Genomic DNA, 72,089 nt, shown 5'->3' on the forward strand with positions numbered 1-72,089 from the left:
TTGCACTACTGTGTAGCATCAGGCTCACCAGGAAAAAGTACATCCTGGGGACATTTATTAAGTCTGTTTATGAACAATAGTTATCAGGGTAGCAGTGGCAAATCACATGGCATCCAGGTGGACAACCTTACATGAAGGTAGCAATCTTATGGTTCAGTATTATTATCATCATTACTATTCTTTTTTTTTCCTGTGCTGTCTTAGTCCAGTTGGATTATCAGCTTACATAGGAGCCTGAAGTAGTGCTGAGCTTAAGAGTCTGTAGAAACTCCATGCATTTTATCACTTTTTAGCTACTATTGATATTAATCATATTTTGACAGTTTTGAAATACCTGTTTGTAACTGTTTTTCAAGAATGTTTTATTTTATATTTTGGTGTAAGGTTTTCTTACAGTCGGTATATAACTTTTGTTGAATAAAATAAATATTTTTTTTAATTATTATTTTTAAGTTTGATCATAATTCCCAAAGGCATTTCGCATTTTACAATTTTAAGCGTAAGCTTGCAGTGATTGACATGCGGACATAAAGTACTGAATGCATCAAGCAAAAATCATATGGTGCTTTTATCAGGGAGCAGGGAATGGCTTCAGCTTTTTATGTGATACAGCCCTCGCTGACATAGCCCTCTTTAAGTGGTCCTGGGCAAGGCCCTATTTCTCAACCTTACCTACCTCACAGGATTGCCATAAATATATAAAATGATACAAGGATAAACCCTTAACTGCTGTGATAGCTGTAGAGATAGGCTGACAAAGAAATCTAAATAATGTTCCATCAGTCCCGATAAGTGTTTGTTATTCTAATCAAAACTACAGCCCTCAACATGTCCAAGAGACTGTGAAACCTAATAGTTAAAAAAAGTAGCATTGCCAATTAGGTTCAGAACAATGTTTCCCTACTATGAGTTATACCTTGCTCCAAGTCCTGCTCTGGATATGTTAAGAGACGACAGCGTGCAACAGAATGCGTCTTTCCATCTGTTTTCAACAAGAACAAGTGCAATGTTGATTTGAAACAGGCTGAAAATTATTTTAAGGTGTATGCTTGTGTGTTTCTCAAAACTGCCAACAGCAGGAGATACACTAAGTGCCTGGATTTTCTGCTTTTTGAAAAAGAGTGTGTTTGTGTTTTCCACATAAAAAGTGTGCTTTAGCAAAAGAAAAAAAAGCTTTCAGTCAATTTTTCAAAACCTAGTTTTTCAGAGCTTATGCTGAAAATCATCCACACTTCCTAGAATCATTTTCTTTCTTTCTTTAAGTGAGACATCTGGCATCTTCCTGATTCAGTGATGAGCTGCCAATGTTTACAATGAGGGACTCCTGGGGGGGGGGGGACCTCTTAATTGAGTTTGTGATAACTTTCAAATTCAAGCAAGGTTGTTTAAAATGCAATAATTGTTCAATACAAATCTCATATGAAATCACATCAGCTTTGGAGCACAGAACATGCTCTGCAGGTTCCAAAGTGTTGTTTGTGTCTAGAATTGCCAGCGGACAGTGCAGGGTCCTTAGGCCATACAGCAATTCTTTCTGGCCCCCAGCAGCCCTAAGTAATTGTAATTAAAGTGTTCATGAGCGAGAGAGTGATGTCCCCCTGAAAAGTGCACAGCCATCAATCCACAGGTGCCCATTGGAGAAGCCATTCAGGATCAGATCAGAGTATTGTAATAAAGAAAGGTGGAAGAGATAGGTGTTCCCTATTTAATGTTTTCTTACATGATAGAATGTTACAGCACCTCATTACTGAATAGTTTTATTGATTGATTTTGTGGGGGAGAGTTTGTTCTTTATTAATTGCTTTGATATATTCATTAATACATTGTTTTGATATGTTTTGTTGTACACTTTGAGCTACTTTGGGCACATTTCTGTGCAGGAAGCACCATATACATAAATTTAAATCCCAATCTGTGTGTTTTGTATGCAATGCTTCACATGTGCCTCAACCTATGTGCTCCATAGCTATGACATCTGTACTGCTCGATGGTGTAAGGAGATAGACTGCGAAGCAAATACACTTCCAGTCTCTGCACCTTTGTCTAAAGGATGAAATGTCCCTCAAGAATAATAAAGAAAGTTAATCTGAAGTACCCACTGCATGGGAACTGGTTGTCTGCATTACTCTTGTGGCAAAACTTGAAAATTCTTTGTGCTATAGTATAGCAGGGGGTCAGGTGGGGACAACCAAAATGGATAGACCATAATGTTGCATCCATCTGGGAATTCCAATTTACTGTCTGTCTCTCCTGGGGAGCTTCTTAATTATCAAAATTTACCTTAAGAGTTCTATTGCTGAGAGTACTTGGCATAACAGAGAATGCTGAAGGAGATTTTCAGGACCCTATATGCACATTATATTTTGTTCCAAGGGGTGATGGCTGCATTTGGTTCAGTGAGCTCCAAGTTCTAATCTAAGCAATCACAAGACATAATCTGCAAAATGAAAATCCACCTTGGAAAAACTTTTGTGTTCCCTCCCTAATTTAGGATAGAGATAGATGGAAGATGGAACACAGGACACAAAGGTACAGTCATGAAGATCATGACTGAACATATCACTATTTTAGTCTACCTTGTGGGATTAGTATGAAGACAGGTGTAACATCACTATGACCACAGGAAATCAGTATAGGAAATAGTCACAATTAAACTGTTGTTAATGCCTAATGTGATTTGTGCATCCTGAGAGTGCTGCTGTTTTTTAAAACAAAAGTAGGTGTAATGTGAAGTTCACCCAAAAACAACTGAATGCTTAAAGAACATAGATCTCAATTAAAGCATATCTGAAATTATTTCCCAAGGGTACTACTTGTTACCACTTGTGTTTTCATTTAGCATATTTTCAGCTATACTTTATTTGGGGGTCCATCATTTTTTGACATGAAATATTTCTGTGAACTTGAAACTAAAGCCTTAGAAGTAAAAGTTACTATTGCTTAAGACAACAGATGCCTGTTATGGCACCAAGATGTTCTCTGCCACACCAAGGCATTATTGGTATGAATTCATAATGCGAGAACCTTTCATGTCAAAAAGAGATGGAAAATCAAATGTGAGTCTAAATAGCATGTAATCTCCCTTGACTCTTTGCAATTTCATGGCAAAACAGCCTCAACAGATTACACGGTGCAAAATAACAAAATATCCTTGGAAAGGAGATCAGACAGGAATTCATAGTGAATGGGCCACATTCTTCATTGACATTATTTCATTGGCCCCCAACTTCTTTCTGGTTGTAAATCATGCAGTGCCTAATGGATCTGCTCCCATGCATCTGAACCCAATTATAAGCATAATTTTGAGACAAAACAAATGTGGGTAAAATGGTTCTTACATCTAGTTTGAAAGTAAACACAGTTTGCTTTGATAAATCTGCCTTTTGGTGAGTCAGGCTAATATAACCTAGGACTGTCTGCAGTGAGTGGTTGTGAAGAAACAAGGTTTCTTCCAGACCTGCTGCTCTTACATTCTTTTAACTGGAGGTAAAGGTAAAGGTAAAGGGACCCCTGACCATTAGGTCCAGTCGCAGACGACTCTGGGGTTGCGGCGGTCATCTCGCTTTATTGGCCAAGGGAGCCGGCATACAGCTTCCGGGTCATGTGGCGAACCAGAGCAGCACACGGAAACACCGTTTACCTTCCCGCCAGAGTGGTACCTATTTATCTAGTTGCACTTTGAGGTGCTTTTGAACTGCTAGGTTGGCAGGAGCAGGGACCGAGCAACAGGAGCTCACCCCGTTACGGGGATTCGAACCACCAACCTTCTGATCGGCAAGTCCTAGGCTCTGTGGTTTAAGCAGGGATTAAATGTGGGGCTTTCTGAATGCAAACCATGAGCTCTCCATGTCAGCCCCAGCCCTGGTAATGAATGCTTAGGCCTCAACATTACATTTACAGCGTTCTTTTTCTGTTGTTGTGGCACTAAGTTGCTATGAAGCTTGCATTTACATTTTGCCATCTTCACTTGACATTGAAGCATTTGTCTCCATCCATTTCCACTGCCATTAGCGCAAGAGTGATCCCTGGAGCAGCAAATGCTGCTCAGGTGAATGGGGGAAACTAGCACTAGCCATCAAAGGGATAAGCAAATATTATGCAGAGTTTACACAAATTATGCAGATTAGGCACTGTGCTTCCAATGAGTGCCGTTGGAAAATAAGTCTGAAGGCATGTGCCTTTGACATTTGGAAACACAGGGGTTTCCCATTAGAATTCAGCACAGCAAACTCTCTGTTTGAAACCTGATTTGGTGCAGGATGCTTAGATTGTCCATCAAAAATGCAGTAACCAAGAAGGAGGTTACTGGCCACAATATCTATTTTTTGCCTCAACCGCCCGACGCATCATGCTGTCAGGTGGGCAGAGTGCTGTTGTGCTCATGCCCAGTTGCAGACTTCTCACAGGCATCTGGTTGACCACTGAGAACAGGATGCTGGACTAGGTGGGCCATTGGCCTGAATCAGCAAGCCCTTCTTATGTTCTCAAGGATCTGCATCTTGCAGTTTATCCCACTGATTGCTCAGGAGCTCCTGCAATGTGTCATTCCTTTGCCCCTAATGGATGCAGTCAGCCCAACATCAGAATCACGTTGCTGCCCAGCAGACTTGACAGAAGCTCAGGCTCAACAATACTGTTAGAATCAATAGGTGAATGTTCTGCACCCTGAACAAGAATGGGGTTCAGGAAAACATTCAGAGAATTAGTGAGTTTGAAGAAGAAGAAGAAGAAGAAGAAGAAGAAGAAGAAGAAGAGGAGGAGTTTGGATTTGATATCCCGCCTTTCACTCCCTTTAAGGAGTCTCAAAGCGGCTAACATTCTCCTTTCCCTTCCTCCCCCACAACAAACACTCTGTGAGGTGAGTGGGGCTGAGAGACTTCAGAGAAGTGTGACTAGTCCAAGGTCACCCAGCAGCTGCATGTGGAGGAGCGGAGACACGAACCCGGTTTCCCAGATTACGTGACTACCGCTCTTAACCACTACACCACACTGGCTCAAAGCTCACCCAGCCCAACCTCCTCCCAACACAAAATCCAATGCAACCTCATATCTGATAGGTGGCTGTCCTCTAACTTCTAACAAACAGAGTCCATCACCCTCTGAGGCAGTCTATTCCTTTGTCGATGAGCCTGCACCCTGGAGAAGTTCAGCTGGTTAGGCTGCAACTTTAGGAGACGTTTTATTGATACGTTTCTCATGAAAAATGCATCTGTTACATGAGAGTTTGGTTACTGAAAATTGCTGTAGCAGGTCATCACTTGTAGAGGCATATTATCACCTCTGCAAGGTATCAGCACTCAGTGAATGACAGGCAGGTGGAACTTCTGAGTCATGAGAACCCTGTTAAAAGGAATTTGCCTTGAGCAAGATGAGCTGCTTAAGGCTGCAACCCTAAGCATCCCACATGCCCTAGGGGCAGCGCCAAGCAGCAGGATGCAGGCAAAATCCTACCCACACAGGAAACACAGAGCCTGATCAACAGGTGGATGGGGATGTTGTCAATGCACAAGGAAAGAGAGGAGGAGTAAGGATGAAAAATGAGAAGTTTAGTCTTGGACACACTAAGCTTAAGGCAATGACAATGCATCTAAGTGGAGAATTTGATGTGTGATTGGATGGCAGGAGAAAGTTCTGGGGTGGAGAGGTAGAACTGGGCATCATTAGAGTAAAGGTGATGCTGAAATATATAACAGGCACACTATGTGGCATCAGGTGCAGGGCAGCTTAAGCTGCAGCTGCATAGGAACAATCGGGAGCCTTAAAGTGCACTCTTGATCGTTCCTCTGCAACTGGTCTTGCATTTGGCACCTTTTGAATTTGGCACCAACTGGCTAGATTTGGCTCTAGCCACAAACTCCTGATTGGAGTTCACGTGTGGAGCCAATCTGTGCAAACCACCTGGCCAAAAGAACTTTATTTTCTGCTGCATGCTGGTCTGCAGAGGGAAAATGCTTAGCCTGACATCATGGTGATGTCAGGTGACTGACAGGTTGGTGCCTGTCAAAGCTGACCCCTGGGGGGAGCAACAGGGCCAGATGCCGGTCACTATCCCTGACATGTATAGGGAATTGTACAGGGCCCTGAAAGACCCTGAGAGGGACAGACTCTGCAAACACACTGAAAGATCAGTTAGATAGCTGTGAAGATAATCAGCTGATGGATGAAGTTTTGTGACTCTTCTGGCACAACTACGTGTGGCATATTAGTGGCATGATAGTGCTGAGTAATGCATCCTATCAGCACAAAGATTTCCACTTGTGCAGCAAAACTTCTCCAACCCTTTCCTGCCCCTGCGTGCCTTCTAGGGGTTCCCTCAATCCTCTGGAGCAGATTTGGGGCATGTGCAGGGGGAGGAAAGGGGGAAGTCCTGTTGTGTAAACAGAAATCCTTGCACTGAAGGAACACATTGGTTGGCTACAGTCCACGTTCTTCACAAACAGATCCACCACACACGTGCCTTTTGCATTGTGACTCAGTAACACTGAATACATTAGTGATACATTAGATCAAAACTCAAACTGGTATAAGGAAAGCTAGACCAGAAGGCACATCCTTTCTAGGGTTACCTGATCCTAAGAGTTCATCTTTAAGGAGAGGTGTGGTATTATTGTGTGAAAAAAGAGTAGATAATGTCAGACCAGAAGAGGGGGAATCTTTCTTAAGCAGGAGAGAGAGAGAGAGAGAGAGAGAGAGAGAGAGAGAGAGAGAGAGAATTGAGCACATCCATTGTCTTCCGCATTGTTGTTCATTTTTATCCTAATTGTACAACTTCAAATGAAAAGAGCAGAAGAAAGAAGCGTTATTGATGATGCAAGGTAAGTGCCTTGTGGAAATAATTCTTATAGATTTATATGTTGTCTCTCTATATATCCAACAGCGACCTGGGGGTTACGGAGCAATATATGGCAGCACTGAAAACAATCTACAAAGCTGCATTTCTTGATCTATTTGTGTTCCGCCCAGATTAGAGTACAGCACGGCAGGCGAAGCCACGACTGCTAAGCTTCCATGACTGCTATACGGTATTGCAGGAATGTAATTGCAGGAGGAGAAACTTCTATGATAAGAACCCTCTGCTATTTGCCCCAATACAGAATGAATCCAATTATCCCTTAATCACAATAAAGAGCGTGTCCAAAAACACAAAACCAAAAAAGGAAAGCTCTTCACAGAAGAACCAGACTGCTTTCATGTTGATTTGATTTTTTTTTAAGTAGGAGGGAGGAAAGGAACCAAGAAAGAGAAGTCCCACAAGCCGTGCCTTGAGGACATTAACACTGTGTTTGCTGTAACACTTCTTGACCTCTTAAAAGCCACCCAGCCAACATAGGGGAGTCAAAATGTGTGTAGCCAGATGTAAGGGTGTGGGGAGGAAGGTTCGTACTACTACCCCCAATCCAACTGTACAAGGTAGACTAGAACTGATGACAGGAAGTTAAGCTGTTGTCTTGGCACGGGACACTTCCATGCACATTGGGAGGAGATCTTAAACCTTTTTCTTCATGTTTGCAAGTGGAATCAAAGGTTTACCTTAATTTCAGACTATCGGTCCATATAGCTCAGTAATGTCTACACTGACTGGCAGTAACTCATGAGGGTTTTATCCAAGGAGCTGTAGTTTAGCCCCTCAAAGAGCTACAATTCCCTTCACCCTTAATAGACTATGGTTCCCAGGATTCTTTGGTGGGGTGTTTTAAATGTGTTTTTCAAAGTAACGTGCATATGCAGTCCAAAGCAAAGACCAACAGGTGCCTGTCTAATCACCAAGCAGATAGAGTTCCACGATACTGGTGCAACCACAATGAAGGCCTTGTTGTTGGTGACCACATGCCAAACATGTGACACTGCCAGTAAGGATTTATCTGCTGACTGTGGAGATCTGGACAGGCATCTAGGGTGGCAAGTCAGCCTCTAATTTTTTAAAACAAATAAACAGCAAACAAACAAACTATACGTAGTAAGGGAAACATGGGGTTCCCAGACTTATTTCCCCCTCATAGCCATTTCTTTTTTTCCAGCCAGAACTCACTGGAACTCAATTCTAGCACTTCTCGGGTGGGCGCCATTGGCATTCTAAAACTATGAGGGAGGCATTCACGGTGAGTTCTGGTACCTCTTTTTATAGAAAAACAGCACTGCTCATAACACTAATTTGAGAGGAGGAGAAGGGCTGACTGAATCCTCATTCATTCAAATGGGCCTTTTCTGCATTAGCTCTAACCCATGGAATGGTCTCCTCAAAGAGGCCCACCTGGCACAAACTTTGTCATCAGTTCAGCACCAGGGAAATATATTTTTGTTTTCCCAGGTCTTTGGACGTCATCAATGATTAGATAATTTTACTCTGTGTTTTCAATATGACTGTGTGTTCTTCTGATACAGTGGTACCTCGGGTTACATACGCTTCAAGTTCCATATGCTTCAGGTTACAACTCCGCTAACCCAGAAATAATACCTCGGGTTAAGTACTTTGCTTCAGGATGAGAACAGAAATTGTGCTCCGGCGGCGCAGCAGCAGCAGGAGGCCCCATTAGCTAAAGTGGTGCTTCAGGTTAAGAACAGTTTCAGGTTAAGAACGGACCCCCGGAACGAATTAAGTACTTAACCCGAGGTACCACTGTATTCTTAACGGTATTCTATTCCTGTTGTAAATTGATCCTGGACTGTGGTTGTGGGAAGAGCTACATACATTCAATACACCTAAACCTTACCATGGAAGGCTTTGAATGTTAGATATTAATTGACAGTTCAGGTCAGCATTTCGTTCTGGGCATCACTTGATTTCTATGGGATGAAGGGGGAATTACTGAACAAACTACCTACTTATTCTTCCCTACATAAAGCTACAGGGACCCTGTGTCTTTCCCCCTGTGGGTGGAAAAGCAACTTATGGGCCGTGCTGACAAATGGCAGGATCAGGAAGGTTAAGCAGCCCCTCTTCTTGTCTCTCTCTCTGCCTCTGAGGTGCCCTTGCTTTTAAAACAAAACTGTTAGGGGAAAAGAGTCACCAAATGCAGTCGTGTGTAGATTGAACTGTGAATGCATAAATGTACTATATAAATTCTAAGCATTATAATAATAGTTATTATTATTATACTAATTACTCACGAGGAAAAAGTGCTTGGAATTTGAAAATATATAGAAAATAATTGAAGATCATTCTGGCGAAAGAGTGTACGTCCAAACTCTCTCACACACATTATTGAATCTGACACTGACATACTTTCCTTGATAATACAGAATAGGGTATATCTTCCTTCCTTCTTGAGGCTAGATTGGAAAGAGTGACCTCTGCTTGCTGATAGCAATCCAGTTGGTAATGGAAAGCTCACTCCACAGAAATCGAGTGACTCCCCAGGTCAATACGCTGACCTGAACTGTCCGGATAGGATGCAAGGGATACCTGGCACTCAGACTATCCAGTTACTGAAGATTTTCAGTATCCATTTCTATCTACTCAAGCACAAACTGTGCTGTTTTTATATAAAAACACAGCCTTATGGGGGGGGGACCTTTAAAATGAACCGATTTACTGCGGCATACACCTTTGTGAACTAAAACCCGCTTCATCAGGGGCAAAGGTTGTTATCATTAATTGGCATGTATGTGTCCCCACATATACCCACACTTGGGTATAGAGGGGGGAACTGTAAGCAGTGGGACCTAATGGACTCTAAATGTAGCAATATGCTTTTGTTCTCAGAATGTTAGCTAAATGTAGCAAAATGATATGGATCTGGATGCCAGAGGCACAGATACCAGAAATGGTTGCAAAGAGGTGATTAATTTCAAAAATCATGCTCCTAAAAGAACTTTCACATAGTATGATCCAAAATTGAAGCTTCGTTCCACTCCCTAGCTAATCAACACCCAATACAATACACCACTTTTCAGCTGAACAGGCAGAGAGCATGGTCAGTGCTTTTTTTCTGGGGGCACGCAGGGGTACACATACCCCTAAATATTTTGTGAAAAAACGGAAAAAAAGTTTTTTTACAGTTTATTTTCTAGCATGGTGAATCATCAGTTCCGTTGCTACCCCCAATGGCGGCCTCATTTCCTGTCACAGTCTTTCTTGAGTCTCAGGTGGAAGCGGGCGTTTAATGTGTGAAGTAGGAGCTGGAATCTAGCATGGTGATTGGTCAGTTTCCTTGTTACCACCTCCAATGGCAGCTTCGTTTCCTTTCCTGGTGATTTTCTTGAGTCAAAATGAGAGTACCCCCTAAATTTTTTTTTAGGGGGGAAAAGCACTGAGCATGGCCAACGGTCAGGGAGGAAGGGCAGTCTAGCATCCATTGTGTGGGGAAACCCCTTCTTTTTCCTCATAAGGAGAAACAACTAGAAGAGTCTATCCATTTTGAGATAGATTTATAGACCCTCCTTTTTCCTAGACCCACAAAGTCATTGTAAAAAAGCACAGGAGAAAGAACTGTCTCTGCTAAGAAAACCTAACAATTTCATTATAAACCAAGGGGGCAAAAGGAGAGGTGACTTGTCCAAGATCACCAATTAACAGGTATGGCAGGAATAGAAACCACGTCTCTTGTTTTCTTGTCCAGTGCATCTTCCCATGGTGCTTTGCCTCTCCGTGGACTTGGGCCCTTGGGAATATTGCGCTTCCCTCAGATTCTTGACACGGGCACTTTGGTATTGTAATAGGAGAAAGCCTAAAATAGTGCAAAATGTCAGCCCGTTCTTTTAATATAATTGGGATCTTTCTTGAAGAGAATAGCACAAATATTGCTCTGTATTGCTTGGAGTTTTCCCCCCTTTTCTTTTCTTTTCCAGGGCTGTTGTTTTTCTGAATTAGGAAATAAATCAGGGGAGATCATAGTAAGCCTGTAATACCCTGCTCAGCACTATGGAACACATCTTACAGCGATGAAACACAAACCTCTAGGCAGGAAGATAAGATACCAAAAATGAAAATTTGCTGAATATCATCAGAAACCACATACCCTTGAGAAATCTCCAAATCCAAGAACCATAAACAACTTGTTAAGACATACAATTACTGAATAGTCCTAGCAGCAAGTGCTTCCCTTGATGAAACGAAGAAAGCAAGGCAGCAATAAAAAATCAAGCCCACGAAGCAAGTAGACCCAGAAGGTTATTTTAGTTATTTTAGAGAGGGGGAAGAGACTGGTGGAAATAAGGACATGCTTCTAGCACTTCAGCTCTCATGCCAAGGATCACGGCTCAAGCTTCCCTCCCCAGTATTACAAATTGCTACGGTTCTACTCGGCCCCTCTGCTGTATTCATTTATTCTGCAATAGGCTGTGCTCTATTGATGTAAAAGCCGAATACAATTGTATTTGTTGTCAAACGATGTGCCAGAAAGAAACGTAAATTGGCTTACAATGGCCTGCTTCAGACATAGTCCTCCCGATTGTCAAACCATTATTTAGTGGTTGGAAGTGCCCAATAGGAACACAGGCTGATCCACTCCTCCCCTGCCCACAAGCAAAGTTGCTGCAAACTATAGTTAGGTCTTAACCCAGAGGTAGAAACCAGACATGAGATCTAATTTTCAGATTGGATTTTCAGATTGGAAAGCAAAGTTTGGTCTGCAGTAACTTTAGTTGCTCTGGTTCTGTTGTAAACCATAGTTATGGCTAGCTAAGAAATGCTGGGGGTGGGGAGAGGGTTGATGTGGGCCGGGGAGCCGGAACTGGCTGGGTTTCCACTGAGAACTCACATATTGTGCACCTGGTTTTCTTGTGCGTTTTTAACTATTGACATCCTCTTTGCTTTCAAGATGTTGAAAGTCAAGCTATTGCCAGGTACATTCATTGGTCACATGGCACATGGAAAAGAGCCTCCAGCAGTACACAGTGGTGGGACTGGGGGTCACAGGAAGGGATCCTCAGTGTGAAGAGCCTCTCTGTTCTCAGCTGTGAAATCTCAGAGGTATGGAAAGCATTTTAGCACACTTTCAACTAAAGCGAAGTGCTTTTATTCCTAATCCTAATTCACTTGTCTAATGGGGACGACCACTTAAAAAAATAAATCTGGAATTATATCTCACCTTTGGTGTCATTGGGTTGAACCCAATAGTAGCTTTGAACTACGGGAAAGCTCTTCCGCTAGCACAATGCAAGGCATCCAATTTTTTACTGATCCCTCCTACCTCCTGCAGCCCTCTATGACTCCCCCCCCCCAAGTTGCTATGGGGGGTTGGAGAGCATTCTAGAACAGCATGGGATATGATGGTAAGTAAGGGTGGTGGTGGTGAAAATCAGGTATCCTGTTTTGCATGAGCAGAAACTACTTATATTAGTATATTGAATTTAACCCTAACTTAGCTATGTTTGAATGGATACATGTAACTGCTGTGTTTCTGGTACATGGGAGAGTCTAAAATTCAAGCTCAGTTACTGCTTTGGGTCAGAAGTGAAGGTTTTTGTACCAGATTTATTTTAGTCCATTGCTGATTATGCCATTAACAACAGAAAATAAGATTCACTCTGTGTGGCATCTTAGCCAGCACTATTTTGCTCAAACCCCTGTCATTAAGTGCCTCACTTTTTAAGCCTTTAATTTACTCAGGTAATTATTTAAAGAAAATGGAGTATCAAGCTAAGAATCTTTTAAAGACAGTTTACACAGAATTCTATATAGTCAGCCATGTAACCAGTCAGGAGGGAAATAACATGTTATACAAGAACAGAATACAATAAAAGTGATGGGCAGATTGAATCCTTTGGTATCTGACTACCCGTTACACAGAAACAAAGCCTGTGTAATACTACAGTGATACCTATGTCCTAAAGTGTTGTGCTTGTTGACAATGGGGATGAAATCAAACTGCTGCATTAGCAGCACTGAAATGACCTCACTGGGGCACAAACCTGGGCCACTGCTGCCCAGCTATAGATACACACACACAGTTGTCAATGGTGTCCAAACATTTTTTGTGGTGGGGATTGATATTGTTCCACATCGCCAGACCTCACAGGAAAACCAACTGGCTCACTTGTAGAACTCATTCCCAAGTTTGATCATTGTGAAATTCTCCACCATCTCTACTTCTTAATAATTATGATTTCATTGTAAACATAGAAAGGAAGCTCAGAATAGGTTAAAATGCTTTTCTGGCTTACCACATTCCACTTACAGTTCTGGTGGAAACCTGAGATTTCCCCATCTGCATTCTAATGAGGCACAATTCTCAATAGGCTTTAGTATGACTGATCTTGTTATTGCTCAGCTTTGAGAGGCCTGTCACCTTATCATCTTAAACAATTACTAAACTGTCCACCAAACAGAGGTAGACAAACCTATGACGGGTTGCCTACAGGCCATTGATACCTGGCTTTTATTTAAAGTAAGCATGAGAACTCACTTCTTAAGAGCCATGGAAATGAAGGCTATTGGTCAGATCAGATCAGATTAACTCATCACAAGTATTCTTCTGTAAAACTAATGAAATCATAAAGCTGCAATAGATGCAGAATTGACCAATTCACCTTCAAAGTGAATAATGTAGGACAGGAAAGTATGGGTGTCATCTCAGAAAGGGAGTGAGGACTGAGATGAAAAACTAAAAATGGAAGAGGGCAGAAATGCACAGCTGGTGTTCTCGCTTAATCAGGTGGCAAAATCTAATAAAGCTTTGATGTGTGTTATTGAACTACTGGAAACCAAAACACCAGCGTAGAATATTAGGCTGCTGAATCCTACTGTCTCACTATAAGAAGAAAAACCAAACAGCAATCTTGTAAACAGAACCTGAGTTCCAGAGACACAAAATTTAATACAGAAGATCACTTTGCAGTGTGTGTGCATGTGATATATATTACAGTGCAGGCCCAAAATGTGAAGGTCAAACCTAGGGTTGGCCCTGCTGGCTTATCCGTACAGTCACAACCTTGCTGCTTTAATAGGGAATGCATGTTAATAAACAGTAGGTGCATGTATGGGCAGTTAGTTTGTACCGTTGTGGCACCTCAGTATGATCCATTTTGGACCGATATGGCACCAGAATGGAATTAAATGATGACTGCATGTGGAATGCACAGGTCGACTCTATCTGACTCATTTCACAACCATTCTGTAGCATGCCCTTACCTTTTTTCCCCAGCATTTTGCAAAATTTTCAGCACTTGCCTAATATTATTTCCCACCGATCACTCCCACCATACTGATCTTTTTCTGTGTGTGTCTGGTTTTAAAAATTACACTTTATAAAGAAATCCCATAAGGACGTACGGTACATCCTCTGTTCACCGGTGACCTTTCCAATTTATAACTTCATGGCAGAAGTATTCGTATCTGATCCTCAAAACCTTGAAACTAGAAAGTGTTGGTAACAGCCGATGCCGGCACTTGGGAATGGAGCTTGGGCCTGCTGCTTAGCATGCCATACAATCTCAATTAGGTGTGACAGCTCAGACTTTCTTTAATGAGATGATGCTCCATTTGATGTGATTGTCACATAATTGACAAGGCATATCTCACTTGATTTTTATCTCTGAGATAGCTCCTTATGGGAGCCAGTAATATAGCAAAATATCACCCCCTCTCTTCTTTCTCTTCACGCAAATGTCTTGATATGCATTATATTTCCTTCTTTCAACCCACCTTCCTTGCATGCATTAAATCACACACTCACCTTCAAGACAGTATCTAAAGCTGGTCAAAGCAAGGTATACCAAACCCAAAGTTTTGTGCAAATGTCTTCTTCAGATTTTGAGAGATGAATTTCTTTGCAAAAGATTCATTTCTGAGAAACATGCAGAAGGAGTAGATCTGTTCAGCCTTCCGTCCCAACATGGTCCACCACCAAATCCAGCTGCCACTCCTTTCATACACACCTCTGGCCTGGCAAGAATGGAGCAAGCTGGCTATTATTAGTAGGATTATTTTGGTTTAGAAAGCCTCCTGATCCCCAAAAATATATAAGTGGTACCTCGGGTTACATACGCTTCAGGTTACAGACTCTGCTAACCCAGAAATAGTACCTCGGGTTAAGAACTTTGCTTCAGGATGAGAACAGAAATCGTGCTCCGGCAGCGCGGCAGCAGCAGGAGGCCCCATTAGCTAAAGTGGTGCTTCAGGTTAAGAACGGACCTCTGGAACGAATTAAGTACTTAACCCGAGGTACCACTGTATAGCCTTTATGATGTACAGCAGGGTTGGGGAACCCCCCACCCCACCCCTGCCACTGAGGTTGTGCAGCTGCAGCAGCTGCTTCCAGCGGGTGCTCGTGAGATCTCATGGCACTCTCGCGAGATTTCGCTGGAAACCACAGCTGCTGCAGCCATACATACCCAGCAAGCCAGGCTTTGGTGAGGATGGAGTGGCACCTTCTTCTTTTGCTTCATGAAATGGGATGGGCCACCAACGTTTTCCACTCAGTACTTACCCATCTGTGTTGAGATAATAGAAAGCACTCTATGCTTCATCTTACAATACCATAATATCACTTGGCACTGGTATATCTAAGCACCAGAACAAACCAAGGACAGGCCAGAAGTTTAAATGCTTCCCACTTAAACACTGTTTTAAAAAAGTGTTAAATTCCATTTCTACAAAAAAGGGGACATTCACAATAATTTAAGCTACAGTTCACCTATACATTAGGCAAGGGTACATAGTGTATGAAAATGTCACACAGAGGACAGTTCGATGTCACAGGACTCACATGCAAATGGAATAAAGCTTTCATATACTATGTGCTCCATATAAATGCAGACACAGCATAGTACTCCAGCATGCCTCAGTCCATCAGAAAACCTCATCAAAAAAATTCAAAAAAAAAGTCACATTTGATGCGCACTGTAAACACATAACTGGCAGAAATTTAATGCTGTTATTGTGGTTAAATGTATATCCGATCTCTTTCCATCAAGGAGCTCAAGGTAGAATATGCAGTTTATTATCATTAATAAAATTATCATTTGCAATGCATCCGGGGGGGGGGGATATTTGTATATAAATAAGACAGAGATCAGAAACATATAATAAATCCTGAATTCAGAAGAAGCACATTTGCCTTATGACCTGTATAAACAGTCAATGAAAATATGCTCGTACCTTCCATGATTAGCAAGCAGATGTCTTTTAATATATTTTGTGTATCCTCTCTATCCCTGTCAAAGGAGAAATTGTTTTGAAGTCAACATTAGAGCCCAACCCCCGCTTTCTAAAGCAGCTCCTTCAATTGATCCTTCACATATCAGTATCACTCAGTAGGTGGCTAAACTCTAAAAGGTTTGGGCAGAAGTTAATATCAAACTATTCAGACTTCAAGGTCCTCTCCATCACCTCCCAACCGACATCTATCCAAGTCAGAATGTGCAGTGTGTCACAATTCAAGTTAAGGGATTGGTAGCAAATGCCACTTATCCTTTGAAGGAACCGGCATGTGTGAGCTTTATAATGAAAGGAAACAGCAGAAAGAAAACCCTCTGCAAAGAACTGTGTTTGGGGTTTGTTTGTGTTTGGAGAGGAGGGGAGGGAGATTTGCTTGGAATATGGGGTGTTAAGCTAAATAAAATCAGAGAGTTGAAGGGAGCCTTGCATGGCACTTGGGATGGGCATTTTGCTTTTTTTTATAATATTTATTGCTTTTACAACAATTTAAACACTTACAAAAGAAAAAAACAAAAAAATACATTATAATACAAAAACACTACATAAAAATTAACAAAACAAAGCAAAAACACTTTAAAAACACATCAAAAGAAAAAAGAAAAAGAAAAGAAAAAAGAAAAAACTTCCAATATCTTATCTTTCTTTCCCATATTTCCACGGCCTCCTCACACCTCCCTTTTTGTATTCCACTTCTATTAATTATTTCAGCAATTCCTTACCATCTTCCCCTGTTTTCTATCCTATAATTATCTTAACATCTTTTAACCTTATTTTCCTTTAATACTCTATTAATCTATTTATACTTAATTCCTTATTACATTTCTACTGAAGCTGTATAATTTCATTCCAACATTCTTCTAACATTCATTAATTTTACAATATTTCTATAAATAGTCTTTAAACTTTTCCCAGTCTTCTTCCACCGACTCTTCTCCCTGGTCTCAGATCTTGCCAGTCTTTTCCGCCAATTCCGTCTAGTCCATCAACTTCATCTGCCATTATCCAACACTTCAGTGCTTTTAAGAGACAACCATTCTCTCAGCCAGCAAAAAGCAGATGATTCACAACAAAGTTTAAGTGTCTGGCAGGGCAGGTCCACCTCCTTCTTTAGCATCCATCAATATCTTAAGTTTTACTCGAGGCTTCCTGCCCTGCCAAACCAATCCAGAAACATCCCTCTGCCACCTCCTGAAACAATCCCTCCCATCCAAAACTTGCACTTTTTGACACAAAAGCAACATCCCCGGCAACACAGCAACCCTCATCCCCACCACAACAGCTCGGCCCAACCATAACAACTTCAGATTTGTCCATATTTCCCAATCCCCCTTCTCTTCAATCCAACGTCCTTCACAGTTGCCCTTAAGTAAATTCACATTTTTGGCGGTCCTACTGACCCCCAAAAATCTCTCTTTCTCAGCCGATGTTGATCCTGTCTCCTCCTGAAGCTCTGTCAAACTTTCCTTTCCCAGTTCTGGTGGGGTTCTGATCCTCAAATTCATCTGTTTTTCTTTAAGCTCCATCATAGCAAATATCAGCCTATGTTCGTCAAGTTGCTTTTGAATGTATGGGGCTCTCTCACACTCCAATTGTGTTGTTTTACATTCAGCAGCAAAGGTTTTCTCCCTGACTTCATCCGCAGTTTGCCGTATTAAAGTAGATTCCTGTGTCAATTTCTGGATGGTTTCTGTGTTGGTGTTCACCTTTTGTCCCAGATTATTTAAACTTTCTACAATTAAATCAATTTTATTATTTGCAGCGTCCGCTTTCACATTCATCACTTCTGTTTTCTTGTGAAGCTGTTCCAGCGAGTCATTTATTTTCAATAATGCGACCACTCAGGCCTCTCCTGTTGACATTTCATCTGTTCTTTCCTTTCCATTTGCCATAACACTTAATAGATTCAAGGTCAATCCCAGAGTCACACAGTTTTTATCTTGCAGCTGGAAACTCCCCTAGCCCAGCTCTTATGAAGTAACCAATTTCAGAAACTTCCACTAGAGGGAAACAGTTTCTATTTATAATAGTCAAGAATGTCACCTTTAAGCGCAACTCGTACAATCCAAAGTTAGTTTCAGTTTTCAGTTACTTTATTACTCCTTTTTAGAAGCAGCCAGAAACAGTAGAAACAATATATCTCTCTTATTTTGCTAGCTGTCAAGGAACATTCTAAGTGCTGTCAATGGACATTCCAAAACGTCAGTCCTACTAGCAGCCCGTTTCCAGGGTCAGAGCGGCAGTATTTTAACTCTCTTTACTCTCTCCTGCAGGCATACTCAGTCCACAACTTCCCCCCCCCTCTTCTCCTGCCTCCAAGGGGGATTTTATACTCTTTGCCGATGGAAATTTAATCTTTTACAAAAGGCTTTCCAAGACTTCAGCTTACAGACTCCTTGCCTCAGTCTATTTACAAATAGGGAAGGTGGACTTCCTGTTTTGAAGCTCCCTGTTTCGATGCCAAATTAAACGTTTAAAATCCGATTCTCCCGTATCAGCTCTACTCATGGGTAATTACTTTAGAGTCAAATTGTCCACAGGAAAAAGTCAGTGCTCTCCGGCAACAGCAATGCGGCTTCGCTCCCTGGAAGAAGCAGACGATTCGAAGCACCGCGCCACTCACCCCATGTCGCTCCGGGTCCCCGAAATTGGGTTCCCCCACGAGTAGGGGAGGCGCAAAAGGTGCCCGCCGAATCCCACGTTCACAGGCTTCTCCCGCCTGTGATTTTTACGGGTCTCCGCCTTCGCCGCGGCGGTACAGACCCAAATTCCCACGGGGCAAGTTCCTCCCGATCAGAGGAACTCCGCCATTGCCGTAGGCACCAACCCGGAAGTCCGGGATGGGCATTTTGTTGGTTGCCAGCTAGGAGAGAAAAGACAATGGAGGGGAGAGGGGATTAGTTGTGTGGGAATTGGTTGAGGAGATTACTAGTTTAATCACATTCATCTTAAACTTCAGTTTACCGTGAACCTCTTTTTGTCTTTTCTTGTTAAATCTAGGTAATTGTCAGTGAAACCCAAGCTTAAAAGGTTTGAACGCTTACCCCAGTACCTGCCTTTATGCAGTGTTTTGTAGACGGAATCTCTTCCCATGCTGAATTTCGTGTATTTGAAAACACTGAGAGAAAATGTCTTCAATAAGAATGTAATCTGTTGTCGGGCACCTGATTATCTGGCAGTATTTTATGAGATTGTGTATTTGATAAAGACACACAAACAGCCAAGGAGTGGATTTTGATTGCAAAAACAGGCTACATAGAAAGGGTTATGGGCGCACGCAGTGTTGCTCTGATCAAATTTGTGAACTCTGGAGTCTGCATTTCATGACCTCCCCAAAAAGGCTTTTCAGAAAACTCCTCTGGAGAAGCTGGAGACAGAACCTGCATGGAAAGTAGGTGCTCTACCAGTGAGCAGTGTTCCACTATGGCCACTTAGAGACAGATTTAGGGGAGCACGACCGGTTCCTCTCTACAGGACAGTGAGCTGAGGGAGTGCCTTCCCACCTCCTTCCCAAGGCCTAGTAAGTCCTTGCTTCAGGAAGGAGGTGTGAGGGCTCTAGCAGGATCCTAGAGCTCTTCCATCTTCTTCCCAAAGCCTAGTTTGCTCTTGTGCAGCTTTAGAAAGGAGACGGGGGACTCTAGGACCCTCCCAGAGCTCTTGTGCCTCCTTCCCGAAGCCCAGTATCTTGCTTACCCAGCTTTGGGAAGGCAGCTTTGGGCTGAGGGGGCAGTCAATTTTTGGCTTCGCACAAGGCGTCATATTACAAAGGACAGGTGAAGAGGGAACAACAGCACCACTAGGAAGAAGCAATAGAGTCAGGATGCTCCACGACTGGCAGTGTGTGGTGTGGTGGTTAGCCTGTTTTTGGGTGCCATGCTCTCAGCACAGAGCCCCAAAATGCATGAGAGCGTGATCTCACGTGACCTCACACAAGAGCACAGAGCCCAAAAGCACATGTTACTTGCACGGCTAAGAAGATGCACATCCCGGTTCTCGGCCTCCGCATGTTGGAGAGTATGGGTTAGTGTGTTGGATGAGGACCTGGGAGACCGGGGTTCAAATACCCACTCAGCCATAAAGCTCATTGCGTGACCTTAGTCTCCTAGCCTAACAGGATTGTTGTGAGGATAAAATGGAGAAGAGGGGAGATGCATGTAAGCTACCTTGAGCTCCTCAGAGGAAAGGTGGGATATAAATGAAATAAACACAGTCAATAAAAATAAATAGTTACCTGACAATGCTGGCCCTTGGCCCTGGCCCTTAACAACCTCTGTATACTCTTCATCCTATTAGATCAATCACTATCGCAGAGCTGTTTGGCCAAGCAGCCGATCCTTTTCACAAAAGCCCTGCTATTGTAATGCACAAGTTTGAAGTCAATTACAATGCAGAATTATTACATCTTACCAAATATGTAGCAGTGGCGGCAAATAATGAGATGAATGTACTTGCAGCTTATATATATATGCAGCATTTATAATACAAAGAGAATTGTGTTTTTAGGGGAAACCTGCCAGCTTCACAGTGTTGAACTGCCCGCTGCACCCATTTAATCCTCCAATAACTAAGCCCCCAAAGACTATCACCTCCAGCTTTCCTTCCTCCCTGCCCCCTGCTGTACCTTAATATTGAAAAATTAACCCCGGGGGAAAGCACTCGCTTCCATAGTTTTTGTTCCTTCTCTTTCCTATTATGCCAGTGTCACATTCTGCCTGACAATTTACAATAGCCCGGCTATTCTACTTTTATATTTTAAAACCTTTATGCAAATCATCTTGAGAGCACAGCAGCCCCAAGTTCGTGCATTAATGCCAAGTATTATTCACATATAAAAATTCCATTTAAATCCCATTAAGGTTGTGACATAAATCCAAACAAACTAGAAAATGCACAGTTAAGGTGGGGAAGTGGCATATGTCTTCCAGTCTCTTCCCTCAACAAGGCAGAATAAAAAAGTGATTAAAGTGTCACCCAAGTGAAGCAAAGGGACTGAAGCACATATGCTAACTGCTCCACGTTTTGCCATTTGATTTTTAAAAGAAAATCTGTGTTGCAGCCCCTGTGGTATAAAAGCTGCCATTTGTTTTTGGGTAACTATGGCTGTTGTGGTGTATTGTTGCAGAAATGAACTGAGCCGAAGGGAGAAACAAAACAAAAACACAGTTACATACTGGAAAAGAGACGGAAATGCTACAGATTTTCTGTTAAAGGCTTCTTGGCGGTTATTAGCGATGGACGGACCAACCTATCTCTATTCCATGTCATTTTCAGTTGTAAGCTCCTCCCATCGCACTTTCAGCAGAATTATTTTTTCCGTACCAAAAATAATAATTTAAAAGTATGGGCATTTCCTCCTAATATACATCTTTATATAAGCACTTTTCCCTAAAGTATTTGTCTTGTACATATTTTCCTCCCCTAAAATGCTCATTTTGTATGCTGTCCTAAAAAAACAAACAAATGGTAATAAAATATGCATTTTTGTATGCATTTCCCCCATAATGTGTATAGTTTTGTATGTGTTTTTGCTAAGCAAACTTACATTGCAAAATTCAGATAAATGCTCAGTCTGGTTGATAACTGTGCCCTGTAGGTCCAGGGACTGCGAATTATGGAAATTCGCTTTCAAACGAGGACCGAATGAAATTCTCTTCCACCCCTTAAGGATAGCAAAAGGCAGTATGCTATGTTATTGTGCTTGCAGAAATGAGCAGCATTTATCTTTTCCTGCTCCAATCTGGCATTTCTAATTTCCCCCTTTATTACAGACATATCAGAATTAATAACAATAATAAAGCAAAACACCAAGGTTTACATACTCCATCCACACGCTTCTGTTTGTTCACTTATCACTTATCCATCCTCATGAGACTTCAAAGTGCTTTACCAAATATAAGCCCTTGTCTCAGAAATCAGAACTAACACTAATGGAAAGAAAAATTCCCTAAGCCCACTTAGTAGGATTTCACGCACATGGGATAGCTGCTTTGTTGCACATCTGAACTGGATATTTTTTTTACCTGTGGGCTAAAAATGCAAATATATTTTCCACCTGTAAATGTCAGGACTGGATGCTAGTATTCAAGGGTAAAACAATGTATGCAAGTAGATGTGGAAGCAGACTGGCAAAGATTAAAATGCTATTTATTCCTCCTGCATAGCATGGATATGCAGGCCTTAGATAGCTCAGCTGGTAGAGCATGAGACTCTTAAATCTCAGCATCATGAGTTTGAGCCCCATGATGGGCAAAAGATTCCTGCACTGTAGGGAGTTGGACTAGGTGACCCTTGGGGTCCCTTCAAGCTCTACAAGTCTGGTTCTATAAATGGATATTCCCCAACAGTTCTGGGTGAGACTTCTTTGCCTTATCTGAAACCCTTCCACATAACAACTCTTTCTACATCCAAAATCAACTAATTCCAAAATCAACATCAAAACTGTTTAAAGTCCAGAAGTATGTCAAAGGCAAGGCTGTAGCGAATGTGTCCTACTTTACAGAGGACAGCTCTCTTTGAAAGGATCCTCTGTTCCAAGGGCCACTCAGTCCGAGTCTTTAAAGATAAAGAATCATAAGAAGGCACAGCAGGAGCCTTGAAGTTGCCCACCAACAGTTAGCATCTGAACAGCTGACTGAGCAGGCATTAAGGTCCCTTGGTCCACAGTTTTCTTCACTATGGCGAGATGCACTGTATCACTACTTAACTTATAGTAATCTTTCTCAATGTGCATCTATGCATATAAATTAAGGTAAAGGTAAAGGGGCCCCTGACCATTAGGTCCAGTCGTGACCAACTCTGGGGTTGCGGCGCTCATCTCGCTTTATTGGCCGAGGGAGCTGGCATACAGCTTCCGGGTCATGTGGCCAGCAGGACTAAGCCACTTCTGGCAAACCAGAGCAGCACACGGAAACACCGTTTACCTTCCCGCCGGAGCAGTATCTGTTTATCTACTTGCACTTTGACGTGCTTTCGAACTGCTATGTTGGCAGGAGCTGGGGCCAAGCAATGGGAGCTCACCCCGTCGCGGGGATTCGAACCGTCAACCTTCTGATTGGCAAGTCCTAGGCTCAGTGGTTTAACCCACAGCGCCACCCGCGTCCCTTTGCATATAAATTAGCAGATACAAAATTTATGTGAATCTGTGTTCTCTTTTGTCCTCGCTTTTGATGATGCATGTCCTCTTTTTGGCTGCGCAAGCCAGATCGATGTGATCCATGATTTTGACTTAGATAAGACTAGAAGTTTCAAAGATACGGTGAACATTTGAGAGCAAGAGATATTTTACCTTAACCAGAAATCTAGCTCTTTCTTTAAAATAGCATGCACACACGCACACACACACACACACACACACACACACTATTTAGATATGGTGGTAGATTAATTGATATTGTGCAGCTCTGATCCCTACACAATTGACATGTGAGTAGTAATACTGAGATCAACAAGGCTATCAAAAGTGGTTTCAAAACTATAGCCCACATGCTTGACTACCTAATAAGAGTCTGTCATTCTACGAACACTATAACAGTCACATAATAATAACACAGCACTTCAGAAGGTTATAAATTATACCCTTGCTGCCATCCTTCATGTATTCTATACAGATCATAGAGTTATGGTTATTGGTTGCAGTACGTATTACTAGGTCCCAGGGTCACCAGCACAGAGTTAAATGATGTAAGGGAGTGAGTAAAATGATGATCTATGTTTTCCAACATATTCAGCCTTGGTACCTACTTAACTCATTCAGTATGTTGATATGCTGTGCATGCATAATCAGATCCACTGGAAAAAGGCTGACTGTTGACTGTGGCCATACCAGGAGTGGAGGTTTATTTCAATTAAAACTGTTTTTCAGCAGAAAGCATCAGAAAGACTGCTGTGATAGCAAAAACCTTGGGGCCTGATTCAGTCAGTGAAGCAGCTAGGGCTGCACATGGATAGTCCAGTAATAATAAAAATGCTGGAAATCTTCCTAACTGTTTGGTAAGGAAGAAATAGTGAAGACTGACTCTTTCTGACCCCTTCCGCTTCTCCCACTGAACAACTGGCTGGCTTTACTTACTGGACTACATGGGCTCTGGGCAAGGGAATCATGAACACAACCTCCTTTTTTGCATGCAATTTACAATCCAACAATGGAAACACTTATAAAAGACTCATTTCACGCACATACAGCATCGAGCACAGGTCTTCACTCCCCTCACCTTAAACTGCATCACACAAATTTCACTGTCAGTGGAGAATGAGAGAGAAAAACAGAAAGATGGGGAAAGGGGGGGGGGAAGTATGGTAGAGTTGATATTTGACAAGAGGTACCTGGCAACAGTGAGTCCCAGCACCAAAACGATTGAGCACCACTATCTCCCATTAAGTCCCAATACGGCACAATCTCTGTTACAGATTCCAGCCTTCAGGCCACTATGACCTCCAGGCCATATTTTATTCAGCATATAAAGAAAGCTTTCATAATGACCACCATATTTCTCATTCATTTAATATCGTAGTACAGTGGTACCTCGGGTTAAGTACTTAATTTGTTCCGGAGGTCCGTTCTTAACCTGAAACTGTTCTTAACCTGAAGCACCACTTTAGCTAATGGGGCCTCCCGCTGCCACTGCGCCACCTCCACACAATTTCTTTTCTCATCCTGAGGTAAAGTTCTTAACCCGAGGTAATATTTATGGGTTAGCGGAGTCTGTAACCTGAAGTATCTGTAACCTGAAGCGTATGTAACCCGAGGTACCACTGTATGTGTATTCTCAGTAAATATATTTTGCACGATAGTTTGGAATGAAATCCAGTCCTATGCTAAACTTAGCCAGATCCCATCGCAGCTGCCTCTGTATACGAGACGAGCAAAAGTAATGTTTTTATTTGCATTTAGCCAACTCAGTGTTTGTGCTTGAAGCTTGAAGCATCATTCACTGAGGTTTTATTCATGAGTCCTTTGAACTCCGTTCCATCTTCGCTCTTCGGTGCATTGTATTTCCACAAATTTGGTAGACCTCAAAGACAATGCTAATAAATCACAAGTTGTGCTGTGGGGAACTACTGGGGCAGAATGAAGCAGCAGCCTCCTCTACAAATCCAAAATGTATCAGGGACGCCCACTCTTGAAAGAGGTAAACAAGCATAATTGCGCAAAATTGTATTGCAGAAATTTCAGGTGACATAAATCAATTATATGCCCCTGCCCTGTGTTGTTAGATCACACAGATTTATGGACCAGTTATTTATTTATTTACAGTAATTAGTTAGGATTGATTGATCCAGCTATTGGCCATGAAATGTCAGCATATTCAGTAGTGCTTGGTGTCAGCAAAAAAATAATAATAATAAAAATGTGTGTGTGTGTGTGTTACTTTTACATTCAAGATGAAATCATGTTAGATTGTCAAAGGAGGTGTCACCTGGAGAGTGAAAAAATTGTGCTTAGGTGTGAGTTTTCATGTAAATAATTCCTGCAAAGCAATCCATCAGTTTGTGATAGAACAGGAGAGTTACCTTACATAAATATTTTGTTTTCTGTACAGCTTTTTATTTCAGAGAAGCTGTGTCATTTTGTAATATGTGTACTGCGTATGCTTGAATAGGACAGTGTGCTTCCTGGTGCTTTTTTATATAAAACAAAAAACAAAAACCCCAAACTCCCACTTGTCTGTATCCAATTGCTGGATATAGAAATACAAGGAAGATGAGCGCCACAACCCCAGGGTCGTCCGCGACCGGACCTAGTGGTCAGGGGGTCCCTTTACATTTAAAGAGAAAAGTAACAACTATTTCACTGGGAGCGGGAGACACCCCACTCCAGACCCTCTTTAAGTTAGCATACAAAGAAAGCTTGCATAAGAGCCAGCGTATCTCTCATTTAATATAGTATTATGTGTTCGCTGACCTCTTTCCTTTGCTTTTACAGCTTATCTCTTCTCTGATCCTGTCCCTAAAGTGCCCTAGGCAGTTTAATCATTACCAATTAAGGAACATTTCCCCCCAAAATTGCACTGATTTTATTGGGTTTATGGTAATGATTTTTGTGTTTTAATGTTTGTTTTTTGGAATCCACTTTGATTTTTTGAAAGCACACACACATACACAAACAAACAAACAAAAACACACAAATAAAAGGCAAGAGACACATCTTAAATCACAAATGAATATCTGCCACATGAATATCTACCATATCAAGTCAACTATGTAATTAAAATCAATCTGCATGCATAAAAAAGGACTCACGGTCAACCCCTGATATCTCCAGATAGGTAGGGTGAGACCCCTGTCTGGAATCGTGGAGACCAGTTGCCCGTTAGTTTGAACCTCGCTGAAGTTAGTGGGCCCATGGTCTTCCTCAATCTAAGGCAACTTCCTATGACTTTCCCCATGCACACCTTCCCCTTCAGACATGAAATAAAGCATCTTAATATTGTTTGCTTGTAGCATTCATTCAATAATATATTGATCTGAATGGTATTTAGGAAGGAAAGCTGGATGAATAGAAATATTACAGTATTTACCCATCATTGGGATAGGACAGAAGATCAGGGCTGCAGCTTAAACCTTGCCTCCTGGATTCTCAAAAGCAGCCAGATACATGAAGAGTTGAATGAAGGAGCTTCTGCAGCCAGCCTTGCTGGTTTTTATTTTAATGGGGGGTGGGGTTTGAAACAGCCCCAAATCTCTGACAGCATACTTTTAAATAACTTAAATTATTGTGCTCCCATAGTGCAGGTTATATTTTACACAAAGAAGCTCTGTAAAATGCTAAACACAATATTCAGGAAGAGAGTTGCTACTTTCCTCTGACATACTCTGTTTCCTAATGTAGTCCTGAATCATTTTATACGGCCTAGAGCCCTCACCTTCGAAGGGTACAGGCAGCCCCCTGTTTACGTTCAGAGGCAGTGCGTGAGTTGAAACCCAGTGAAAAAGTCTGCAAACACCCCACTCCACTCCGCCCCCCGCCCCCGTTCAGGCTTACTATTATTTTATTGTAGCATATTCAGTGTAACACAAGGAGCTTAGCAGAGTAGTGCAAATTTTAAAAAGACAGATCTTATAAGATTATGGAGCACACAGTTGAATTCTATACTTGATTACATTTTAAGTGTGGCATCAGTTGCATTTTCTCATATGTGGACTTTTTCATTCATTATCAGCTGTCTTATTTGGCTTTCAGTGACAACTGTTCAAAACACACACACACACACACACACACACACATGTTTATGGGTACAGTCGTACCTCGGAAGTCGAATGCTTTGCGAGTTGAATGATTTGGCTCCCAAATGCTGCAAACGTAGAAGTGAGTGTTCCAGTTTGCAAACATTCTTTGGAACCCAAAGGTCCGACATGGGTTCCAATTGGCTGCAGGAGCTTCCTACAGCCAATCAGAATCCACGCCTTGGTTTCCGAACGTTTTGGAAGTAGAATGGACTTCCGGAATGGATTCTGTTCAACTTCCGAGGTACAACTGTATATAAAATTATACTCTGCATACTCAGGTGGAACTAGATGTTACAAAAACTTGGGCTACCAAGAAAATTCAACTGATATCACAACACACCTCTTCACCCTGTAGCATGTATCATGTATTTTATTTATTTAGTTATTGTAAAACCTTTATTATTCAGTCTTCATTACAGCAGCAAAACCAGAGCACAAAACATAGAATACTGTGATGTGACCGTCCACAGCCCACTCCATTAAATGGAAGGGATGCAAGCAAACCACACAAGGCAGCCCCTCCTTCTGCCACCAGGTGGATAAAACTCCCTTCTCTATCTGCCTCCACTAAACAGGATTTTACTTTCTGGACTGGCCCAATGTAGTCCCAATACTGAGTAGAGTAGTCTGGCTCTTAGGCATGGGGTGGACAGGAAGGCTTCAGATCCAACTTCTTTCCAAAGTTAAGGTGTAAGTGAGCCAACAAAATTAACCATTTTTAAGAAAAATGTTTTAGAAAAAATTGAACTTCATAGTTTTGAGTAGTTACCCATAAGAGTAAACAAAGAAAGAAACAGAGATGATTGCATCCAGCTATGCCTATTCTATAATGTATCCCTAACCAGGCCAATACTTATTACTTTGCATCCCTCTGTTCATCTTCTGATCCTCTTCATGGTCCTCTCCTTTTTCCTTCATCCTGCCCCCCCCACCTATGCTTTCTGATACTTCCCAGTTTGCTAGCTCTCTTAAAGTGTTCCAGTCCTTTCTGCCCTTGTGACTTCTAACTACTATATTTTCCAAGCTTGACATATGCAATATTTTCATTCCCCTCTCAAACTTTTTGACAACCAGTAGGAGTGGAAAGTCTTGATTATGTTTCTATTTTCCCGTAGAGTCAAGGTTCCGAAGATCCTCACGTATACAACATCACCTTGTATAAAACGTACTGAGCAAAACATCTCCATGTACATTTGACCTATGTACTAGAGTCTTTAAAAGCAGCCATTGTTCAACCAAAAACTAAACATAAAATAGCTAAAAATCCTATCCCTTCCCAAATACAGATCAATCTACTCCAACAACCAGAAAACAAACACAACGATAAATGTACAGGTCAGGCACGAAGACTCAGCAAATCCCTGAGTGAAATGGTGCTGAAAACTTGTAAAAGTAGGTGCCAGTCAAGTCACAGAGGAGAGGAATTTCCAACGCTGGGATGCTGCCACTAAAAAGACCCTCCCTCGGGTCTTCATAGCAATGAAACACATAATGCAATGTCATCCAACAATACAGAATGGTAAGAGGGAAGTGGGTGACATAATTGTGTCATGTCACCTATTACATTACTGCATATTATAAAAGGGTGACTGTATTTGGCAATGTCTGGTTCTGTCTGCAGTGTCATTGTTTTGTTCCAGTCAAGGTTAATAGGTTCAGCTTAGTGGATAGCCCTGTGGTGCTGCTTGTGTGCTTGGGAAATAAGCTATTTGATTACAGTGGGCACTTTTGAGATGACTCTTTGCTTGCGTCCATCATCCCTAGAAGAGTTGTCATTTGTCAAGACACTTGTCTCTCAAGGAGTCCACAAGAGAGATTAAAAATCCAATATTTCATTTGCTGTCTACTTGGTTTAAACAATAAGAAAAATAACTTCATTGCCCAAAAACTAACTGGATATCTGGCAAGATGTGAGCCATAGTCTTAAAATGAGGATATGACAATCTTTAGATAGGGAACATTGTATGAAAAATTGTATATGTGTGGTGAGGTACTATAGGCACCTGATGGTAAGTTAATTTTTCCAATCTTTGATTCAGTTCTCCACATTTCTGCAGCAATTTTCAGTGTTTTATTCCAATATAAATCCTTATGAAAATTTGTCAACATTTTAGTGTGAATTTCTGCTAATAAACACTTTTTTTGTGGGGAGATTTGACTAACATATATTTCTGTAAGCAATCTCCCTTAATATAATGCATTTTGGTGTGCTATTTTCACAAATACCGGTATATTCATTTTTATGTACACTTTCCCCTAATATAAGAATTTTATTTAAAAAAGGAGAACTGCAACACAAAATTCAGATAAGTGCAAATTTCAAAGGATAACTGTGCTCCAATTCAAATTTTGCCTGAGACATGCAAATAAGGTAGTTTGTCATTAAAATAGAACCAAAATCAAATGTCTCCTCATCTAAAAACATTATTTTCTAAGATCACAAATAATCCTTTTTACTTCTTTCAGCATGTTTTTGCCCCTTGTCTACAAGTTGTGGATATGATTTGTTGTCACATAAAGTTTTGGTCATCTTCAGAGTGAATATATGGATTACCCAAGAGATACATCCTTGTCATAATTCACTGAAAGATGTTTACGATTTAATCACTCTTCTAAGAGTCTGATTTGGCATTTATTTTTCCTTGATTTGCCATTTTCTCTCTGAAGTGAATGAGTAAGCAATGCTGAGTGCTGGAACTTGGATACAATCTTCTTGTGAAGCTTGGTGCACCTGCCAATATGAGTTGCTTGCCATCTGCATATTCAGGTATCAGAGTAGATGACTCAGCAACAGCGCTTGGAAACCTTGTCATAACTCAGCCTGATTTTTCTTCATTATATGATAGGCTAATTGCATTTCTCCCATCTGGATGAGGAAGAAAAACTTCACCATCAAGATTTATATTTTATAGTAATCTCCTCATTACAGAGTGTAAGGGACTTGGCTGTCAGGATATAGATTTAAGGGTGATCTAAGGGTGAAGGCCATGGCTGACTCTAAGAATCAAAATGATATCAAGTGTACCTAACGTTGTCCACTAATAGTCCTTTGCAGATCAAGGTATCAATTTTAAAGCTCAGAACTGGCTCATAACCAGAATTCTGAGTCAGGGTATGGCTTGTATATCATGGCCAGGAGTTGATGCAGAACTGGAATTCAAGAGTTAAAAGGGGGTTCCCCCCTTTTATGGTTCTATGGTTCTATAGAGTTTTATGGTTCTATAGGGAAGCTGAAGATCTATGGTTAAGTCCAGTCAAAGGCGACTATGGGGTGCGGCACTCATCTTGCTTTTCAGGCTGAGGGAGCCAGCATTTGTCCACAGACAGCTTTCCGGGTCATGTGGCCAGCATGACTAAACCGCTTCTGGTGCAACAGAACACCGTGATGGAAGCCAGAGCACATGGAAACACTGTTTACCTTCCTCCCACAGCGGTACCTATTTATCTATTTGCACTGGTATGCTTTCGAACTGCTAGGTTGGCAGAAGCTGGGACAGAGCAACGGGAGCTCGCCCCAACACACAGATTTGAACTGCCAACCTTCCGAATGGCAAGCCCAAGAGGCTCAGTGGTTTAGAATTAGGCTAGAGTTCATATTGTGCCAGAGATTGTTCAGAGCTGGCCAATGGAGCTGTTCTAAGTAGAAGAATTAGTCCCAAGACAGGTCACAATGATGTAAAATACAACATTAAAACCAATTTAAAACAAATTACATTCACAACAGGGTCCTAAAACAATATATCAGAAGCATCAAAGATCGCGTTAAAATATTGTGCCTTTGGCAAATAATGAAAACTCTATGAGGAACGTGACACATGCTTTCCTGTGGGGAAGGAATTCCACAACTTAGAGGCTGCCACCAAGAATGCTCTCCCCTGAGCTACCACCCTTCGAGTTTCTGAGGATGGGGATAGAGGGCTTTTACATCTTAACCCATGAGGTGGAGTATGAGGTGGAATATTGCTCAGAAAGGGTTCTTTAAAGGTCATTTAGCCCAGTGGACTTTGCCCAGTGCTTGCTCAAGCAATTATCATCCTGCTATTTACATGATCTCTGCATCTTGTTTCGGATAGGATGACGAGCTCTAAAGAGACAGAGGGCTCCTTTGTCTTTTTAATAGTAGTGCAGTGGGAATTTTGGCAAGGATGGCTCTTTTCACTCCTATACAGCAAGCATCCTCCAAATTCCCTCTTCTACATAGTGGGGTTTTGAGGTAGGAGGGTAGGCAGTATGCCTGAGTCTCTTCAAATTCTTGCCTCCAACAAGGATTCAATTGCTGGAATAGCCAGACAAGTTTCTTGGTAATTACCTAAGTTCAGGTAAGAAGTGAAGTGGCTCGATGTCAGAGGGCAAACAGGTGAGCCCCCCCAAAAAATTATGCTCAATGTGGTGTACAACAAAGAAACAGGAATGCATTTCAAACAAACACTACAAAAAAAATTCATAATGACATAGCAAAACAATAACATAACAACAATTTCATAATAACATAGCAAAACAAAAATATAATAATATGCAAAAAATAACATAAATATAGCAAGATTACATAAGCGACTTGCAATATCCAATAGCAAAAATAACAAGGGAGCTTCAAAATTCCACCTTAGTTCTAGAAATGCCCCTCCCATGATGTTGTTTACACACATCTACTTACACACACACACACACACACACACACACACTTGTCATGCTTATGCATAACATGTATAACTCATGCCATTCGACTATACCGTGTTTACATGCACTGAACAATTAATCACTAGTCATTTTAAGAGCACTGCCTGCTCCTCTGTCAGGGAAACCCCTTTCCACCGAAAGCATACAACCATCTGTCCCTAGCCTCAGCGCGCTAGCAGCACACTTGGCAATTGGAATGTTTATAAACATTCCCTAACACTCAGCAGCTGAGTCAATGGTTTTGGAGGTCTTATCTCATCATACAAAAGCTTGAGCCAATAGCAAAGAATAAGTCAAAGACTGCAGTCTGCATTGACCTTGCTTTTATACCTCTTGCTATCCTTATACTGAGGAAAGAACAATTTGTCTATGCCATAATCTGAAGCTTCATTCACCCCTTTACTTCCATAGTAAGCATCCTAACAGATTGTCCAAAGGTGCTTTTAACTTTGCAATATATATAGTCATCTAGTATCAGCAATATGATAACAGTGCAATGAAGATTTTAATGTTTTTAGAGGTTTAAATTGTTTATAAATATTTAAAATGTGTTTTTATTTTATTTTTAACTGTATGGTTTGCCACCAGCATTTGCTATGCTGGGCTCCTTCGGAAAGAAATTTAATAAAGAATAACAATAATAAATAGAAAGTGTTCTAACAGATTGTCCAACACTGGTTTCATCTTTGGAATAGATATATAGTCATACAGTATATTGAACATGCTCATTTTTTAAAAAAGGTGTACCATAAGCTTATAAGAGGAGAGACTATCAGTTACATCACATTAAACTTCAATTAATGAATCCTGGTGACAGTCACAGTCTCAGTAAAGGCCCCACTAGATTAATGTACTATTGAATCTGTGACTAAAACTTTAGATCAATATCTATGGTTTTTTCCACAATTTTTAAAGCTCTTTTCAAATTGGCAAAGGCCACATTAAGTGCACTTCATCATTTCTAAGACACGAAGATTAGGTTTTGACTAATTGGTAGATTTGCTCATTATTTAAATGCAACTTGTTTGCCGTTCCATCATCTGTGTGGTATCCAGAAAGGCATCAGACTATCCCATCAATTTAGTTAGAAAAGAATAAATGAATAACCAGGCTGACAATTTCTCCCCCTGGGATGCTCCTTGACACTGCATTGTTTCCCCATTATTAATTACTTACATAAAAATAATTTGCTGCACAGGAACATCTACTCCTTGTTTAAAAGACTGGATCAAGTGTCAATCTGCTTATCCTTCTGTGTGCATTTCATTTTCTTAGTGTGATGGAGTGCCACTAAGTACTTCACTTGTTGGAAGGGATCAAGAAGAGAATGGATTGATGGTGTCACACAGCAACTTCTTGCCGTCTGGGATGTCCACAGTCCGTGTCCATTTATCGTGCATGACGTCCTGCACTGGTTCTCAGGGTGAAATGTAAAGCTGCATTGCAAGCACTTTATTCGTAAGACTGTCAGGTGATGCATTCACAGATGTCACTGCCAGGTCAAGTTGCAGCTCAGACCTGTGCTCACTGCATCTCTGATGCTGTTTGTGTTAATTAGAGGCATGTGTTGGTTTATATAGAAAACACTTAACTCATTTAGCATGTAGTGTAGAAATGAATGTGTGATGGTGTTGGTTCTGGGCTGAACCCTCAGAAGCTTGAGCCTCAGTCCTTGGGGCAGCTGGCCCATGTTTAAGAACAGCAGCAGATCCATGTTTAAGAACAGAGATGAGGAGCCTCCAGATATTGTTGGACTACTTCTCTCATCAACCCCGGCCAGCATGGTCAATGGACAGGGATGATGGGAATTGTAGTCCAAGGACATCTGGAGAACTACAAGCGCTGGTTTAGAACATGGCATGGGTGACTGCTGGGCTGCTGGGTCACTGGCAATAAGCGCCCCACCACGGGAAAGTGGCTGGACACAGGAAAATTCAGGTGGAAGAAGTCGACAAGTTCCAATATTCACCTACACAAATGCATTATACCTGTTTGGCACAACCATATCTAGTCAGGCTTTTGGTCTCATAAGAAGTGAGACAAATACTTCAAAATAAGCAATAAGCCCAATTCAGGCATTCTACTTCTGTGCTTAATCAACACATGCGAGGGGACAATATTGGACACCGTAGGAAAGGGTAGATCATGCTCTCTTTCAGGTAATATAGTCAAATGGAAATACTTGTTTCCAGTTTGACACTTGAAAGACTCAGATGGAATTTGGAGTGGAAATGATATTAGCAAGAAGATGACTCTATATTTATTATAGTCATTCTACTTCCATGTTTCATCAATATCCTCCTATTTGGGAAAGTAAGACAAGAAATTTCCTATTCTTCCAAATCATCTTGATTTTCATATGCCACACCACAAAGAGATTACTATGGCTGTAGCAACAGGACTGACTAACAGCCCCTTGCGATGGTTGGGTTTGGGAGTCACGCAGACCGTTGTTCCCACTCTTTTCTTACATTTGGACCCTTTGTTGTGGATTAGTGCAGGAGGTAATAAGGTAATAGCTACAATAAGGTTTTATTGGGATAGTTAAGTGTGATTCATCCTTCAGTCTTTTAGTTTATCATTTCAAGGCTGAAATGATGCCATCTTATTGCATTCAGTGAGGATTATTTCTGAGGAAGCATATGCAGGATTGCTTTGTAAATCAAATAGTCAACAATCTAGTCATGTACTTATGCCAATATGTTTCTACTGGTGGACATAACAACTATTGTTTTATTGCATTTTTCTTCCCTGTTTCAAATCGTGTATGTGCAATAGAGGAAAAAGGAAGAAACCTAGTCTCAATTCTCATCCAGTTGTTAGCTCTGTTTGTTACCTAAATCTGCACTGAAGCTTTTTCACCCACCAGCACTTTCTGTGATCAATATCTAAGCCACTTCCTGAACCATTCAAGCATGTTCACCTTCTGTACCATACAGCTGTCCCTGCCGATTAGCTTTTTAAAATTTACCATTGCTGTGAAAATATCACACTGGCTAGGTAAATAATATTTGTAGACCCCTCCTGTTTGCTCCTTTGTCCTCTTGCCTAAAAATAAAAATGCTATCAGATTAGTCAGACAGGATCATCTTTGTATTAATCCACGTGCAATCCATTTGATCCAATAATATCCCAGTAGGTGTCCCTCTATCCTGCCTCACGTCAGCCCTCGCTGGCATTTTCTACAGGCATTAATGTCCATTGTGCTGTTCCACCCTTCGCGTCATCATTTCTTTCATGACAAAAGCATGTCAAGATTAAGAAACATATGGTACTTTAATACGGCTTTGAAAAATTAGACAGCATGAAGGTTTCAGAGACGTATCGTTTATTCCTGCTCCCTGAAGAGCCGGGCATCAATTGTCCTGAAATAAGTGAGCCATTCTGGAGCTGCTTCCTGCCAAGCCACACAGTTTCAAAGACATTTCTGCTTGCAAGTCAGAAAAATCACTAATGAACATCACACCAACTCCCAACCAGGGGTTTGCTCCATATAGAGGGGGATGAAAATAACACTTGTCTGCCATCTCCCATTGTCTGAAACTGCAAGCACTGGTCTTCTATAGATACAAGATACTCCCCCCTAAATCCAGCAGAATGAGATGGGTTGCACATTTACTCTTGTTTTAATGAACCAGCAGTTGTTTTCACTTCTCTGCCATGACGCTCAGGGACTCGTGAGACGTGCAAAGCAAATTGACCTACCAACTCACCTACTTGTGCAGGAAACACCCCGTTTTATAAATATGATAAAAATAATAGTTTTGTTTTTCCTCTGGTAAATTTTATCTTCACTGTGCTTTCCTAGGCAGTGTACAGTAACTGTCAATTAAAATACAGTGGCAAGACGAATGCCTCGCAAGACGGAAAACTCGCTGGACGAAAGAGTTTTCCATTTTGGAGGTGCTTCACAAAATGAATCTCCTATGGGCTTGCTTCGCAAGACGAAAATGTCTTGCGAGTTCGTGCGGGGTTTTTTCCTTCCCCCCCCCCTTTTTCTAAGCTGCTAAGCCACTTATCAGCTGATCCGATAAGCCGATAAGCCGCTAAAAGCCGCTAATAGTGCTAGTAGCGCTAATCTGCTAATCCATCAATGGGCTTGCTTCGCAAGACGAAAAAACCGCTAGACGAAGAGAATCACAGAACGGATTCTTTTCGTCTTGCGAGGCACCACTGTAAGCCTGCCCTCAAGCAAATGGTGCTGGGCTAAATTCATTAGGTCAGAGTAAAGCCCTCTGAAACAAAGTTCGCTGTACGCTACACACCTCAGAGCATGCTACTTTTATTTTGCTAAATTTGAGCTGCTAGATTGCCCGCATCTAAGACACTGAAAGGAGATGTTGCACACCTTAGATCCGAGCTACACAGTTGGTCTAGTTAAGCAAATGTCTTAATCTGCTCATTTGACTCTTTTGCCAACCAACATTTACTGAGTAAATGTAGAAAATCAATCACACTTCAATGCGAAATTGCATTATAATATGTTTCCAGATGTTTCCAGACTAGGGTCTGCTACCTTTTTTTTTTAATAAGGAAGCTGCTGTTGTATATCAGCAGTCTGACTGCTTTTGCAGTATGTCAGCCAGGGCTATTTTTATAGAAAGAGGTGTCGGAACTCACCTCGTTGTCTTAGCATGGCAACGGTGCCCACCTGAGGGGTGCCAGAACTGAGTTCCAGCAAATTCTGGTTGAAGAAGTCAGCCAGTCCTGAATGTGCTTGAGAGCACAGCCCAGGGTTCTAATCTGGAGCTTTAAAACCATTCCAGGGTGAAGAGTTCAACTTGCTCTCCTGTTGTTTAACAAAAAAAGGCAGTTCTGCGTAAGTTATCCTGTCTCTGTTGCCTTCTTTCTTCAAGCCATTTGCCCAGCTTTTGCCGCTGGATCTCAGCTCATTGGTTTTCAGCTCACTGAGACTTCCCTGAACAGGGAACTACCGGTACTTCTTAGCCTAGTGGTTCTTTTAACATCTTTTGTCCATAACTCTGACATTTCAGCCAATAACCATGAAGAAATCTTCACTGCTTTCAGTGCTTTCATTCCCCCCTTTTTATTTATTTATACTTTTCAAGTTTAGACATTTCACTAATTTTACAATCATTTTGACATTTCAAAACTTGACTTCCTTCCCCCTCTTTCTGCTGTTCCTTAAATTTATTTTTAAGATCTTCTGCATATCCAAATTAACTTAACTTACTCATTTATTCATCTTCTTTAAATATATACTCTTATAAAACTGCAGGTAATTACAATAATCCTGCCAATGCTTTTATCTGTTTATAATTTATCTGTAAATATTCAATAAACCATTTCCATTCTTTTGTAAAAGATTTGTTATCTTGATTTCTTATTCTCCCGGTAAGTTTCACCATTTCTGCCTATTCCACAAGTTTTTGTATCCATTCTTCCTTTGCTGGGACTTCTGCTTCTTTCCATTTGGGGGCAAGTAACATTCTTGCTGCTGTAGTAGCATATGCTTTCAGTGCTTTCAGCAGCACTGAGATTCTTGCATTGCAGCGGGTTAAACTAGATGACCATTGGGTCAGTTTCAACTTAATGATTCTTAATGATTCTATGAGCAGCAGTCCATTTTGCTCCCCCTGAGTTCATTTAGGTCTGAGGAAACAGTTTAAGAACTTGTATGAGACAGATCCCTGTCTGGAAAGTTTCTGAACCACACACCAAAGACCCCTTCATTCCAAACATCCAAAATACAAATTACAACTAATTCTTTAAAAGGCTAATCCATCTTCCGAGGTTCATTTGTAGTTTCTCCTACAAACAGAAGCCTCCTGAAGCTAGCTTATATATAATAAATCTGCTTTTTCATTTGGGTCAGGAATAGAGAACTGTGGACCTCCAGACGCTGTTGGACTCCAACTCCCATCATCCCCAACCAGGCTGGTCAATGGCTGGGGATTATGGGAGTTGGAGTTCAACATCTGGAAGGCCGCATGTTCTCCATCCCTCCTCTATAGGTGGCTGCCACTCAGATTATTTCTTCCATCAGATAAAACAATAATACACCCAGCCTGGCTTTCTTGTCTTCTTCACTTTCATAATGAGTAACGTGGTGGCAGCTATGGGTCTAAATCACTCTTTGGGGGATTTCCAAAGCTGGGAAATACAAGACTAGGATGGGAGGGGGACTTTGGGTTTATATTTCTGATGACTGCAATCAAATGCAATGTCCCCTGAAGTGAGAGGAGGTTCCTGCTAGAGGTAGTGCACTTTTCTGTCGATTAATTTACATGGCCTTTAGCAGTTTACAGTAAGCATCCCTAAAATTCAGCACAATTCCAGTTTGATTGCTTTGATATCATTAGATGATTGTATCTTCCCTTCTTTCACTGTATCTACTGTACAGTACTGTGTGGGAGAGAATGTCAACAGAAAAGGCTTGATCAACTGAACAATCCCCAGGCTAAATGCATTTTGTATGGGCCACTGCACAACATGTGCTGATTAAAACTCCCCTAAGAATAGTGTATGAAGTGACTAGCGAACACAGCTTCACAATATTTATGAGTCCAGAAACCTATATCTGGCATTTATGTTTACTTTTATCTCCCTCTCTGTTCGGGAGATTTTTTTCCCCCTACAGTGGTTATTGTGTTATCTGTATGAACTCCACATGATCATTGAATTTAAAGCATTAATGATGTCTTGCTGCAGTAGTGAAATTTTGTTCTGATACTCTAGACACTGAATTTTTAATTCATTCACAACTGTCACTTCAGGCTGAAGTTTCACTTTCACTGACCAAGCAACATTTTACTCACAATGAAGAGAGAAATATCACTTCAGCCTGAAGGGAGAATTGTGAACAAGTTAAAAATTCTCTGTCAATATATTCTAGAGTGTCGGAACAGAATTCACTATTGCAGCAAGACATCCTTAATGCTCTAAATGCAATGATCATGGTGTTCATACAGAACATCACACAGAAATCGTTTGGGTCGACAAGACAGAACTTCATTTACATTTTTTAGAACCACAAATCATTAACTGAGTGATATATAGCTTGGCTTGAGTCATCACAAGCAATCTGCTCTGAAGGCAGAATGTTTTTTCTACTTTCTCATGCGGTCTGAATTATGAGATGCACAGCACAACCCTATGTTTCTTTACTCAGAAGTAAGTCTTCTTCAGTTCAGCAGGGCTTACTCCCAAGTAAATATGATTAAGATCCCCTTAATTAGTAGTGCAGTTGCAATCCAATGATAAATATTTTGGGGAAGTCTGATTGAACCAAATGGGACTTTCTGTAATAAACATTAATAAGAGAGACTTAAGCACATGCTAAATTCTCCCATGAAAATTAGGACTGAAATCTTACTTGATTAATTTTTTAATCTAATAATCAAAATATTAAATTTGCACTTATATTTCTGAAGCAATCAATCCTGTTCCTTTGATTTTAGATGTGTCCTATGATCTATGATGAATGTGTCACCGCAGGCATCATCTTGAAAGAAAACGTAGTTGAAGTTGCTGGCCCTAGTTTGCAGGCTCACATTTGAAGTAGATGCCAAATGGTTGCCCCTTACACATCGTTATAAAGAGGACAAAAGGGGGCACAGATATGAATAAAATCTGCATGTGCTTATTTTTACATATAGGTGCAGATTTAGAAAGAATTTGCATAATTTAACTAGAAACACAACAATTCTGACTATGTAACCTCCATGTCTGCTTTGTCTGCTGTCCAGATGCTATTTTGTATGTTATTTCCACTAATATGTGTGTTTATATGAACATATAAACCCTAGTGTATGCATTTTTCTACACATTGTTTGACTGCATTGCAATATTCTGAGAAGTATGAATTTCGAAGGACAGCTGTGTTTTATTCAGCCTATCATTTCATAAAGGGCAAATTAGGTAAGTTCACAGGGAAATGTGAACTGAACCAAATTCCTCCCCTGCCCCAGTCCCATGTAAAGCACACCCTGCCTGAAGGACAGCAATTTTACAGCATCTCATCAAAAAACACAGCAGGTATCCATATGCAAGTACCCACAAAGAGAAAAGGAGAACCCAGGCAAGGCTCCGATCTAGAAATGAAAGCAGGCCTTTTCTTTTCCCAATTCATCTTCTCTCTCTCAAATAAAAAGAGAGTGTAGTCACACCCCGCAATGGAAGCAGCCTGTCCCTTCATTCCTCTCTCAGTTTGGGCAGTGCATATTAGTCTTTCATTACCAGCAGTAGTAATGTGCAGATGTTAAATTATACCCAGGAGGGTTCCTTGAATGTAATAGAAACACAGGAAGAATTACAGCATGAGAAAAATTAATAAAAATATCAACTATAAAGGGCTATGGAATTAAAACAATGTCTTTTTCCGAGTTCATGCCGAGATCTAGGTGCACGCAGTAGTTCATGCAAATCAGATGTAATTTACTGTGTGATTTGTTTCTTCAATAAAAAAAACTGAGAATATGGAGAACAATTCCCTCACCCCCCCCCCACTTACATTTTAGCTACACATTTCTCCATAAAGTGAATAACTACAATAATGACTTCTTATATGTTGCACCAACTTGATTGCCTCTGCGTTTAAAAGCCATTTCACTGCTGTACAATGGATTTCCTGTCGAAGCCTGGGTTCAAATCCCTAGTCAGCCATGAAGGTCATTGACTTTAGGCAGCCACCGTCACTTAACCTAAGTTCCCATCCACACAGAGTTGTGTGGATAAATTGTATGCTTTTTCATTGAAGGACAGGTGTGTGGGTGTGGGTGTGGGTGTGGGTGTGGGTGTGGGTGTGGGTGTGTTATTCACTCTTTAATCTGACTCAAACTGCTATACCTTTGTACCTCCCCGCTGACCAAACACGGGTCCCCTTAGAACTATCATCAGTTCATGTCCACAGATCTGTTCTGTGATGTATGTTGCCTTTAATTTAATGGTGGTTTGAGGAAACCCTGTACAAAATCATGCAGATCCATGAGGATCCAGTTTCCTTCTACAGAATCACATCTTCTAATTCCAGGACAATTCATTTTAAGTCTACTGCATCCATCTTTGACCCATTTAATACGATTGGATCTTCTGCAACATTTCAAATGTCTTTAACATGAACATTACTTCTCTATATGATTTCATATGTGTACATAGTGAGAAAAACGGGGAGGTTGCATTTGCACACCAGATACACATGTGTAAAAATACGCATGTGTCAAAATACTTCATATAATCCCCAAACTTAAATTGAAAAGCAAAGAAACAATTTTATGCATGAAGCTGCACTTCTACCATTGTGTTAGGTAACTGTTACATATAATTTTCCCCGGTACTTTTTTGTGATCTTTATTTCCACCCGCCACCCTTCACTCACTTCACAGAGCATGTGTCTTCCTTGTTAAATAGAAATGGGAGGATAATACACTCTTGATTACATTTCTTGGTTTTTGACATTGTGTTTAACTTTGTCATTTGTATATATTAATACATAATCAGCTTTGCAATTAATTGTGTCAAGGGAGCTATTTATTGGTAGCCTTGCTAGATTTTTACACTCAGGGTAGCAGATGTCAATTCCTTCCCTATTAGAGGGAACTGGATTCCTCTATTCCCCCCTAATAAAGGGATTCTGATTAGACTTGTGTTTAAGTGGCGCTCATAACCATTCACTGCTTTGGGTGGCTTTGTGGTGCATAAAGGGCTTGGCTTGTGTAAGGAAATGAAGAAGCTAAAGTTGAGAGGGACAGAAAACGCAGAATCTGAAAAATGCAAGCTGGGGAAAAGGACACACATCAAGGAGAGAGACTAACAGCCATTATATCTGTCTACCAATCTAGTGTCAGTATGTAGCGTTCCATCCCTTCTCTCTACTCCCAAGCCATGAGTCCCAATTGGATTTTATCTATCTTATTCTCCTGTTCTTGCCACGTCAGAATGTGATAGCTCTTGTGACAATACCAGTTCAGCCTAAGGTCATTCTTCTTTTCAGGTTCTTCCTCAAACATTGCCGGAACATTTTTAAAAGTTATCTTGTAAAAGAAGAAGAAGAAGCAAGCGTCTAAAGTGCTCTAAGCTTTCGCTGTCACCAGGAGAGGAGCTCCACAGAGAATGTGGAGATCGATGGGATGCTACACTCAGAGTATTATGTAATGTCCTTCCTCTTGGATTCTCACTTTTAAAAGTTTGCAACTGCCAAAAAGCTCACAATTGAATAGTAAACAATTACTGTACTCTGCTGTGAGAAGAATGAAGCAATTTAAAGGCACCTCTTCTTTGCCTTCTTGTCCTTCACAGCTTTTTGGCTTCAAAGCAAGGTCATCCTTCAGCTTCCTTTAGCTACAGATATTTGAAGAAAAGTATCTAATTTAGTCCTGCTATCCATAAAATTAAGAAGAGTACTGGGTAAGCTAGAGAAGCCATTCACACTATTGACTTCATTTTTGTGCTTTAGCTTAGTCAGGTAGATCAGATGTTGCTTGTGCTAAGTATATCTATGCACAAACTACTTTTAATAGCCACCAAATTCAGCCTAGCACAATTAATCATTTGAAGTTACTTGCTCCTTTTCTAAAAACAATTCTTAATTCCAGATTTTTTGTGAAAACTGTTCAATTTGGTTATGTACTTTTTGATGTTTTGCTTACTGTTTATGACTACTTTTGTTATGTTCCTGGTTATATAATCTTTCATATGTTGTAAGCCACCTGGAGCGTGGTTTTAACTTTGGTAAGGTGGCATACAAATAAAGTGATTAATTACTGATTGATTGAAAACATGATTCAGTGTAAATAAGCAGAAGTGCTGCTGAACATGGGCAGAGTGCCATTCCGTCTTCTCACCATAGGCGACCATAATCAACAACCATATTTCTTGGGACAGGTATAGTGCCTCCCAAAAGGGGAAGGGGAAGACAAAACAGCTGATGGAGGTGCAAAGATGCAGTGTGACAGGATCCTAAGGAAGGCAATCTCTCTCTCCCCAATCAGCCCAAATCTGGTTAGACTGAATGCCCCCAGCAAGAGATCCACCTTGCTGTTTCATTAGCCCAGTGTGATCTGAGAAGGGCAGAAAGATCTGCTTCCCCCCACCCCCACCCCCACCCCCATGCCTGGCTTCAAATATTCTGCTCTAGGCTGAAATCCTAACCTTAAGCATCATTAAATTCTGTAGGTGTAGTTAGGCTTGTGCTGGTAGACTTCTGATGTTAGTGTGGGATGCTAATCCATGGATCCTAGCATGGATGGAGCAGCAGAGAGCATGAACACACAACTTCCTACATGTTTTAGAAGAGATTCTAGAATTTCTGCACATTTTAGAAGAGTCGTTGTGGAAGGTAGAGTCAAAGACTCGTCAAGGAGCTACAGATTAGGGACGGGAAGTTTTTTTTTTGTGAAACCACTAAAACCCTCAAAAAAGGCAGAGGCAGATGAGCTGCAGCTATCCTTCAGAAGCAAATATAGGGTGGCAGCATGACTGGTGCCACCACAATGGGTGCCAAACTTAGGAGGTGCTGCATGTAGTGAATTGAGCAGAACAGAAGGCAGGGAAGTGCAAAATTTTGCCTTTGCACAGGGTGCCGTTGAAATTTGAAAGACCCAAATCCACCCTGTAAGCTCTCTACCATCTACAACAGAAGCAAGAAACAGAACTCCCTTAGGCAGCTACATGACCCCACAGGCTTTCACTTCTGCATTGCCTTTTGAATCACTGGGCTCCCTGGGCATGACTGGATGGATGCCCTCAGCATGTAGGTGGCAAGGTGCCAGCACAGAAGCAGTGCCTGCCCGCCTGCTTCTCCACCCAGTGCCTTCCATTGAGGTTCTCCTAGCAGGAAGGGCAGGCAGCAGGTCAGTGGGCCCCTGAGACCATCTGGGCCCTCAGCCTGCGCCCCACCCGGGCCCTCCCTAGCACTGGGCCTGTGCATTTCCTAGACTGTATAAATGCTTGAGTTAGTGCAGAGTTAGGGCCATGCATAGTACAGTTCTTTACAAGGACAAAGGTGAATCTACAAATTTAATTAAACCATTCAGAGTTCTCTGATCATCATAATTTGTACTGTTATTGCTTTTCAGATGTTGCAATGCTTACGACACTTTAATAAACATATTTTTGCAACCCACCCCCAAAAGAAAGTAACACTGATTAAAGACATATTTCAATCATGAGAGAAAGCTGTCTTATGAACTACCTCTAGATGTCAGTCATGAACCCTTCCTTTACACAAAAGAGAAATCAAAAGTTTGGATGCCTCAAACAGACAAGAGTTTCTTATCCCTTCAGTCTGCAGTCATGTCCTGAGCAAATTTTCAGGGCTCCCAGATATGTAGTAAACAACATCTTTAATGCTGGATAATGTAGCGCTACTTACCGTCATCAAAATAAATCTTAGCAGAAGGAGAGGTTCAGGGACCAGTACACGGAGACCTTGGAGCAAAATGATATGTTATTGATTTACTTGGTAACTATTTTCTTGGCTCTTCTTAGCTACAGGTGCAAAACGGCTATTATGAATGTGGTTTTTATGATCTTGATTTTAAATGATTAAGTGGTTATTCCATGGTTGATGGAGCCTACTTTGTTTTGTTGAAGGCAAGTTCGTTTCTAGTCCTTTTATGTTCTACGGGAGGCCTGAGGACGTTTCGTCATCTTCCCAGCCCCACCCCAAAAAATGTTAGTCATGCCTTAGTCCTGTTGAAACCACATACATTATCAAGGAAATCAGCTCCACTGAAGACTTAAGTGTAGCTAACTTTATCTGGACTGCAGCCACAAATGGTTGTTTTGTATATATATGAATTTACTCAAACACATGACTGGTCGTATGAGGTATATGTTACTGATTTACTCAGTAACTGTTTTCTTGGCTCTTCTTAGCTAAAATGGCTAATGTGAATGTGTTAGGAGTTGTCCAGCCACCTGAACGATGAAAAGCAGTTGTGCAGTCCAACTCCATTAAAATACATTAGAGCTTCGCTGCTGAGTTCCACCCCTCTGTAAGCAAATTGGCTTTAAATTTCTACAGATTTGGCTCTCTGCTCACCATTCCAGAAATCAAGAAAGAGCTACGTCACTAAAATCAAGCAACCCAGACCAAGAACTGTTGGGCATGTATGGCAAGAACCCCCAGGAATAAGCAGTGGGAAGAAATAAGAGAGGTGATTTTTGCCTTTTTTGCCTTCTGTATTGTAAACTACTGTTTGTTTTATTTCATAAAACTGATACACCACATGATTATTTTTTTAAAAAAACCCAAACCTCAAACTATCTCAGCCTATTTCCCACTTTTGATTCTTTTGCAAATCATAAGACTTGCAAACAAAACCAAATAAGCTCTATGTTCTCCCTCCTTTATCCTCTGAACATTGTGGGGGCTCTCAAAAAAAGGGGGCTGCAAAGTGTCTCAGCGCTTGGGAGCTGGTACCTATACTTAGGTATAAAGGTAAAGGACCCCTGGACGGTTAAGTCCAGTCAAAGGCGACCATGGGGTTTGGTGCTCATCTCATATTTCAGGCCAAGGGAGCTGCTGTTTGTCCACAGACAGTTTTCCGGGACATGTGGCCAGCATGATTAAACTGCTTCTGGCACAACAGGACACCATGAAGGAAGTCAGAGTGCATGAAAATGCCGTTTACCTTCCTGCCACAGTGGTACCTATTTATCTACTTGCACTGCTAGGTTGGCAGAAGCTAGGACAGAGCAACGGAAGCTTAATCTGTCCCATGATCTTCTGATCAGCAAACCAAGATGCTCAGTGGTTTAGACCACAGCGGCACCCGTGTCCCATCACTTACCTGGATGGAGAACAGAGGGGGACCAGGTGAGTGTGCAGAGAAACCAGCCTACTGTACAAAAGTGCAATCCATGTTGTTGCACTGCCCCGGATCCCAACCTAGCTTTGGCACCTGACCTAAAAGGGAATTTGGCCCCTGAAATATCTGTTGCCTGGGGCAACTAGGTTGTGTGCTTGAAAATATGGCTGGAATCCTAGGCAGTTACTATCTGCAGAATATATTTTTTTTATTATTTTTTAATGAAGGTGGTCAGCAGCTCTTGAACCCCTTTGCATGGAATCCAGTAGGAATGCAGATTTCAAAGTACACCCACATCTGATTCACTCATTGGTCTGACAGGTGCAGATCAGGTGAGTCTGCCTTGGAAGTGGAATTCACCAAATTCCTCCCTCATCCCTGGTTTCAAGCAGAGGTCTTTTCCATCTTCTGCCACCTGACCCTTTAGCATTAGAGCCATAGACAGAGAAACAGATGCGGTATACAAAATGTATTTTACACATGAGTCGCAGCAACTACAGTGGGGTGGTTAAGGTTACGCAGAATAGAACAAGAGCATAAACAGAAACAGTATCCCTGTTTTTAACTTCTATTCCGTATAGATTCCATTACTTGAAGCTGAATGCTTTCTCCAGCTTTTCCCTCCTTACCACATTGATCTAATGTTTTACCGCTTAATACTGCTCTCGGCCATGGAACGATTCCTGGCATTCATCTCAAACTCGGGCGTAAAAATTATCTTGACAAATAATTCTGTAAGAATCCAGATGAACTCAGCCCACTTTGCTTGACGTCAGCATGAAACTGCTTTCATCTTGCATGTTGTTTTAGTTAGGTTCCAATCCTATACACATTTGCCTGGCAGTCAGTTCTGCTGAATGAAGGTGTGCTTATGCCTGAGTAGACAACATGCATAGGATTGTGCTGTTTATGTTCCCAATAAGTAATAGATAGTAAGGTTCATCGTGAACCGGTGGCAAGTCAATTCGCTGCAGTGTTTTCCACTATGAAGGTCAGGGACATAAGAAGCATTCTACTGAGCCAGAGCATTTGTGCCTATCTAACTCCATACTGTTGGCACTGACTGGCAGATGCTCTCCTGGCTTTTAGACAGAATTCTCTCCCAGCCTTGCCTGGATACACAAGAGATGTCACCTAGGGCCTTCTGCATGCAATGCAAATGCTCCACCACTGAGCTACCACCCTTCCCCAGTGACAGCCAGACCCTAGGATGACTATATGCAGTGGAGGCTGGTCCATTAGGGGTGAAGGGGACACTGCCCCACTAACCTGGGGTCCTGTCTGTAAAATGGAAGTTAACAATACTAAAATCAGGGGTAGCTGATTGGTGAACTGCCAGATGTTGGACGCTAACTCAAGCTGCCATCATCTCCAGCCAGCATGGTCCATGCTCAGGGATGGTGGGAGCTGGAGTTCAGCAACATCTAGAGGGCCACAGATTAGCCGCCACTCACTTAAAGCTTTAATACAGGGACAGGGAACCTACTGCTCTCCAGATGTTGTTGAACTCCAACTCCCATCATCTCAGATCATGGGCCATGCTGGCTGGAGTCAAGGGGAGCTGGAGTTCAACAACTTATGGAGGGCCAGAGATTCCTGGACTACCAGGGGCAGCCCCCAAAGGGGGATATAATATATCACCAACTGCTACAAAGGGGAAGGAGAAGGTATCACTCAAATGCCTGGGAGAAGATTATATTGGCAAGTTGCTAACTGAATGGACAAGGTTACTTGTATGTGTGCAGGGCTATCTAAATGGGTGGACTTTAAAAATGTCTTGCAACATGGGTTTTCTTTTGTTATTACAAGGAAGAATTTGAAGGTACATGGTGTCTTAACAAGCAATGTTCTGAAATCCATCACTATTCCATAAATGTATTCAATTTATTCATGGTCTTTCCTGAAAGAATTTACTGCGCAAGGATGTCATGCTGCCTATGAATCTTAAAATTGGATCATTCCCCCCAATTAAGCTGTTCAAGACTTTGACTCAAAGAGCTGTCACAGTTGTGACAACTAGATTTATTTCCTGATTATGGTCTGAGCTCTTGAGCAAAATGTGAAAGGGCAGGAGGGCTGGAATAACCTTTTGAAAATTTACCTATTTTTATTTGTAATGATATCAGAGGGTGAGCCACCCAGTTTCATACTAGCATTAAATTAAGAATATAAGAGCACAAGGAGAGCCTACTGAATGAGACCAATCCTGATTCAGCCCAGACTCTTGTGGCCCATCAGACATCTGTGGGAAGGGAAGGTCTGCAAATGGCTCCTGCTCCTATTTGCTTCAACACAAGCAGAACTCCTCACATTGTCAGGGTCCCTGGTCAAACAGAGGGTCAAACAGATGCGGATTTGATTAATTCACCTGGGTTTGGGGCAGGTGTGTGTGTTGAATTATATTATTTGGTTGCTTAAAGGGGGGGCTGTAAAATACATTACTCTAGCTATAGAGGGCTGCTTAAATCTGGAAAGTGGCTAACCAAGAGAGGAAGTTGCCTTTTACCAAACCATATCATTGGTCTGTCTAGTTCGCTGCTGTCTGTCTCCACTGCTGAGCCACAGTGGTCTTTCCCTGATAGATTATTTGTACTCTATATATTTATGCTCTTTCTGCTCCCCTCATCCTGCAAAAAAGCACCAAAACCATCAGAGGCATTGCCCTGTAGATCGGAGTTGCTGACTTCTTTCTCTACTTAATTTATTATGTGACCTTCTGTTTTATTGTTCTTGACTGCAACGACAACTACACTCACTGTTTTCCAAGTTAATTTACAATGCTGACACTGGACCTGCTCAACCCCATTTGAAATCTGAATGATTTTGAATCATTACAGTGCTGCCTGGCAGCAACCATGGGAGTATTAATGGCTGAATGAAGCAGCAAAGTTAACTTAGCTAGCAGAATATAAAAACTCATGATCTACCACACCTTCTAATACATTGTTGTTGTTGTTTAGTCATTTAGTCGTGTCCGACTTTTCGTGACCCCATGGACCAGAGCAATTGCTTCCTACTGTGTTAGTCTTGCTTTCTAGCCATGTCACTACCTGTCCCACACTTGACATCACATGTGACCTCAGGTGCCTAACAGTTGGCCTTACTTTGGGGTAAATGTCCTGGTGGGCCAAATTTGATCCACCAGCCAGAAGTTCCCCATCCTTGCTGTGGAATTCTTACCTTCTCTTCCATGCTCACACTTGCTGCTGGTGTAGCCTATGATGATTTCAGGCAAGAAAATAAGCATTGCCCACACATTTCAGGTCATCATCAAAGAGTCCTCATTGTCCATCTTCTTAGCTCTAGTTGATATCCTGACCTCTCTCTCTCAATTGTCTTTTCTTCCTTTATTGCATGAAGGTTGCTTGGGTCCCTGTGATATGCTGCTGTTTGGAAGATGATATCACCATATGCCTTTTGTTCTGCTGGTGGAAAGAACATGAGAAGCTGAAGGCCCTTTCAGTCCATAAGGAACTCTGGTTTCTTCTGCAAAGGCCAACGGGAGGATATGTAGACAAGCTGTTTGTGAACGAGACTTCAACCCTTTTGTCCTATTGGACCAGAGAGCATTGGGTGTCAAGATGCCCATGCCCCAATCAACTTTTGGTTATGTAGCTCTTCCATTCATTAAAAAAAAACTCATAGCAATATAGAAAAGACAATCCTTCCACTCTTGTAAAACACCAAATGGAAATTTTCCTTGGATCACGCATCTTCCCCTAATCTTTGTGAGCTACCAGGCTTTGTCACCACCATCAATATTATACTGTAATGGGAATGAAATCAACATATGTTTTCATTAACTAAGATGCTATAGAGAGGAAAAGCTTATATGAAGGGAATCATTGGAATGACAGTCAATTTTATATTTATTTGTTTGTTTTTAGTCTATATGCCTTTCTTGTCAGAGCTAATACATCCAGTATAAACTTGCATAACCACAACAAGGGATTAGCCAAGAATCTTCCATCATCAACACAATTCTTTTAAAATGGCAGTAGTGTTCCAGTAGCAGAGCTGATATAAATACAAAATTAGCTGTGCATGTATGTATCTGCATGTGGAAAATCCTTTTTTTATTATTTCCTTTTTAATTATTTGCTATTGGCTAATAATTCATTGCCAAAGGGATAAAAGGAAGGGGCACAGAGCGAGAGACAGAGGGAACATGCTGTCATCGCAGTGTTTTCATCTGTCAGACCTGCCCCATTATATATTGCGAATCTTTGACTTTTTGTAGCATGAGTCACCCACAAATCCTTGAGCCCTCAAGTAATTTCCTCAATCGGCAAAGGGCGGAGGAACTTATATTGCTTGTCACTATGATCAAATGAATTCCTAAAAGTGTGGCTCAGATCCAGGTTATCTAAATAAAGTAAAAATTGGATGGTGTAGGTAACTTTCTCTCCTGTACGATTCCTGCAATTTCAGCTTTTCCATTCTCACATATTAACATACTAATTTCAGCCTGAAGCACAGGATCCAGTTCACCCAATTTGAAGACTATCTTGTAGCTTAACTAGTTTTGCTGGAGGGTCACTTTGTGAAGAGAGGAAGGGATTGAGAGCCAAGATCCCATGCTGTATACCCCACAAAGTGCCCTAGCCACAAGTATATTGCAAGTGCAAACAGCAGGTGGAAGCGCAGGTGGGTGGGGCTAATAGCCCATCCTTATCTTTGCGGCTACACAGAGTAATGTTTTAATAGTTATCATTCAGATATTAATCCTAAACCTACTTGCTTGGAAGAAATCCCCACTGAAATCAATGGGACAAACTTCTGAGAAAACGTGCCTCCTAGGAGTGTTTAGGTGTGACAGACAATCCTGCTTCAATGCTGGATTGACTGGATGCTGTTACAGGGCATGTGCCAGGAACTCACAGCAGCAGGAGCATGCCATAGAGAATCATAGAATTGTAGCATTGGAAGGGACCATGAGAGCCATCTAGTCTAGCCCCCTGCAACGCAGAACTCTTTCGTCCAACATGGGGCTTGAATCCATGACTCTGAGATTAAGAGTCTCATGCTTTACCAACTGTGGTGTAGGTTAGGCTAGGAGAGTGTGTGTGGCCCAAAGTCACCCAGTGGGTTTCATGGCTGAGTGGAGATTTGAATCTAGCACTCTAAAAATGAACCACACTGGTTCTCCAGCTCCTGTACTACCTGGCAGAGGGAGTCTCAGTGGAGGCAGGGTAGGCAGAGTGTTCATGAGTTGTTCTTGCTCTTGGGCCAGCTCGTGTGGAAGGGTTTCTCTGTCCTCTTTTCCAGATTGGCTATGTTCAGGCCTCCATGTTCCCAGGTCTTTTGGGTTGCTGCTGTTCTTGCCTGGCTTCCCCCTCTTCCCTGGAACCCTTGTTCCAGCAGCTGTTGACTGCTCCACAACCTATTTCCACTGCACAGCAGTGCAGCCACTGGAGAGGAGACTGGTACATATTGGAGGTGGAGCCAGATGACAGGCAGGTACAGATGCACAGACTTCCAGGATCATTCCACCCTTTCGGAACTATGATCATCAATGCTGGGTGTTTGTTGTGGGATCATAGATCCCCAGGCATTTATTTATTATTTATTGAATGTATAGAATTTATATACTGCCCTATACCCGGAGGTCTCAGGGTGGTTCACAGAATAAAATCAAAATATAAAACCACAAAATACATAATCAAAATAAAAGCAATAACCCAATAGCCCCCCCCCTCAAAAAAATGCACACCCACACCCAAAAAATATAGTTCTGATATTACCAGTAATAGGTTGTTTCCCTTCCTTCTGGTCATCTTTGGGGGTAATTATAAGAGTTAGATATTTTTTTCATTGTTTTAAAATCAAACAGATAGAACATTCCATTATTTCTGAAAGAAATGTCCTCTATAATGTATTTCTTCAAAACCTTGTAATAAGTCATTATTACCAAGGTTTTTTTGCAGTATCTACACATCATTGGCATCTATATTCCCTGTCCCTATATTCCCTGACCTCAATTTAATCCATATTTACCCTTTCTGGGGGAAATCCAATAAGTTTGGTTGTTGTTTTTTAAGGGGGAAAAGCCTGTTAACAAGGACCCATTTGCAACATCTCAAAATCCCATTTGCAAATTAAGCCCCCATCTGGAAGCACCCTAAGTGAACTGCAAAAAAACATTTATGGTACAAGAAAGCATTTATGGAAATCTCCAGTTTTTCCAAGTGTATTTGTGTTCTGTCAGCTGTCAGGCTTCCAAATAAACTGTGACTAAACAAAAGTATTGCCAGTGAATCTGCCAACTAAATTGGCAGCAGATCTGCTCATACATACTTCTACCTCCTCTTAAAAAAAGGAAAAAAATTGTAGCAAGTTGCCTGACTTCAAGCGGATGACTTTGGAACAAATATCTTTGTTAAGGGTTGCAGTCTCAGGAGCTGGTGTGTCACCCCTGCATTCTCTATCGTCATGTATTGCAGATTATGGTGAACTGAACACACATCTGACATCTACATGATATACAACTGAGATGCTGAAGGCCATCACAGACTGAAGAGGAGTAAAATTACATCACTGAAATTTGCGGTGCTTCAAAATGTGTAGCGAAATCTCCTGGTTAACGTTGAGAACTCAACTAGACTGGTAAAGAAAATGCTATTTATATGTGTTGCACGTGTGAAATAACGGTGTGCCACCAGATGGCGACATGGAGTCCCGTTTTTCTCTACATGTTTTCCTTGTTTAAATTGACAACGCTTTAAACTGAAACGCTTCTTTGATGTGTCTAGATTCAGCCCGGGACTTTGCCATTTGGGGTAGCACACGCATGGATGTAACCCTGGCTGCTCGCTGATGGCTGAGGCCTTCTGTTCTCATGCTTCTCACATCTCAAGTGTTATATTCTTTAGTGTGCACAAGTCTGAGCTTATTTGTGTGAAGACTGTGCACATAACCCACCAAGCCCCTTGTTTCTGGACAAGCCCAGCTATAATGTTTTGGCATTACACAGAGGACAGCCATTAAATGATTCTGCCCTTTTGTTTTATGTAGAAGGGAGCAGCATAGAAGCCCTATAAAAGGTATGGACAGTTATTACAGTTGTGCTCTCTCCAAAGTGTTATTTCACAATGTTAAACTTATAAAATCCAATCACATGGTAGCCCGGGAGAAAACTCTGAAGGAGTCAATTTATTTGGAACTTCCCCAGACATATTTCAATCTTGATTGGACATCCTGATGTACAACATAAATTTTTATATAGGTTATTTGAAACTCACACCTCATAAATTAAATAGGATGATTTTTGATATATTCAGTGCCTTTTGGCAAACCGCATTAGGCCTAAGAGCAAGCACAGATTTCTCCAGCATTTGCAGTCAGTGTCCTGTGATTAGATTGTTCTAGAGATCAGTTACGTACACAGTTTTAGTTGTGTCAGAGATCAACCTGGGCATATATTTTCACTGCTAAACCTATGAGGAAAGATTAGCTGGAAGTGGCCCCCAGATGCTCCTTAGCATTGGCTAACTACAAAGTCCCCAGAACTGTGTAAATAAATTAATGTGGTGGATGGGTATTTTTTTGACTTTGTCTTGATTTCAGAAGCTTTAACTGTGGTTTAGGGAATCAAGCCAATTTCAAAGCAAAGAGGTAAACTTTCATGTGAGCAGCTCCAAATCCTTGACTGACTGAGATGCTCACAAGAGGTGGTAGATTCCCACGAGAGGTGGTGGACTTTCCTTCCTTGAGGTTTTTAAGCAGAGGTTGGATGGCCATCTGTCATGGATGCTTTAGCTGAGATTCCTGCATTGTAGGGGGTTGGACTAGATGACTCCTGGAACCCTTCCAACTCTAAGATTGTATTATTTTTAAGTGAAACTTTGGCTTCTAAAGATGTTGACTATCTCATATGAGCAATGAAATACACGTATTGGCCTGATTCTCTGATTCTGTGTTTTGCATATACAAGAGAAGATGTCAGTTTTCATGCATTCTAATTACATTGATTATCTCCATTATCAAACCCATTTCTAAGTAGCAAATGATATCACCTGGGGTACACAACACTGGCTAAAGAAAGATTGTGGAGGAAATCTATGAACAAAGTCTATCTTTTGCACCTTGACTCCACTTCATTAAGCTTCAAGAAAGCACAACTCTAGCCAGAAAGTCAGACACTCTGACCTTGTCTGAACCTGTCTTCTGCCTTGATTTGGATGTGTGGGAAGAAGTGGGGAGCTGAGGGGGATGGTAAACAGACTGTTGATCCTCAGAGGCTTGTGGCTCTATACAGGGAGGTTATGTTCACAAAGCGTTTTACTTTTAAAGGCTGTATCCTTTCATCTCGTCACAGGCTATAACTTTGCTCTTGAACTATATTGCTATGCCTTGTCAGGATATGTGTTTGTACGCCAGTGTCAATCATTCCTTCTTCTATTTTCTCTACCCTTCACCAACTTCAGCTAGCAGAGTGGCAGGTGCTCTCACTTTGTCCTCTATTGATGTGACTTGTATTTTATTATACCGTTTCCCCTTCTTCAAGTCCCTTCTATCAAGACCTAAAATCTGTAAAAACAAAACAAAACAAAATCCCAGGACATCAACTTATAGTTGATATAACCACAATTCAGCTAATTAATTAATGACATTTCCAGATATATAATTCAACCACCCTTGTGTTTATCACTAAAACAATGGATTGGAGCCATGCTCAGGGTAGACTCACATAAATCAGTGGGAAGTTAGTCCTAACTGCCTTAAGTTCCATTGATTTTAATGGCTCTACACAAAGCCATGGCCTACAACACAATCCTTACTATGTGTATTTAGAAACAACTCCTCTGAAATTCAATGGGGCTTACTCCCAGGAAGTGAGGTTAGACTTGCAACCTACCATAAGTCTGGATCCAACCCAATATAAATACACAATGAAACAATCAGATAATGGCTTCCTTCAACTGAGCAATTAACCCAGATCTTCCTAATCCACACATCCTATGTGTGCATAGCTCTCTGCATTGCTCTTCCCTGGTTAACCTCAACCATGTGCAGAAGCATACAGCCATCTTAAAATTAGCCATCCACACAAATGGTGGCATGAAAAACTGTGGCTCCTGTTTGTGGTAAACAAGTCAGTTAATCCCTTTGTCACGAACAGGCAGCCTTCAAGGACAAATGGGGGGAAAGTGAGCTTCTGGATCTTTGCAAAGTGGCAAGTTGAGGGTTAAATTAAGAAAAATAAATGATTGAGCCAGATGTTGACATTCATTGGTCATGAAGCACTTCCCAGTTGCTGCTGTTGTTTATAGCATACCCTTCTTCCCAAAGGAGCCCTGGATGGCGAACAACAAAACAGCAAGACAGTAAGAGCTGACAGTAAGAGCTGACAGTAAGAGCTGTTCGACAGTGGAATTTGCTGCCAAGGAGTGTGGTGGAGTCTCCTTCTTTGGAGGTCTTTAAGCAGAGGCTTGACAACCATATGTCAGGAGTGCTCTGATGGTGTTTCCTGCTTGGCAGGGGGTTGGACTCGATGGCCCTTGTGGTCTCTTCCAACTCTATGATTTTATGATTCTATGATTCTATGATTCTAAGATAATACAAAAAAAAAACACATTAAAAACATCTAAATTTAGATTACTCGCTATGCTAAGGGTAGAAGGGACAAGGCATGTTAGTGACTCCAGACAAGAGTTGTGCCAAACATCAGCAAAGCAGAGACGTGGGGAGAAAATTAAAGCCTGCTTTGCTACATTAGCTTTAGGCATTTCCAATTCTTTTGTTGAGATGTTCGGAGCCCAAATTGGATAAAAAATATTGAATGTATTGGCAGGGTGCCTCTTTTTGTTTCTAGAGATTTTAGCCATAGTTCTTATTGGCTTAACAGGGGGACGGGGGAACAGTGAGGGAATAAGGATGGCAAGCATATCAACAGTTATAGGAGGACATCTTTCAAATATTGAAATGTGGGGGGGGGGGTTAATTAGAATCATTTTTACTCCACACTTCTGCCAAAAAAGGTTTATTATATCAACAATATGCCTTGTCATTAACATAAGCATTGATACAGCTTAGCTGGATGATGATGGAGCAGTAGCAAAGTTGAGGCTATGGAAGTACCAAATGGACCTATATAGTGGGTCAACATATTCACTGACCTCTGCATTTGCCTGTTCATTCAGTTTGGGGAATCCTTTTGGAACTCCTCACAATCCCTTTTTGTTTTAACCACCTTGCAAAATTTGGTATCATTGGGAAACTTGGCTACCTCACTGCTCACCCCTAACCCTAGATCTTTCATAAACGAGTTAAAAGCATTGGTCTCAATACTAGTCTTTGGAAGAGTCTACTTTCTATGTTTCCTGCTTGGCAGGGGGTTGGACTCGATGGCCCTTGTGGTCTATTCCAACTCTATGATTCTACAACCCTCCATTGAGGGAATTGTCCGTTTACACCTACTCTCTGTTTCCTGTTACTCCCCCAGTTCATGGTCCATAAAAGATCCTCTTCTCTTGTCCCATGACTGCTGAACTTTCTTTGTCAAAAGCTTTCAGAATGTCTAAGTACACAATGTCAACTTGATCACCCTTATCTATACAATCATTGAAACTCTCAGATAACTCTGAAAGGTTAGTGAGACAGCAAGCCGTGCAGGTTCTGCTTCAGTTGGTAATTCTATCTTTAATCATGCTTTCCACCAGTTTTACTAGAACAGATTTTAAGCAGTCTGGCCTGTGATTGATGTTACATTGGCCCCTTTCCAATCTTTGGATATGGAGGCTGATCTTAAGGACTCGTAAAATCCTTTTGTTAGAAAATCTGATTTTTAAAAAATCACTTTGATGTGTCTCAGAGTTGGGAAAATGGTAATTCAGCCAATCAGAATGCTTCTCTGCATTTGAGTCTGGAAGACAAAAAGTAGACAGAAAGGCCCTGTCAGTCATTCTAAGGGATCACAGTGAGACATAAAGAAAAATAAATGGCTTTCTGCCTTGCATCATAGGGCTTGCCATAAGGTAACTAGAGGTAGGGAAAACATGTGGTAACAGAAATTGGCATGGAAGCATCCATATTTATTGATGATTATTTTCCCACCATTTGTCTCCACCAAACAGAAAAGAGGGGGGACATATTAGTATTTTATTTTACCTGAAATAGATGCGACATAATTATGGAACCAAGTAATAATGTTTTGTGGCTGAGAGGTTTGAGACAACTGAAAATAACAAAGCTAAGATCATGTAATGCTATTTCACCTGCAGCTTTGGTTTTTCTACAACTTGAGGGGGGCATTTGAAAATATTCTTTCTCCTTCACAGCAGTTGGATCTTGCAGAAGCCATGCGTTCAAAGACCACTACTATTTCCATCTTCAGAATTGTCGCAGGTGAAAGAAACACTTTCATAAATTGTGTTGTTTGTTCTCAGGACTGTAGGCAATAAGCCTTTGCCTTGTTATTGAGGTTTCTGTTGACCAGAGAGTGAAGGTAGCTTCTTGTGGAAAGTTTAATAAGGCCTCAGGAGAAGCAAAGCAAAGGAAATGCACAACATTATTTGCAAATAAATCCCTGCAAACAAATGCATATCTGTGTTTTGAATAGTTATGCCTACAGAAGCATCAGAAACACTAATGAGAATATGGGAGTGGTCTAGGAATTGAGGAATAGCAGTTGAAAACACCCTTTCTGTCTAAGAGCACAGTCAGCCTAAGCAGGGATGCTTTTAGCAATGGAAGCCATAGGAAAAAGTAAGTGTAATTCAAATGTTTCCGTTCATCCCATGATGAAGCAGGTAAATAAATGCCATGTGATTTTTTGGGGTGACCAATGCTGCAGTGTGAATTAACAATAATGAACTGAAAGAAACCAGCATGCCCAAAAAGATAAAACTAGTAACAGCTAGCCGAGAATTTATGGAATCACTGGGAAGTAACAAGAGGGCTTATAAGCCTAGTTATTGCATATGCAGTTGCCATCGCCCCTCAGGACTGGCCAAAGTAGCTGAGGCTGATGGGAGTAGGAGTCAACAACATCTAGAGGGCCACAGATTCACCATCCTGGTATACAATCAAGCCTACATTGTATATATTTCTAATACGCATTTATTTAAAAGCATTTATATACCACTTAATATTTTAAAAAATCTCTGCCTTTGCAGCTGCCTTGCGCTTAGTTTATGACATGATACCATCTCATATTCTGGATAACTTGTAGAGCACTTGCCAAGAGGCTAGCTACACCACCTTTGTATATTTAACACTGAATTCTCTTGCTGGAAAAAAGTACTCTAAAATCGGACTCAGATATATGTGGATTTTGTGCATATTTATCTTCCATCTTAAACAACAACACACTATTAAGGTAAGCAAATACACCCACCTACCAAATGGAAAACACACACACAATTTGTTGTGAGGATAAAGATGGTATATAAAGCAGTTTGCACGATAAAGTGATAGATAATTTATTTTTATAATAAAATGAACTACATGTATACAGACCTCTCCCCACTTGTGCACAATCAGCATGCACACAGCCATTGACATGCGCACTGTTTTCAGCTCCAAAACAGAGCAGCGTGGGGGTGGAATGGGGCAGAGCAGGAGTGTAATGGGGTAGAGTGGGGGGGCATAATGGCTAGAACAGACTTGTGTGTTTATCCCACTTACGAGCACAGCAGCCAGGAACAGAACCCCTGCATAAGTGGGGATTACCCAGTATTTGAGAAATGTTCCAAAAATCCATGACTGTGAAGTCAACCTACTTCAAAGTGGGCTGCCTTAATTCTGCCAAAACAACTTTTTTTTATTTTTAGCTGTGAGCAGTTAGAGCAGGTTAGTCTATATATTTTAAAACATTTCTCTATGTCACATAAGTAGCCTATTGCCATTTCCATTGGCTCCATTCATCCACTGTCCTGTAGCACAAACAGAGCATTGAGAATGATTATGCATCTTCAGTAATAAGACACTTACTGAGAAGACCTTACTCAATTCGCATGATCATCCCTTGAGCATGGCTTGTGTCAATCAGATCGTTTTTGACTACATGCTCAGATGTATGAGATTGTTCAAGATGCTCCTGCTGATTAGCACAATTTCTGAATACCCCATAACATCTGGAAGGAAAACCACCATTTTGTCCTTAACTTTGTAATATCAGGATGTTGTTGTTTAATCATTTAGTCATGTCCAACTCTTCGTGACCCCATGGAACAGAGCACACCAGGCACTCCTGTCTTCCACTGCCTTGCACAGTTTGGTCAAACTCATGTTAGTAGCGTCAAGAACACTGTCCAACCATCTCGTCCTCTGTTGTCCCCTTCTCCTTGTGCCCTCAGCCTTTCCCAGCATCAGGGTCTTTTCCAGGGAGTCTTCTCTTCTCACGAGGTGGCCAGAGTATTGGAGCCTCAGCTTCAGGATCTGTCCTTCCAGTGAGCACTCAAGGCTAATTTCCTTAAGAATGGAGAGGTTTGATCTTCTTGCAATCCATGGGACTCTCAAGAGTCTCCTCCAGCACCATAATTCAAAAGCATCAATTCTTTGGTGATCAGCCTTCTTTATGGTCCAGCTCTCACTTACATTCATCACTTCTGGGAAAACTATAGCTTTAACTATGCGGACCTTTGTCAGCAAAGTGATGTCTCTGCTTTTTAAGATGCTGTCTAGGTTTGTCATTGCTTTTCTCCCAAGAAGCAGGCATCTTTTAATTTTGTTACTGCTACTGCTGTCACCATCTGCAGTGATCATAGAGCCCAAGAAAGTAAAAACTCTCACTGCCTCCATTTCTTCCCCTTCTACAGTGGTGCCTCGCAAGACGAAATTAATTCGTTCCGCGAGTTTTTTCGTCTAGCGAATTTTTCGTCTTGCGAAGCACGGTGTGGGAAAAGTTTTGGAAAAGCTTCAAAAATCACCAAAAACCTCAAAAAAGGCTACCACACCACGTTCTATGAGTTGCTCCTCGAAGTCAAGTCACAACTGTATTAACGGTGTTAAGAAAAAGGAAACAAACTTGCAAAAAACGCAAGACATTTTCGTCTTGTGAAGCAAGACCATAGGGAAATTTGTCTTGTGAAGCAGCTCAAAAACCGCAAAACCCTTTCGTCTAGCGAGTTTTTCGTCTTGCGAGGCATTCGTCTTGCGGGGCACCACTGTATTTGCCAGGATGTGATCGGACCAGTGGCCATGATCTTAGTTTTTTTGATGTTGAGCTTCAGACCATATTTTGCCCTCTCCTCTTTCACCCTCATTAAGAGGTTCTTTCATTCCTCCCTACTTTCTGCCATCAAAGTTGTGTCATCTGCATATCTGAGGTTGTTGATATTTCTTCTGGCAGACTTAATTCCAGCTTGGGATTCATCCAATCCAGCCTTTCACATGATGAATTCTGCATATAAGTTAAATAAGCAGGGAGACAATATACAGCCTTGTCGTACTCCTTTCCCAATTTTGAACCAATCAGTTGTTCCATAAAGGTAAAGGTAAAGGTACCCCTGCCCGTACAGGCCAGTCTTGCCAGACTCTAGGGTTGTGCGCTCATCTCACTCTATAGGCCGGGAGCCAGCGCTGTCCGCAGACACCTCCGGGTCACGTGGCCAGCGTGACAAGCTGCATCTGGCGAGCCAGCACAGCACATGGAACGCCGTTTACCTTCCCGCTGGTAAGCGGTCCCTATTTATCTACTTGCACCCGGGGGTGCTTTCGAACTGCTATGTTGGCAGGCGCTGGGACCGAACGATGGGAGCGCACCCCGCCGCGTGGATTCGAACCACTGACCATGCGATCGGCAAGTCCTAGGCGCTGAGGTTTTACCCACAGCGCCACCCGCGTCCCCAGTTGTTCCATATCCAGTTCTAACTGTAGCTTCTTGTCCCGCATAGAGATTTCTCGGGAGACAGATGAGGTGATCAGGCACTCCCATTTCTTTAAGAACTTGCCATAGTTTGCTGTGGTCGACACAGTCAAAGGCTTTTGCATAGTCAATGAAGCAGAAGTAGATGTGTTTCTGGAACTCTCTAGCTTTCTCCATAATCCAGTGCATGCTTGCAATTTGGTCTCTGGTTCCTCTGCCCCATCGAAATCCAGCTTGCACTTCTGGGAGTTCTCGGTCCACATACTGCTTAATCCTGCCTGGTAGAATTTTAAGCATAACCTTGCTAGCATGTGAAATGAGCGCAATTGTGCAGTAGTTGGAGCATTCTTTGGCAGGGCCCTTCTTTAGGATTCGTATGTAGACTGATCTTCTCCAATCATCTGGCCACTGCTGAGTTTTCCAAAGTTCCTGGCATATTGAGTGTAGCACCTTAACAGCATCATCTTTTAAAATTTTAAATAGTTCAGCTGGAATGTCATCACTTCCACTGGCCTTGTTATTAGCAGTACTTTCTAAGGCCCATTTGACTTCACTCTCCAGGATGTCTGGCTCAAGGTCAGCAACCACACTGCCTAGGGTGTATGAGACATCCATATCTTTCTGGTATAATTCCTCTGTGTATTCTTGCCCCCTCTTCTTGATGTCTTCTGCTTCTGTTAGGTCGTTACCACTTTTGTCTTTTATTATGGTAATATCAGGATAGATCAGCTGCAATCTACCCTGGAAGATGGATGAGTTCTGTGCCAAAATAATTCCAAATTCTGCAACCAGGACATCTAAGTTTGACAATAAACACTGAACTGTGGAAATGAAATGAAATTGCATACATGTTGTTTATTTGCATTAACTCTCCTTGAAATGTTTTGGCTTTCAAACATTCTGCCTTGTTTAGCAAGGAATGGGCTTGCCACAATTCAAAGCTTCATCTTTTCCCCACAAAAGAGTAGAAACTTGTTTTTATCAGTATGAAAGCTGATATTCTCGGGATGCCAAATTTAACCAAATGCCAGATTGCAAGCTTGTGTGACAAATCCACAGATGAGCAAAATGCAGACTGTGCTGTCTCTGCCTGAAAGTATTCTTTGCAGAAAGAAATTGAAAATTAAATAGTTTTTCGGAACCTACTTTTTATTTTCACATATTTATGTATAACATTTATTGCCGTCCTGAGAGTGGCATAATGGGATTGTCCCATTTTATCCACTCAGACAAGAATCTGTAATGAACATAGGCTGCAAGCTATTGATTGATCCAAAGACACCCAAATGAGTTTCATGGCTGAGGCTGGGATTTGAAGGTCTCTCTTACCCACATCTAGTCCAGATCTACACTTTCTCTCCCCAGAATAGTGTTGTTGTAGATTCAGAAGCTTAATCCACATTAGACACAGGAACATAATAAATCATTTGAAGCAACTTGTTCTCATGCAACATTCCTTTACTATCTTAGTCCTGAAAGACAAAAAAACGGTTTTTCCTAATTCTGTGGTATTTCACTTGCCTGTAATTAACATTACTTGTTTGTTTTTAGAAGAAGAAGCAACAACAACTCAAGTCAGCAAGCAGTGCCATGAAGTGTCCAAAGGGGAAACTGGGAGGGAAATAGTGGTCACACATTGGGAACTATGGCAAATATTCCGACTTTGGCTGGTTCCAGAAGCACTGGAACAAGCCCTGTAACTGATTTTCCCTATCTCAGTGCAATGTAGTTAAACATATTAAAGTGGGAATAAAACACATTTTTTTAATTTTTAGAGCGCCCCTTGGATACAGGCCAGACTTGCATACCAGACTGGTACATCTCTACTCTCCATTCCCTATCTTGAACCAATATGGTTATGTCTCCTGTTATAAAAAGAAAACATTGAATTGGCCTGACTTAATTAATCTGCATTTATAGATTAGTTAAACAGGTTGTGTTCACAGCAAATGCAATTTTCAACATTGGCACTTTTAGTATGCTTTTATAATTTAGGTTTTCACAATATGACTAACCAGATATACTTTTTAAAAAATAATAATCATTTGTCTTTGATGTAGTTCTGTTAGATGTTGCTAACATTATTTTGCTTTGATGATAGTAAACTAGGATTAATCAAAATTATGGCAGAAGTTGCCATATATGTATTTGGGGCATGCAATTTATCAAATCTTTTCATGAAGTTGAAAATTTTGTGGAATGTAGTGTTTTTCTTGATAATTGAAAAGGGTTAGGAAAAAGATGTCTCATTCAAAGAGGGAAAAATAGTATAAATATCCCTTCCTTTGAGCATCTCTCTGTCTTTCATTGGGGAAATACATATAACCTTTTTCTTGCTGTCCTATTTTAGCCTTGCTGATCCAGGTAATTATGATTTAATTAGAGTTTCTCAGGTCTGCATCAATAATCAATACTGTAGCTTTGTAATGCTAGTATTTTATAAGGTTTTTATTCTATTAACCTCGTTTATTGTCTTTTCTGTAACATCTGATTTAGTCTTATTAAGTAAAGGAAATGTATTTGCCTGAAGACTCATCCTTGAACACAATTTCTTTTCTGTGCGCTGTTGCAAAGGAGAACTAACACCCCTTCTTAATGTGTCTGTTGTTAGAGGGAACTAAACTGTCTGAGTCAGTTTCTGCAATATAGAAATCAGGCTTAGATTTGTCCTCTGAACAGAGCAAAATTGTCACAGAGCATTTCCCCTTTGAGCATCTTTCATACCTAATGCCCAAACTACTTTTATTTAAATTTGGGTCACATTCACTCCGTACATTGAAAGCACTAGTGTACCCCTTTAAATTGTCCTGGCTTCCCCCAAAGAATTCTGAGAGCTGTGGCTTATTAAAGGTTCTGAGAGTTATTAGGAAACCCTTATTCGCATTACAGAGCTACAATTTCTGGATTGGTTTCATAGTCAGTCCCTGTTCACAAAGTACTCTACTTATTGTAGAGCTCTGAGAAAAGAATAGGCGCCTCTAACAAACTCTCAGAATCTTTAACAAACAACTGCTTCCCAGAATTCATTGGAGGAAGCCATGACTGTTTAAAGGGGTATCATAGCCAGGGCCAGATTTTGGTTCGATGAGGCCCTAAGCTACTGAAGGTAATGGGGCCCTTTATAAGTACAGCTGTCCTTTGTCAACAACAAATTGTCGCTGTTTTTGTGTTTAATATATACTATATGGTAATTTATGGACCTAACAGGTATCTAAAGCCATTTGCCACTGTTGCTGTATGTAGGTTTTATTTTATTTGTTTTTTATCTTATATTTTGGAAATGTACATCCAAGTTTTTTTCCCTTTAATTTTTTGGGGGGTTCCCAAGAGAGTGGGCCCTAAGCTATAGCTTGTTTAGCTTCTACATAAATCCAGCACTGATCATACCACTTTAAATGCACGGTGTGAGTGTGGCTTCAGAGAAATTCTATAATCTATTTGGATATTCTGAGTGGGACACTTTCTAATGAAGAAACGTGAAGCGGGATGGGAGGTATCCAGACCTCAAGCTTTATGACAGGCCTGCCTGATTTGCAGGAAGCCAAACCAATATAGCTCACCAGTTATGGCTTTACAAACCTTCTAGTCTTACTGCTGTTCAAGGGGCTGGTTCAGAAAATAGTCCACTCCACTTGTCCCATCACTGTCTTGTGATGTATTGCCACTCCTGCAACTTATGCATCCCTGTTCTATGCACAAGCAACATCAAACAAGTTATTTGCCAAAAGCAGTTCAAATTCTGCAACCAGCTTTTCTATTCTAGCCTCTCAGGTCTCTGCTTCTGCCTCTTTACCTCCCATCCGCCCTCCGCCCGACAAATCCAGCATTTTTTCTACTGCTCCTGATGGCTACCAACACCCTAGACACAGGCATGGTGTTTCCATATAGAATTCTGCACACAGGGTCAGAGCCCGTGTCCTGAAATGGTTAAACGAGATGAAGAATATTTCTCAACCTCTAGAGTGTGGGTAGCTTGTATTAAATTTTACTGCAATTAATTATTCAATGAAGATTGTCATTAAACATTACAATGAAGAATATGATCAATATTGCATCTGTCACAGATGAAAAAATTACATGTATGGATAATCATGATGCCTGTAATCCATTAATTGGTTTATGAACTCAGGCATCCCCAGGGAACATCACAAAATAGCATGGTATCCCTCACTGCTGGCTGTTGCAATTGATGTATCTGAAAAGGATGGGGGAAATGGATCTAGCCATTTTGTTCCATATTAGCTACATATCTTAGGCTACATATCTAAGAGTATTCTTTTAATTTAGGCAATAATTCAGGCAAGATAAATTTAATCTCCATCTCTCTTCATAAGCAGAAGCATAGTATCAGTGCTATTTTTTCTAGAAAAAGAGGTGCCGGAACTCACCATGAATGCCTCCCTTGTTCTCTTTTAATGGCAATGGCACCCACCTGAGAGGTGCCAGAACGGAGTTCCTGTCAGTTTTGGCAGACAAAAAGTCCTGAGTAATACCAACCTTTGGCCAAGTGTTCCAATTTGTATACTCAGAAGAGTAACGAGTCCTCAACTTGGAAACATGCTTCGCTGAATTCAATGGGTCTTAGTTTCAAGGAAAGAAACATACACACTCGTAGGCAAGCAAAGTTATTCACCTTGTGTGCTTGCTGTTGTCATTTAACATATATCTGGCCTAGAGGGAGCCAGATCAGGACAATGACTTGGAGAGTGTGTGTCTGTTTTTGATCCTTTGACCATGGCATGGTTCCAAATGGAACCAGGCCTCTTTGTAACAGCTATTTGCAATGGTAGGACAGCTTCCTCCAGTACCGATGACAGAAGGTTTTCTCCCATTGCAAATAGCAGGCACAGAGAGGTTCAATTTCAACCAGAACTACACTGGGAGTGAAGGTTAAAATCCCCTCTCCCCACTCATGACTATGATTGAGAAGCTGCCACTGTGTAGAGCAGCAAAGAGAGGCAGAGTTAGGGGAGGGAAGGGGTGTCTCACTTTTCCAGGTGAGTGACAAAAGTTGGTGGCACCCAGAAAGTTGGTGAATATAAGCCATTTTCCATTTGTTTTCAATGGCAGGGGATTTGAATCCCCCTGCTCTTGTTTTTTTCTGTTCTTGGCCTGTGATTTTGCTCTTGGTGGACAAAGGAGTTGGTGGGGCTGTAAAACAGAGCAGAGCATCCCATTGTTTAGTGGCCCTCCAGATGCTACTGGACTGCAACTCCCTTCCATCATCCTTCAACACTGTCCAATCACTGGCTGGGACAGGTGGGAGTTGTTGTCCAAATCACATGGAGAGCAGCAGATTGGAGAAGGCTGCTTTAGTGGCTCTTGTGAGAAAGGATATTTCTCCACCCACCCTTTGATTATGAAGAGATAAATTTCCTGCTTTTCATTTAGATCCTTGCTTTTAAGAATGTAGCTAAAAATGGCTTCTCTTCCTCATTAGCGCATCCTAATTTGTCTCTGCCATTACTAATATCTCCGACTGCAGATTAGATAATAGAAGTAGAAATAGCAGAAGGTGCATAGCAGGATAGGAATGGAAAGAATGGGAAATTAATGGAGATGAAGATAGAAAGAAGGGCAAGAAGCTAAATCAAGGTCTCTGGAAAGGAAGAGAATTGCTTAGAACTGAAAAGCACAGTGGAATTTTTTTAAAGTAAAAATTAGGTTGGGTAATGAGGAAGTAAGAAATAAAGAAAAAGTCGTGACAAAGAGAAGAAATACATTAAAAAGCTAGAGACAAGTGAAACAATATGTAATAAAAAAACTTGGATGAGGTATATGTAGTGGAATATTGGACGAGACATATGTAATCAATGGGTGTTCTGGCTGTACAAGGAACACAAAAGCAGGGTGTGTATAACGCTTTGGCATTTCTCTATAGTCACACTCAGGTCTAGATGCTACCGAACATTTCCCTGATGTTTCTTAATAAAAACAGCATACAGAATGGAATGAAAACCCATTTAAATGCTGTGAAGTAGACTGCATTGGCCTACTTCTGAAGGCCAATTCAAACATTATTGACTGCACAGAGACTGCTGAACAAGGGCGTATCTTCACATTTTAGCAGGGAGGCAAAGAGATTCCCGAGGGGATATATTCAATATTGTATTGCAAAAGAGTAGTGCATTTTAAGGGGATTTGTTGTGGTTAATATGTAAGCCCAACAACAGCTACAGCCATTTTAACAACATATCTTATTTTTCTAAGCAAATTAAGATGTCACTTGCATGCCTATTTTTATAAGCTGTTCTACAAAAGTATTTCATCTACTATAAATAAATAGGAAAATGCCTAGTATATAATCCCATTTAAATATTTCTGATATCCGCCATTACATTATTTCTTACAATAGAATCAAAGTTATCTAGATATTTGGTGCTTCCAAACAACAATCACATGTGACCTGGACATGACCTGATATCCTTTCTCTTAAAAAAAAAAAAGAAGATATTTCAGCATGGTAGCTACAGAGTAGTGGAGGATCTGTAATGTTTCTAAGCTGCTTCCCACATGAATTGGCCTGATTGTGCAGGAAGCTACCACGTGTGGCTTCCCAGCTATCATCCTATGCACATTTACTAAACTCAGTGGGGCTTACTTGTCAGCTGACAGGTAGAGGATTGATCTACCAAGTCTCTACAAAGATGGACCAACCAGTTGGTACTTTGCAAATGGTATATCCCCCTGACCCTTGTGTACAGTCACTGTTATGCAGATTCCCCAGTCACATATTGGCAGCCAGTACAGTTCCCTCAGCAGAGGTATTTTACATTGTTGATGGGGTATTCCAGTCCACAACAAACTAGCTGCTGCATTCTGCACCAGCTGTAACTTCCAAACCCAAGTGAATCCCCGCATTGCCATGACTGCATTGCAATGATGTTTGAATGAGCAGGTGCCAGGCAAAGTGGCAAATAAGTGGCTTCCTTGTTTTTCACCTAAGCAGCAAAATGTCTCAAATGTTTTTCACCTAAGCAGCAAAATGTCTCAAATTCATTCCTGGTCTGTGTTGCTTTTACATGTACAGTGGTACCTCGGGTTAAGTACTTAATTCGTTCCAGAGGTGCGTTCTTAACCTGAAACTGTTCTTAACCTGAAGCACCACTTTAGCTAATGGGGCCTCCTGCTGCTGCCACGCTGCCGGAGCACGATTTCTGTTCTCATCCTGAAGCAAAGTTCTTAACCTGAGGTACTATTTCTGGGTTAGCAGAGTCTGTAACCTGAAGCATATGTAACCTGAGGTACCACTGTACTCAGCAGTCTGTTCTGTCCTGTATCCATCTTAATCTACATTTAAAAAAAAAACTACATTAAAATTCAAATCTAAATAATATTTAAACACTATTTTAAACCCATTTTCCCTCAAAATATGCATGTATTTCCCCACAAAATAATAATTGTTGTTATTGTTGTTAATCCACCCTTCACCCAAAGGTCTCTAGGTGGCTCACAACATTTTAAAATACAGCATTAAAAGCAGTTAAAAACAAATTACAATCCCAAGAATAGGGTGGTTCCTTAAAATATACATCTGAAGTGTCAAAAGCCAGGGTAACGAGGTACATTAAAAACTGTGTTTAAAAACATATCTTGATACATTTTTTGAGCTATAGACGGTGTCAGAACATTCAAAGTATGAAAGCCTGTTGACAATGAATTTGCAATCTTCACAGATCAGGAGGAGAGGTAGGTCAATTTATTCCAGGATTTGCAAAGATCAAATTCCTCAAGCATTTCTACTCATTCCCTCTTTTAAATGGTGTTCTCAGCAGCACACTTAATGTTGTTGAAGACATTTATTCCCATCTAATGTTTTGAAAAGAGCTCTTTGAAAAGAATTAGAAAACAGAGTCATCAAGGTGTGTTCATAATACCAATCTTTTTCTTGAGAGATGGCAATCAGTCACCACACTCTAGGGTCTCACTTCTTGTGTTTCTGTAAAGTCCAGCCTCAGTGGAGGAACTGACCTTTTGCTCTTGCCCTGTGCCCATGTGGACTTTGGCCAACCCATTCTGAGTCTCTTTCTCAGCCAGGAATTGGCATTTGCACCTCGACTAAGAAAATGAGTCAGACCAAAGACCACTGCTTGTGATTTAATGACACAAAAACTGACCTCACTAGCAGAAGCAGCAGAAGCTGTTCCTGAAATGTCTAAAAGGCAAATGCATTAGTATGTTCAGCCACCATGCTGGCTAATGACTAGACGTTTTCAAGCATATGGGATCATTATTCCAGCATATCATCAGTAAGCTTTCCAGAAAAGCTAATTAAAGGTCCATTAAAATGCTTACCACAAAGTTGGGTTTTATCAGAGCTCTTCACTCACATTTGAGTAATTCGCAGAGTTTCGACTCACGCCTTCTTTTGCTTCATGCAATCACTAGAAATGAACAAAGCTAATTAGGTGGCCTTTTATTTCCCTTTCATCTCTATTTACTTTTTCTTTTAATGTGCAAAAGTACCATTTTCTCCTGATATTAAAGACTCAGTAGCCGGTGTCCAGGGGTGGTTGATTATCCAAATCATTCTTCTTCTTCTTCCTAACCCTCTCTAATGATGACTTTTGTCTTTAATGCTCAAGAAATTGGTCAGGAAATTAAAGTTAATTTATTGATTGTAACAAAGAAATGACCCCAACCCTAGAAGATCAGATGCTTAAAAAAAAAAAGTTCTTTCCCCAAGAAGATTGCTAAACAGAATATGTTTTAAAGAAAAATGCATGAGTACAGAAACGTAAACAAGGAAGTATGAAATGTGCACACTACCCAGCTCTTGTATTATTATCATCTATTATTACTATTACTACTATAATTTAAAATGCTGACTTATTTTCCTATTTACATTTAAATATCACACTACCAACAAATAAAGAATGCCTTTCAAATACAAGCATATTTCGTTATAAACCACCCAAATATAATTCATCTAATAACATACCAGTAGTGAAAGGCTACAAATTATACGCCTGCTTCATGTAATTGGTAAAGCATGGCCGTTCTCTCGTTTCTACAATTGTGGCAACTGTGACCACACAGGCAGAATTTGTGCTACAGCATTATAGCTTTTGCTGTGCTAACCTTGCAACCCCATGAACCCCCAAGCCCTACAGACTGGTATAAAAAAAGGCATGAAACCGCACACGCATCTGTGCCAGCAGAATAAATGGTACTACTGACTGTTTGTATGTATGTCAAGGCTGAAGTTGGGATCAAGTCTGCACTCAAGCTAAAGATCGCTATGCGCTATGCACATGGAGGTACATGGAGTGGACCCCAATGCGACAAAAGATGACATATAGGATGTACTGAAGATAAGCACATGTATAATGTTACTTTGTGGGGAAAGAGGGTACATTCTCTGTTTCTAAACACATTTTGGTATTTGGGGGAAAACAAAGAACATCACCAAAATTTCATAGTCACTATAGCCAACAACTCAAAACTGGGCTACAGAAAGTTGTCAGACAGTTGACATTTGAGATTCATTTAGAATATTCACATACTAGTCAGAAAAGACAGCAGAATATGAACACTGATATAAAAACCTCTAGGCATCTGTGTGTGTTTTGTTAAAACAAAATTAAAGCTTGGAAGAATTAAGGAAAGGCCAACATGATATAAATAAATTTATACTGAGTTTCATTTTCTGCTACAGTTTTCTTTATCAGCTTTTCTGGTGTTGTCATTTTCTCATATTATGGGGCTTACGCTTCCTCAGAATGGAAGTTCCAGTAGACTACTGCCTTCTTTGTTTGGCAAGTGTTGTTTGTAATGCCTTGAAGAAAGTAGGTAATCATATGTAGACCAAAAGAGACTTCAAAACATTGCTCAGCAAAATGTACTGTACATTACCTGCTCCTCCTGACAAGTTAGCCAAGCCATAAATCAATTGTTGTAAATCAATGCATGTGGCGCTGCAAAAAAATAACAGGGAACAATAAACACATAATGGGAAGGAAAAGGCAGCACAATTCCTCTCCAAATGCTACACACTTGAGACACAAGGACAAAACAATAGATAATACTAAAAGACTGAGGTTCAGGTTCCAGTTTAATCGTGAAGTCAAAACCCCTTCACACCTGACATTTTATTTACAGAAACAAGAGATAAAAATATTGGCACCCTTGGTTGTGACCATGTATAATATATATTACACATTTTGTAAAGATCACACACAGTGCTTTTCTTCTTAAAAAGACATGCCAGTACTATGTATCCTTGAGTACCCCCAGAAAAAAAAAAATCACTGATCACACACATTATCTGCCTTTCCAGGTGTGTATAAAGCAACGCCTTCATGATCCCCTTCATGGATCACTGCCTTGCCATGGTGAAGGGGCTTGAATAACTCAGAGAAGCTATGAGCTATGCCGTGCAGGGCCACCCAAGATGGACAGGTCATAGTGGAGAGTTTTGACCAAACGTGATCCACCTGGAGCAGGAACTGGCAAGCCACTCCAGTATCCCTGCCAAGAAAACTCCATGGACAAAGACAACAGGCATATAAAAGTTATGACGCTGGAAGATGAGCCCCTCAGGTTGGAAGGCGTCCAACATGCTACTGAGGAAGAGCGGAGGACAAGTACAAGTAGATTCAGAGCTGATGAAGCGATTGGGCCAAAGCCGAAAGGACGCTTAGTTGCGGATATGCCTGGAAGCGAAAGGAAAGTCCAATGCTGTAAAGAAAAATATTGCATAGGAACCTGAAATGTAAGAACCATGAACCTTGGTAAGTTGGATGTGGTCAAAAATGAGATGGCAAGAATAAATATTGACATTCTGGGCATCAGTGAACTAAAATGGACAGGAATGGGCAAATTCAGCTTGGATGACCATCATATCTACTACTGTGGGCAAGAATCCCGTAAAAGAAATGGAGTAGCCCTCATAGTCAACAAAAGAGTGGCGAAAGCTGTACTGGGATGCAATCTCAAAAATGATAGAATGATCTCGATACGAATCCAAGGCAGACCTCTTAACATCACAGTAATCCAAGTTTATGCACCAACCACTGGTGCTGAAGAAACTGAAATTGACCAGTTCTATGAAGACTTACAAGACCTTATAGAAGTGACACCAAAGAAGGATATTCTTCTCATTATAGGGGATTGGAATTCTAAAGTAGGGAGTCAAGAGATAAAAGGAACAACTGGCAAGTTTGGCCTTGGAGTTCAAAATGAAGCAGGGCAAGGGCTAATAGAGTTCTGCCAAGAGAACAAGCTGGTCATCACAAACACTCTTTTCCAACAACACAAGAGATGACTCTACACATGGACATCACCAGATGGGCAGCATCGAAATCAGATTGATTATATTCTCTGCAGCCAAAGATGGAGAAGGTCTATACAGTCAGCAAAAACAAGACCTGGAGCTGACTGTGGCTCAGATCATCAGCTTCTTATAGCAAAATTCAAGCTTAAACTGAAGAAAGTAGGAAAAACTACTGGGCCGGTAAGATACAATCTAAGTCAAATCCCTTATGAATACACAGTGGAAGTGAGCAAC

At 41.1% G+C, this 72,089-nt stretch overlaps 1 long non-coding RNA gene across 1 annotated transcript; it reads right to left on the reverse strand.

The window, feature by feature from the left end:
- Positions 1-10,308: 10,308 nt before the first annotated feature.
- On the reverse strand, positions 10,309-44,525 carry LOC310703915. Its single transcript, XR_014524466.1, has 3 exons — positions 44,331-44,525; positions 14,616-14,824; positions 10,309-10,801 (listed from the first exon to the last, which is right to left on the reverse strand). It is a non-coding gene; the product is annotated as an uncharacterized lncRNA (long non-coding RNA).
- Positions 44,526-72,089: the final 27,564 nt, after the last annotated feature.

This window comes from Podarcis liolepis (assembly GCF_965112155.1).
Source record: "Podarcis liolepis genome assembly, chromosome: 3".
NCBI classification, from domain to species: Eukaryota; Metazoa; Chordata; class Lepidosauria; order Squamata; family Lacertidae; genus Podarcis; species Podarcis liolepis.